Source organism: Eleutherodactylus coqui, chromosome 2 (genome assembly GCF_035609145.1).
Source record: "Eleutherodactylus coqui strain aEleCoq1 chromosome 2, aEleCoq1.hap1, whole genome shotgun sequence".
NCBI classification, from domain to species: domain Eukaryota; kingdom Metazoa; phylum Chordata; class Amphibia; order Anura; family Eleutherodactylidae; genus Eleutherodactylus; species Eleutherodactylus coqui.
The window spans coordinates 87,032,806-87,104,894 of NC_089838.1; the positions used below are offsets into that span (position 1 = coordinate 87,032,806).

The 72,089-nt window shown below is 43.2% G+C and overlaps 2 protein-coding genes across 2 annotated transcripts; one reads left to right on the forward strand and one right to left on the reverse strand.

Moving 5' to 3' along the window:
• Positions 1 to 26,574: 26,574 nt before the first annotated feature.
• LOC136611516 (uncharacterized) lies at positions 26,575 to 39,482 on the forward strand. The gene is made up of 10 exons (XM_066591183.1): positions 26,575 to 26,684; positions 26,851 to 26,882; positions 27,423 to 27,488; positions 27,913 to 27,972; positions 29,538 to 29,591; positions 31,078 to 31,134; positions 32,993 to 33,067; positions 35,981 to 36,040; positions 38,840 to 39,045; positions 39,313 to 39,482. Exons 1-9 carry the CDS (start codon positions 26,636 to 26,638, stop codon positions 39,020 to 39,022), a joined length of 636 nt encoding a protein of 211 aa, XP_066447280.1. The 5' UTR covers positions 26,575 to 26,635; the 3' UTR covers positions 39,023 to 39,045; positions 39,313 to 39,482.
• Positions 39,483 to 66,344: 26,862 nt separating this feature from the next.
• LOC136609999 (secreted Ly-6/uPAR-related protein 1-like) lies at positions 66,345 to 66,743 on the reverse strand. The gene has a single exon (XM_066589272.1). The coding sequence runs from the start codon at positions 66,741 to 66,743 to the stop codon at positions 66,345 to 66,347; it is 399 nt and encodes a 132-aa protein (XP_066445369.1).
• Positions 66,744 to 72,089: the final 5,346 nt, after the last annotated feature.

A 72,089-nucleotide genomic window follows, 5' to 3' on the forward strand; every position in this document is an offset into this window, starting at 1 on the left:
CGAAGCCCACCTGCATTTAATCGGACGTTACCTCAGCTGTGATGGGCACTGCAATGGGATACATTAATGTACAGCCGGTGGGTTCCAGGGAGCCACCCATGCTGTGGGTGCACACGGAATTCCCATTGCGGAGTTGTACCTGCCTGTGACTATTTATAAAAAAACGCGGTCTGACTGGGGCATGCAGACACCTTGACAGAATGAATAGTGTGTGGCACATAGGTTCCCCATTGCTATGCCCACGTGTGCAGCTCCTGATGGCGGTGGCACAGGATTATATTTCTCATTGCTTCCGTATAGCATTGTGGGCTATCGCCCCGCCCCTTTTAAAGAGGGTCGCTGCCTAGCCGTGCCAACCCTCTGCAGTGTGTGCCTGCGGTTCCTTCTCATGGCAGACGCACTTATAAATAGACATGAGTGTGGCGTGGCATGAGGGCAGCTGAAGGCTGGGCAGGGACAATTTGGTGTGCGCTGTGGATACTGGGTCGTGCAGGGGGGGGGGGTTGGGCAGCATGTAACCCAGGGGAAGTGGCAGCGGAGTGTCATGCAGGCAGTGATTGTGCTTTGTTGGAGGTAGTGTGGTGCTTAGCTAAGGTATGCATTGCTAATGAGGGCTTTTCAGAAGTAAAAGTTGTTGGGGGGGGGCCCACTCTTGCCGCTATTGTGGCTTAATAGTGGGACCTGGGAACTTGAGATGCAGCCCAACATGTAGCCCCTCGCCTGCCCTATCCGTTGCTGTGTCATTCCCATCACTTTCTTGAATTGCCCCAATTTTCACAAATGGAAACCTTAGCGAGCATCGGCGATATACAGAAATGCTCGAGTCGCCCATTGACTTCAATGGGGTACGTTACTCTAAACGAACCCTCGAGCATCGCGATAATTTCGTCCCGAGTAACGAGCACCCGAGCATTTTGGTGCTCGCTCATCTCTACTAGTTTTCCCTATTTGTAAAAAAGAAAAAAAAATTATGAAACCTCCACATATTTGATACCATTGTGTCCGTAATGACCTGTACTATAAATTCAACACACTATTTATCTTGCACAGCAAAAAACGTTACAAAAAAATGGAGGCTGACGCTTTTTGAAAACCTCCCTTTAACCCCTTAATGACGCAGCCCCTTTTTCTTTTTCCATTTTCCTTTTTTCCTCCCCCCTGCAAAAAAATCGTAAGTCCTTTATTTATCCTTCGACGTTGCTTGTTTTTTGCGGGACGAGTTATAGTTTTCAATGGTGCTATTCAAAATACCATATAATGTACTGAAAAACGTATTAAAAATTGTAAGCGGGGTAAAATGAAAAAAAAAACTGCATTCCGTTATTTTTCAGCGCTTCTTGTTTTACGGCGCATAAACTGCAACAAAAACGACATGATAACTTTATTCTATGGGTCAGTACGATTGCTAAGATACCAAACTTGTATAAGTTTTTTTTACTATACTACTCTTTTTTTTTCAGTCATTTAATTTTTTCAATTATTTTCTGCGGTCATTTTTTATATAACTTTTTTATTCCATGAACGTGGTTGAGCAAGGGCTCATTTTTTGTGCGATGTCCTGTAGTTTCCGATATTACCAAATCAGAATACATACAACCTTTTGATCGCTTTTTATTGAGTTTTTTATGGGAGACAGGGTAACTAAAAAAGTGCATTTCTGTCGTTCTTTATTTTTTTTTTTCGGACGACGTTCACCGTGCAGAAAAAATAATGCACTACTTTGATAGATCAGACTTTTACAGACACGCCGATACCAAATTCATATTTTTATTTTATGATTCAGATTTTTTAATAATAGATGTGGCAAAAGGGGGGGTGATTTAAACTTTTATAACTTTTTTTTTTTTTTTTTACAATTAATAAAACTTTATTGATATTTTTTTTTCTTTACTTTAAAATCCCCTGGGGTACTACAACCAGCGATGCTTTGATTGCTCCTGCAGTATGACGTAATGCTATAGCACGGGGATGGCTTGATAGACAGTCTGCTGAGGCAGCAGTGGGGCCTTTCAGAAGGCTCTCGGCTGCTATGACATCTGCACTGCTCCCCCGATCTCACCGCGGGGGGCTGTACAGGACCACCGAACATCGTTTGACAGTGGCATTTAAAGGGTTAATAGCCGTGATCAGCCGAACGTGCGATCGTGGCTATTGCCCAAGGGTGTCAGCTGTAATAAACAGCTGACGCCCGCGCTGTATGAAGAGAGGTCGCCCTGCGACCTCTGATTATACATAACCCCGACGCTCCATGACATACCTTACGACATGGAGCGGGAAGGGGTTAAAAATCTTGTGCTTGCCTTTACAAGATGGTTTCTTTTTCCAATCCCCGGTGACTGCATTATGCTGTGCTCTAATAGAAGTACTGGCCACATGGGGCTATGTACACATTCACAGCTGGCAGCGAAGAGGCTTTATGTACATCGGATCTGGTATTATAAATTATACCAAAAAGAAGGCAAAAATCCTGCACACGGCTGATGCTGCGGAGGTACAATCCCCACTCCATGACTGGGGGCATACTAATCCTAAGCATACGCTCGCTTACCATATAATAAAACATATCTTATAATAACCAATACTTACAACTTCTTGCTGAAAACGTGGGTTGGCCACAGCTTTATTAACATTTTTCAAACATATATTATAACCTTTACTTTTAACCTAACTACCTAAGTCTAAATTCCTCACGCTTTCCCATGCCTAAACTGTTGAACTTTTATTACCGTAACGGCCACAGGACGTTCGTAAGCCCCTTGTTACCTCGGGCTTGCAAACCCTCCTCTAAGCCGTAGCCCGCATGGGAAGCTCCCGGCCTACAATTCCCCAGCTGTGACAACTTCCGCCTCTTTAGAACACCCTGCATCCTTGCACCCTGCCCCTTACCTGGGCGGGTGGGTGGGCGTCTGCTCTCCTCCTACGTCCTTCTTCTTCCACTCCTCGGTCGTTTGTGGCTTTTCCCGCTCTTCTCCTTACTACTTCCTGTTCTAACTCCTCCCTCCCCACTACCTTTGCTCGCTAATTGACTAAACCCCTCACCCCCCTGCCCCCAGTCCCACGCCGCCTCGTTAATCACTTTGCGGCTTGCAATACTATAAATTATAATAACATAAAATCCCAGTTCTGCAGCTAAGCAAGTACAGATTTCCATTCTAATCTTTTTAGCAAACATCTTACTGGCTGCAGGGGGAAAACATTTCTCAGAAGAAATACGTGGAACATCAGATATTTACTGATCATATTAACAGATTTCATTGTACAGCCAAATTCTACAAGGAAATCTTCCTCTTATATTGCACCTGTAGCCTGCATACAAAGGGAGCCAAGAGGTTCTAATGCTGATGCAAGAGTCGTTCTAATACTGATGCAATATGTAACACTGATTACAATATTACACTATTGGACAAAACAAAGCCCCTGTTTCTCCAGAAGTACTTCAGTCTCATGTAGTTTCACAAAAAGAAGGATGTTATCATATTACCAGGAAAATATGTCCACTAGTCTTCTGAAACACATCAAGAAGTGTCCAATATGCAAGTCCATCATTGTGTGCTGAGGGATAAGTTCAGCAACAACTAGTAGAAAACATGTCATCAATATAGTTTTATTGGAGTCTTACAAGAGCTTCACTTAGACAAATGTGAGAAGGCAATGATAAACCGTAACACACTACTTCCAATGTAACAATAATATTCTCCCAGATAGCTGGGTATTATCCAGGAAATACAGAGGGGTAAAGTAATGAGAGGAATGATGAAAGATGTGATTGTTCACAGTAAAAGAAACTAAGTAATCTTGTTGATATGATACCTTTTAATTGCTAACAAAAATACATGATGTTAATGTGAGCTTTCAGATCTCACAAGGTCCTTCATCAAGGCATAATGAAATGGATCTGAAGAGGCATGCATATATATATATATATATATATATATATATATATATATATATATATATATATACACACACATACGTATGACAAGTGGGATTTATTTGCACTTAAAGGAATACTAAAACAGAAATACAAACTTAGATGTGAAGGTTTTATGGCTCCTGAATTAGGGAAAAGTGATGAAGGAACGACCATGAATCACAATTACACAAATAAGACATATCTTTGCGGAGTTGTATATATTCATAGACAAAAGTTGCTAATCATAGGAAATTAACATTAGAAGCGCACCAGTGTGCACAACCTGGCCGGAGTAGATTTGTAAGGCCGGCTTCAAATGGGCATATTTGCACACGCAAGATTTGTGGGTGCAATACACAGAGAATAGATCCCATCGATTTCAATGGGTTTGTTCACATTTCTGTATTTTGTGTGCACATTTCAGTTGTGCAACCCCCCCCCCCCCCCCCCCCCCAAAAAAAAAGTACATGTTCTGTTCTTCTACATATTTGTATATGAAAATTCTGAATGGAGTGGCGCTGCAACCTTTACGATGCAAATTTATTTATTTATTGTTTCTAAAGGAGACTCTTAATAATGCAGTATTGTTACATTCTGGACAATAGGGGTAGGTCCACACCTACGTCAGGGTTCTGCTTTGCTGCTCCATTCGGGAAGAAGAAAAGGGGAATCTCCATGGCCGAATGGTTCCATCTCAGGATGGAACCAAACAGCATTAAATGGACTCCATTGACTATAATGGGGTCAGTTTGCTTTCCGCTCAGCTGCCTAACTTTAGATAGAAAATATAAGCACTGCATTAATTTCCTGGTGGTATATACCACATACATTAATTTACAAAGTGTACAAAATATTACATAAATTACATTGCTAGAATTGCAATTGATAAAATCTTTAACCCCTTCCCACAACAGGGCATAAACTTACGTCCTGGGGATAGCGCGAGATCACATATGATCTCGCGCTATCCCGCAGCGGGAGTCGGCTGTCATTCACAGCCGGCGTCCCGCTGCAACAGCAGGGGGGCATCGGAGCTGCAATCCCCGCTGTTAACCCCTTCCCTGCCACGATCTAAGCAGATTGCGGCAGGGAAAGAGCTCCCTCTGTGTATTCAGCCAGCTCTCGCGATGTTATCGTGAGAGCCCGGCCTGTCACCATGGCAACAGGACGTCAGACACTGGCGTCCTGTAGTGCCAATGCCTATGATCGCTGTATAAGCGATAAGCAGTACTGTGGTGAAAGTCCCCCAGGGGGACACAAGTTGTGTGGAAAAAAAAAAGATTTAGATTCAATTAAATTTATTGATTTTACATGTTAAACCAAAATGATGCATTACAATAAACAGTGATCTTTCGCCGGGTCTGTCTTAACATTTTGTCGTTACTTCGCATCCTCTTGTGCAGTGGAACTAATTAGACCGTCTTCGTCTGCATCACGTATAAGTAATACTTAACAAATAAATGTATTGCAAACTATAACTAACTAACGGGGGAGGGTAGGGGGGAGGGGGACGGGTAAGGCTAGGAGTGGGGGGGTAGGGGAAGGTGGGTTTTAGGGGGTAGTAAACCACCTCGCCTGTTTGTATTGGTATTCCTTCACGTTTCGAGTTGACCTGATTCCAGCCAGGTTTTGAACGTGTCAGAGGCTCTCATCGATATCCACGGGCTCCATAGGTTGTGTATCCTAGTTCGTTCCTTTTCGCTTTCAGCTCCTTCCTCCTCATATCTCATTAACATATTAAGTTTCTCTGACCACATTATTCGTGTGGGTGGAGATCCTCATTTCCACAGTTCAGGAACCAACATTCTTACTGCTAGAATAACCAGCCGCAACAAGTCAGCTCTAATCCTAGCCATAGATCCGGGCAGTATCAGGAGCAGGGCCACCTCAACTGTTATAGACACTTCAGACCTGCCATGTCATTGTATAGTAATTCCACGTTACTCCACAGGGTCCTGATTGGGGGGCAGTCCCACCATATGTGGGTCATTGTCCCAAGACCGTTTTGACACCTCCAACATATCGGAGGAATTCTACTATCAATTTGGTGTAGTCTTGACGGTGTCCGATACCATCATCAGAGGATCTTAAAATTCTGCTCCTGTAGTCTGCCGTATCTGGTGCTTTTGTGGCACATGAGGAAGGCCTTCTGCCATTCTGATGTAGTGCGATTGCCGCCTAACTCATTCTCCCACTGACCCATATAATTTGGGAGGGAGTCCCCTGTCTCACCGTTCAGCAACAACTTATATATTACTGATATGCCATGCTCCGTAGGCCCCGGCGACATGCACAAGCTCCTGGGGGGGAAGCGAGTTGCCATAAAACTCTCTCAGGGGTTTCATCCCGTCCTGAGTTACTACGTTTACAACTCTAGGGATTGGGGTGTCTGGGATGGACAGAATTGTATTCTTGTCTCTCGCTGGTGGGAACTGTGGATTGGCTACCAGTGGTGTAAGTGGGCCTGGTACAGATATCAAACTCGCTCTTGTGGCCCATTCCCCCCATTTCTTGAGGACCTTTATAAGGTAGGGTGGGAGGCTCTCTAACTCCTCTAAGTACTGTCTAGGGATCCAGGGGGCCCCCTGAACTATCCTGGAGTTGGCTGCATGTTCCATTTCTACCCACAATTTAGTTTCTTTCGCTTGTAACAGCAAGAGGACGAAGTTTGCAATACAAACCTTGTAGTAAAGCGAAAAGCCCCATTTCCCCTCCTCTTTGGTCCTTGTAAGTAGTCTGTGACTAAGTCTGGATTTACGGCTCATCCATACAAATTTAAAGGGGTTGTCCCGCGCCGAAACGGGTTTTTTTGTTTTTTCAATAGCCCCCCCGTTCGGCGCGAGACAAACCCGATGCAGGGGTTAAAAAAGAAAACCGGATAGTGCTTACCTGAATCCCCGCGCTCCGGTGACTTCTTACTTACCTGGTGAAGATGGCCGCCGGGAACTTCACCCTCGGTGGACCACAGGTCTTCTGTGCGGTCCATTGCCGATTCCAGCCTCCTGATTGGCTGGAATCGGCACGTGACGGGGCGGAGCTACGAGGAGCCGCTCTCCGGCACGAGCGGCCCCATTCAGAAAAGAAGAAAACCGGACTGCGCAAGCGCGTCTAATCGGGCACCAGCAGCACTGTCCCTGATCTCTGTCAGAATGCATCTGTGGTGAGCCGCGGGAGGGACCGATTTATATACTCGGGTGACACCTGATCTCGCCAGCCACTCACTGCAGGGGGGTGGTATAGGGCTTGAACGTCGCAGGGGGAAGTTGTAATGCCTTCCCTGTCTTTCTATTGGCCAGAAAAGCGCGCTAACGTCTCAGAGATGAAAGTGAAAGTAACTCGAACATCGCGTGGTACTCGTCTCGAGTAACGAGCATCTCGAACACGCTAATACTCGAACGAGTATCAAGCTCGGACGAGTACGTTCGCTCATCTCTAGTGGTCACGTGTCCGAGATGAGCCGCATCATCGGGCGCATCATAGACGCGCAGCCAAGTCCCACTATGTGATCCTACATAGATAAATCAACATCTATAATGGACACAAAGACAAGTATATGAGGCATTGCTGCATGCATAACGCACAAAAAGGAATACCACATATTTGTACATCGGAATATATTTTATATAATTGCAATGTCATAGCCGCACGTGTGGGCTCCTCCCCAAGGGGTGTGGCCTCCATGTGCAAAATACCATAGCATATTCTTTAACTTTAAACGCACAGAAAAGAGTACCGCATATCTATACATCAGAATATATTGTATAGTTTCAGTGTCATAGCCACACGTGTGGGCTCCTCCCCAAGGGGTGTGGCCTACACGTGAAAAATATCATTGCATATTTTAAAACGCACAGAAAAGAATACCGCATATCTGTACATCAGAATATATTGTATAGTTGCAGTGTCATAGCTGCACGTGTGGGCTCCTCCCCGAGGGGTGTGGCCTCCACGTGCAAAATACCATAGCATATTCTTTAACTTTTAATGCACAGAAAAGAGTACCGCATGTTTGGGCTGTTCTAGCTGCTCAAACATGATCAAGGGTAGTCAATTTTTTCATTCACAGACCGGGAAAAGTTTTCATATCAAGGGACGTCACACATGTTCATCGACATATGTCATCTACTTACTCACCCGTGTGGCCTACAATATGTCGGCCAAACAACACAGGAGGTGAGGAGTAGAATTTCGAGCCACAAGAGCGTGATACGCACCAAAAAATTACATCAGCCAGTACCACGCCATTTTTATGACAGTGGACACTCGGTATGCCAATTAAAATTCCGCATCATTGATTCTGTACCCGAAACATCTAGGGGGGGGGGGGGGTGATAGAACACGAATGTTATTAAAGGGGTTGTCCCGCGCCGAAACGGGTTTTTTTTTTTTTTAACCCCCCCCCCCCATTCGGCGCGAGACAACCCCGATGCAGGGGTTAAAAAAACAAACCGCTCAGCGCTTACCTGAATCCCGGCGGTCCGGCGTCTTCATACTTACCTGCTGAAGATGGCCGCCGGGGTCTGCTCCCTCCGTGGACCGCAGCTCTTCTGTGCGGTCCATTGCCGATTCCAGCCTCCTGATTGGCTGGAATCGGCACGTGACGGGGCGGAGCTACACGGAGCCGGCATTCTGCACGAGCGGCTCCATTGAAGAGAGCAGAAGACCCGGACTGCGCAAGCGCGGCTAATTTGGCCATCGGAGGGCGAAAATTAGTCGGCTCCATGGAGACGAGGACGCCAGCAACGGAGCAGGTAAGTATAAAACTTTTTATAACTTCTGTATGGCTCATAATTAATGCACAATGTACATTACAAAGTGCATTAATATGGCCATACAGAAGTGTATAGACCCACTTGCTGCGGCGGGACAACCCCTTTAAAGAAAGAATTATATTGGATTTTTACACTTGATACAATGACCCCAAAGGGTCTAAATCACGAATACGATACCCATATGTTCCTGTAGTTATTCTGCTTTCTCTGCATTGGTTATGCCATTTATATGGATTTTAATTCACTCACTTATTTGTATTTTTATGTCTTCACAGTGCATTTATGATGTCGTTATGGCACTAAAGAAATCTATACTGCATCGGAGTGTTATGCGAACAAATAGCCAATTTTTGTGTATTATTTATATGCGATTACTGGTGGCAGTCTTGCATGGAGGTTATAGCATCATGTGAATATTGATGAATGCATGATGAGCCACTTTGACATCTATGTGTATTATGAATATCATTACTGGCCTATTAACATGATTATATATGCACGATATGCTATATCTGATTTTTTTACCTGATTATCTCATGCCAATTCATGATGCCCTCCAAATATTTATTCTCTTTTCTGGATATTGATATTTAAAAGTTAAAGAATATGCAATGGTATTTTTCATGTGGAGGCCACACCCCTTGGGGAGGAGCCCACACGTGCGGCTTCGACACTGCAACTATACAATATATTCTGATGTACAGATATGCGGTATTCTTTTCTGTGCGTTTTAAAATATGCAATGATATTTTTCACGTGTAGGCCACACCCCTTGGGGAGGAGCCCACACGTGTGGTTATGACACTGCAACTATGCAATATATTCTGATGTATAGATATGTGGTACTCTTTTCTGTGCGTTTAAAGTTAAAGAATATGCTATGGTATTTTGCACGTGGAGGCCACACCCCTTGGGGAGGAGCCCACACGTGCGGCTATGACATTGCAATTATATAATATATTCCGATGTACAGATATGTGGTATTCCTTTTTGTGCATTATGCACGCAGCAATGCCTCATATACTTGTCTTTGTGTCCACTATAGATGTTGATTTATCTATGTAGGATCACATAGCGGGACTTGGCTGCGCGTCTATGACGCGCCCGATGATGCGGCTCATCTCGGACACGTGACCACGTCTCACTGGCGCGGCTTGATTGCGTCATGGTGACTACTAAGAAACACTGACATTTATGTCTAGTAGTAGCTCTATGGAGCAGGCTGTGAACAGGATATGTGCCCAATGACGCTGCACGCTCCAGTCATGTGACCACGCTATACAGACGTGATGTGATGATGTCACGGTGGACGGGAGGAGACTCATACAGATTCCAGCCAGTAGGAGCCTTGCATATTATGTCTCCATGGCGACATAGCCACAAGAGGAAGTGAAAGGTTGCTACAACGCTCCACCATAGCTACAAACTCCACAGCATGTGTGTGCCATAATGACATCAATGAATGCAGGTGAATTTTATCATGTGATCTATTGTGATTGGTTGAATGTGATACTAGACACACTATATATTTGTATGTTATTCACTTGTTGTCCATACTTGACAAAGACTCTTGTAGTTGAAACGTTGTGTTTTTCTGTCTGGGAGGAAAGAAATAAAGAAACTTCATTGCTTTGCACCTTGATCTGCTGTTTCCACTACTTCATCAACATTTGTACTAAAGAGCGGCTTGGCTTGGATCCCAAACCCAGTGGGCGTGCAGGAGACCTGTTCAAACCATATGGTACTCATATTGTGCTGCTGACAACTTTTTTGCCTTTGAATACTGCTGGAACTGAAATGTTACTGGAGTCTGTCTAGACTTATACTACTGAACTGTTACTGGGGTCTGTCTATACAGATACTACTGAAATGTTACTGGGGTCTGTGTATACTGCTTCAAATGAAATGTTAGTGGGGTTTGTCGTCACTGCTGCCAATGAAATGTTACAGGGGTTTGTGCATTCTCTTACCGCTGACATGTTACTAATTCTCGGCTCTGCCTATACTGCTGCTACTGCAATGTTACAGGGTAGTGGAAACGGAGGCTTCCCAAAGACATGATGGTGGCGAGGCTGCGCTACTAGGTTCCCCAGGCGTAACAACTTTTCAGCGACGCAGTCACTGGGAAGGTGCATATAACCACGGACACGGGACAGGACACGTACTGCCTCAAAAACTTCCCTGTCCTCCTCCTCCAACAATGAAAACATTCTTGGCAAATGCTTTCGCAGTGGTCCGTCTGGCGGCAGTCCAAGAATTTCACCTTAAACGACACAATAAGAAAGCCCCCCCATCACGACCCACTTAAGCCTGGCCACATTCCGAAAACCAACGAAATAAAACCGCGCTAAAAGGTCCAGAGTCGCAACCACTATCCCACCAACGCGGTTACTGGTAAGGTGCATATAACCACGGACACGGGGACAGGATACATACTGCCTCAAAAACATCCCCGTCCTCCTCCTCCAACAATGAAAGCCCACCTGCATTTAATCTGACGTTACCTCAGCTGTGCTGGGCAATGCAATGGGATTTATTTATGTACGGCCGGTGGCTTCCTGGGGCCCACCCATGCTGTCGGTCCACAGGGACTTCACATAGGGGATTTGTACCTGCCTGTGTCTATGTATTAAAAACCCGGGTCAGGCTGGGGCATGCAGTGTGGGCCGAAGCACACCTCCATTTAATCTGATGCTACCTCAGCTGTGCTGGGCAATGCAATGGGATTTAGTTAAGTACCGCCGGTGGCTTCCTGGGACCCACCCATGCTGTGGGACCACACGGACTTCCCATTAGGGAGTTGTACCTGCCTGTGTATACTTATAAAAAAAAAACAGTCTGATCGGGGCATGCAGTGTGGGCCGAAGGCCACCTGTATTTAATCTGACGTTAGCTCTACTATCCAGGGCACTGCATTGGGACAAACTACAGGAGCAATACAGCGCTAATGAGATGTGCACAGCTACGCTAGCATTGGAGTCCGCTGTAGGCCCACGATTGCTGAGGGTTTGTGCAGAGGCCTATGTCCTGGGTGCATTAAAAGTCCGCTTCCTGCCTAGGATTGCTGAATCTGTGGGCCGAGGCCTATGTCGTGGACGCGGTGCAAGTCTGCCATGTTTGGCCGCTCAGATCAATTTTTTGTTCATTTCTTGGGTTTCCTAGGACCAACCTATGCTGTTGGTGCAAACTTAGTTCCCATCGCAGTGTTTGACCTGTCTGGCACAAAGACACTGACCGACTTGGGTAGGGGGCAGAGCGCAGACGGCTTTCCCCTTGCAGTGTCGATTGAGCTATGCGACACCTTGACAGAATGAATAGTGTGTGGCACATGGATTCCCCATTGCTATGCCCACGTTTGCAGCTCCTGACGGAGGTGGCACAGGATTGGATTTCTCATTGCTTCTGTACAGCATTGTGGGTTATCGCCCCGCCCCTTTTAAAGAGGGTCGCTGCCTGGCCCTGCCAACCCTCTGCAGTGTGTGCCTCCGGTTCCTCCTCATGGCAGACGCACTTGTAAATAGACATGAGGGTGGTGTGGCTATGGGGCCAGCATGTGGCATGAGGGCAGCTGAAGGCTGCGCAGGGACACTTTGGTGTGCGCTGTGGACACTGGGTCATGCAGGGGGGGGGGGGGGTTGGGCAGCATGTAACCCAGGAGAAGAGGCAGCGGTGTGTCCCGCAGGCAGTGCTTGTGCTTAGTTGGAGGTAGTGTGGTGCTTAGCTAAGGTGTGGCTTACCAATGAGGGTTTGTCCGAAGTAAAAATTGTTAGGGGGGGGGGGCACTCTTGCCGCTATTGTGGCTTAATAGTGGGACCTAGGAACCTGAAATGCAGCCCAGCATGTTGCCCCTCGCCTGCCCTATCCGTTTCTGTGTCATTTTCATCACTTTCTTGGGTTTTGCAGATTTTCACCAATGAAAACATTAGAGAGCATCGGCGATATACAAAAATGCTCGAGTCGCCCATTGACTTCAATGGGGTTCGTTACTCGAAACAAACCCTTGAGCATCGCGGAAAGTTCGACTCGAGCAACGAGCACCCGAGCATTTTGGTGCTCGCTCATCTCTAGTCCTTAAGCCCAAAATAGGCCATGTCATTAAGGGGTTGATATCATATTTGGTTTTACCGTTGCTGCTCTCAAAAATCCTACTTTTCAACGCATATCGGCATGCTCCAAATTTGTTGCCCCCACATCTGAAAAACCCTTTTTGGGACGACCAATGACCCTTTCCTCTGCTGCTAGAAAAGTAACTTGAGGATAATGTATCCCCAAGACTCCTCAGCGCTGAGCCAATCAGAGGAAAGTCTGACTCACACCCCCCTTCACATCCACTGCAGGCCGGCCGCTCTGAACTCCGTCTGCCGGGACAAGGTGAGTGTATATATATATTTTTTTATTTTTACACATTTCTGGATGAATTGCAGGGAAGGGCTTATATATTTAAGCCCTTCCTGACAATTCATCCTGCGCTCGCCGGCAGCCCATTGCTTTCAATGGAGCCGGCTGTATTGTCTTCTATATGTTCTCAATGGGGCCGGCACTGCTGCCGCCGGCCCCATTGAGCGCATATAGAGAAGAGAACAGGAATCGCAGATCGCAGATAGGTGTGATCTGCGATTTCTGTTCTATAATTTATCAGAAGAGCGCATAAAAAGCGCTCATGTGTCCGATACCAATGCAAAGCAATGGTTTTTAAAAACCGCCGGGCGCATGCGCAAATCGCGCGCAAAAACGCCCGTCTGACTAAGGCCTTAGGGTGCGTTCACACGAGCGTGTTTTTGTGCGTACATAGGCATGCACAAAAACACGCTTCAATTTGCAACAATGCATTCCCTATGGTATGTGCACATGTCCGTACTTTGCAGGTGCATGCCTGCAAAGATAGGACATGCGTGCACCATAGGGAATGCACGCATTGTTTTCAATGGAGCCGCAGCTGCTGCCGGCGGCTTCATTAAATACAATGGTCTGCCGGCTCCCTGCATTATTTTTCAGGGAAGGGCTTTACATATAAGCTCTTCCCTGAAAAGGAAAACTTTTAGTGTAAAAAAAAATAAAAAAATGCAGGCATTCTCTTCAATGGAGCCGCTGCTGCTGCCAGATGTATCAGCAGGGAATTCTTTTAACTAGCGGGGATGAAGGAAACATCTGCCGCATACAGATGTGTTCTTCATCCCCCCGGGGGACACAGTAGCGGCTGACAGGTAAGTCATTTTTTTACACTACTTTTAATTGGCTTTTTAGGGAAGGGCTTATGAAGCCCTTCCCTGAAAAACCATTAACAGCTGCCGGGGCTCAGCGGCGACTTCTGCCGCTGTCCCCAACTCTGTAGTACTGAGCTATCAGCAGCCGGGGATTAAATCTCTGCCTGCTGGTAGCTCTGATTGTGATTGGCTGTATGAAGAGAGGTCGCCCTGCGACCTCTCATCATACATAACCCCGACGCTCCATGATATACCTTACGACATGGAGCGGGAAGGGATTCAAAATCTTGTGCTTGCCTTTACAAGTTGGTTGCTTTTTCCAATCCCCGGTGACTGCATTATGCTGTGCTCTAATAGAAGTACTGGCCACATGGGGCTATGTACACATTCACAGCTGGCAGCGAAGAGGCTTTATGTACATCGGATCTAGTATTATAGATTATACCAAAAAGAAGGCAAAAATCCTGCACACGGCTGATGCTGCGGAGGTACAATCCCCACTCCATTACTATAAATTATAATAACATAAAATCCCAGTTCTGCAGCTAAGCAAGTACAGATTTCCATTCTAATCTTTTTAGCAAACATCTTACTGGCTGCAGGGGGAAAACATTTCTCAGAAGAAATACGTGGAACATCAGATATTTACTGATCATATTAACAGATTTCAATGTACAGCCAAATTCTACAAGGAAATCTTCCTCTTAGATTGCACCTGTAGCCTGCATACAAAGGGAGCCAAGAGGTTCTAATGCTGATGCAAGAGTAGTTCTAATACTGATGCAATATGTAACACTGATTACAATATTACACTATTGGACAAAACAAAGCCCCTGTTTCTCCAGAAGTACTTCAGTCTCATGTAGTTTCACAAAAAGAAGGATGTTATCATATTACCAGAAAAATATGTCCACTAGTCTTCTGAAACACATCAAGAAGTGTCCAATATGCAAGTCCATCATTGTGTGCTGAGGGATAAGTTCAGCAACAACTAGTAGAAAACATGTCTTATCAATATAGTTTTATTGGAGTCTTACAAGAGCTTCACTTAGACAAATGTGAGAAGGCAATGATAAACCATAACATGCCACTTCCAATATAACAATAATATTCTCCCAGATAGCTGGGTATTATCCAGGAAATACAAAAGGGTAAAATAATGAGAAGAATGATGAAAGATGTGATTGTTCACAGTAAAAGAAACTAAATAATCTTGTTGATATGATACCTTTTAATTGCTAACAAAAATACATGATGTTAATGTGAGCTTTCAGATCTCACAAGGTCCTTCATCAAGGCATAATGAAATGGATCTGAAGAGGCATGCATATATATATATATACACACACATACGTATGACAAGTGGGATTTATTTGCACTTAAAGGAATACTAAAACAGAAATACAAACTTAGATGTGAAGGTTTTATGGCTCCTGAATTAGGGAAAAGTGATGAAGGAACGACCATGAATCACAATTACACAAACAAGACTCAGACATATCTTTGCGGAGTTGTATATATTCATAGACAAAAGTTGCTAATCATAGGAAATCTAAAAAAGTACCAGCAATGAATATTGGATCCAGTCATCCTAGTTCAAGGTGAAGGACTATAGGTGATTCTGTGTGTGGGTAAACAGTTTTCATAGGTCCAGCGGTTTGAGAACATCGCTATTAGCAATCGCAAAAAAGGCTTTGGAGGATTTCCAGTTTTTAGCTGTAGTGAGTTTGAAAAAATATATATATAGCGCACTAATTTCCTACAATTTGTGTGTATATTTTGTATACTTACAGAGAGCAATGCCAAAGCTGGGTGCAGAGCCTTCAGCAGAGATTGGAAGAGTTAACATTAGAAGCGCACCAGTGTGCACAACCTGGCCGGAGTAGATTTGTAAGGCCGGCTTCAAATGGGCATATTTGCACACGCAAGATTTGTGGGTGCAATACACAGAGAATAGATCCCATCGATTTCATTGGGTTTGTTCACATTTCTGTATTTTGTGTGCACATTCCAGTTGTGCACCCCCCCCCCCCCCAAAAAAAAAGAACATGTTCTGTTCTTCTACATATTTGTATATGAAAATTCTGAATGGAGTGGCGCCGCAATCTTTACGATGCAAATTTATTTATTAGTGTTTCTAAAGGAGACTCTAAGTAGATTGCGGCAGGGAAAGAGAGTTCACAGAGGGAGCGCGCTCCCTTGGTGTCTTCAGCCGGCTCTCGTGATGTTATCGTGAGAGCATAGCCTGTCGCCATGGCAACAGGACGCCAAACACTGGCGTCCTGTAGTGCCAATGCCTATGATCGCTGTATAAGCGATAAGCAGTACTGTGGTGAAAGTCCCCCAGGGGGACACAAGCTGTGTAGAAAAAAGATTTAAAAAATAAATAAAAAAAAATGTAAAAAACAAGTAAAAAAAAACCTTTTTTATGCTTTTTCCCATATTAGCATAAAAAAAATTAAAACCCCACATATTTGGTATCGTCGCGTCCGTAGCGACGCGTATAATAAGCTGCACATGCTTTTGACTGTGAACGGAAAAAAACGTTTAAAAAAAGGCTAAAAAAATTAGGCAAAATGCTAATTTTTAGCATTTTGTCTCCCTAAAAACGCAATAAAAGTCATCAAAAAAGCTGTATGTACCCCAAAATGGTACCAATAAAAACTACAGCTTGTCTCACAAAACATAGGACCTCACAGAGCTCCGTACCTCAAAAAAGAAAAACGTAAAAGGACTTTGAATGCAGCGAATTAGGAAACAAAAGACTTCCAAAAAAAAGGGTTTTTATTGCAGAAAAGTGGAAAAACCTTAAAAAAATGTAAGAATTTTGGTATCGTTGTAACCGTACCGACCCACAGAAAAAATGGATTGTGTCATTTATGCTGCATGATTAACGCTGTAAAAAAAAAAAAAAAAAATCTATGGCAGAATTGATGCGTTTTCTCTCCCTCTCTCATAAAAAAAAAATGTTTTACAATATAGTCAAATGTACCCAAAAGGGGCACCGATAAAAACTACAGTTCACCACGCAATAAACAAGCCCTTATACGGCCGCGCCGACGAAAAAATAAAAAGTTATCACTTTTGATAAATGGAGAAGAAAATCCGTCAAAAATCATTGCGTCCTTAAGCCCAAAATAGGCCATGTCATTAAGGGGTTGATATCATATTTGGTTTTACCGACTCTGCTCCAAAAAAATGCTACTTTCCAACGCATATCGGCATGCTCCAAATTTGTTGCCCCCACATATGAAAAACCCTTTTTGGGATAACCAATGACCCTTTCCTCTGCTGCTAGAAAAGTAACTTGAGAATAATGTATTCCCAAGACTTCAATTTTTTTAGGAACACATTGTATTCCACTATCCAAAATCTTTCTTATTATGTTATCCTGTTTCTAAATCGCTAGACTTTTCAAAAATATTTTTTGATAGAATTTACATTTTTAGTAAACCCTGCCGGGGGACACAGTAGCGTCTGACGGGTAAGTCATTTTTTTTTTTTTTTTACACTACTTTTAATTGGCTTTTCAGGGAAGGGCTTTTGAAGCCCTTCCCTGAAAAGCCATTCACAGCTGCTGGGGCTCAGACTAAGCCCCGGCAGATGAGTATATATATATTTTTTGTACACCAGGTCATGGTAGGATGTACAAGGTTTAAGCAAGTACCTTGAGAATAAAATCATACCTAGAGGGCTTTGAATTTAAATGTTACCACCCACTAAGTTATGTACTAACTTGATCATGCAGAAATGGGAAAAAGAAGCCACAGATAGCTCACTCAGAATAATAACTCTTCTATGGGAAGAAGAAAAAGCTATCTTGGAAAAAATATGATCAATCTCAATGAAGCAATTAAAAGTACGCAGAGGTTCTCTGGTGAAACTGAGTATGAGAAAAAATAAAAAACTTTATAACTATCTATTGAGAAAAACACTTGGTGCTTGAAAGAGAGGAAGCATTTTCAGTTCACCAGAGACCTCAGAGACTTTTCAGAGAATATGACATCAGGTCTCAAGTTGAGTCAGGGATGAGCTCATCTGATTGTGAGATGTCAGGAAGTGATAAATCTGAAAAAGGTACATAATACTTTAGAACTAGAATTAGAGGGGGTGGTAGATCAAAGTCCAGAGGTAGAGGTAGAAAGGGCCAATCAACAAATGGGTTTTTTTAGGGCTTTTGATCTCAAATTATATGTTGAGAGTTCGATCAGAAAATCAAAATCCAACAAGACAGGATTCGGATTCCTCACCATTAATATATCAGATCAGGGAGGGCATGACTCACACACAAGGGAGAAATTCACACCTCCATTAAGTAATGATAATGGAGATGTCTTGTGAATCATCATTCTGTCAAAGAAAGTATTATCTGAGGTTGAAATGAGTGTTTTGAAAAAACGTCTCTTTTTCATACCTACTAACAAATTTGATGCCTTTAATTGGATTAAAGATGTAGACCTATTTCTTTGAAAGCTAGGATGGTGTAAATTCTTTGCAATCCAGGGCCAAAGAGATGCCTTGAACTAAGGATTGACCCTGGTAAAATAGATAGCTTTAACATGCTGGAGGAACTGTCTGCTGAAGGACAAAGAGCCTTGGGGGAAGCCCCTTCACCAGTCTAAAACCTAAAAACATCAGCACCCACCCTCAGGTGACTGTCCTTACATTGACATTTTTGAAGCTATAGTAAGAGAGGAATTGAAAAACATAAATTCTCCAAAAGCTATCTAATGCAGAAAAGAAAGACTTAAGGTCCATTTACACGGGAAAAATATAAGGCAAACGATGCCCGACCCTCGTCTCTGTGTTTCATGGCTCCCATGCTATTGCACAGGAGCTAGGAGATCTAGCTCGCTCATGGAACGGCCAGCAGGGAGGGTGGGGTAGTACAATATATTTCTCTCCTCTCACTCCCCCACCCTTCTCCATTGAGATATCACAGCAGCCGTTCACTACTGATAAATCAGACTATAATAAGGGTAAGACCAAGCACACGGTACAGGAGATTGGTCAGAGCCACATTCTGCCATTAAAGCCTGATAAAGGTGTGAGGGTGGTTTCACACCTGTGTTGGAACAGCTGGGAAGAGGCTCCCATAGGAGTCTATACAGCCATCGCCAGCGTAAAAGATCCTGGCCAAAATCTTAGCCGGTCGGGAATATGCCCATGTGCACTGATGCATTGTAAACCAATGCATCAGAGGGGCAGCGTATATTGACTGGGTGTGAAAACCTGGTCGATATATGCCCGTGTGCTTCCAACCTTACAAGAAGATCCTATAAATGGTGAAAAAAATATTCTTCTGGCTGATGGAAGTTGCAGTTGTGAACAGATAGCATCTTTTACCCCATAGATAACGAGAGCGGGAAAAAAAACCTAATTGTTCAGCTTGTGGACAATATGGGGAACAGAAATACATGAAAAAGGAGCAGACCATGAACTTCAGAGACTGAGGAAAGACTAAATGAGAAGATGCAAAGCAAAAAAAATCCACAAAGGATTGTATGGTTTGCAGCAGAAGAAAAGAGGAAGGAGAGAAACCAACTTCTACTCTGAGACATGAGACTTCATCCTGGAGCTAGCTTCAGAAAGCACCACTCTCAAAAATTATAAACCAAACTAAACAAAAACACTTCATATTTTAAAAATTTGCTAGTAAAAACATCTTGAGAGGGGGCATGGCTAGCGACCAAGATTGAGAGTTGCAACTGAGTGAGGCTTCCCGGGGATCTTCATAAACCTGATAAATCCTGGCTATTCTGCGATAGTAAATGCTCTGCAGTGCTGAGACACTCACCTAGACCCTGCTAAACACTCCTGGCTTGGATGGAGCTGAAGCAGATACCCCCGAGGTCATCAAGGAGGACTTCAAGCCGGCGCGGAGCCTGCCCACATGTCGACATTTTACAGGGTTGCACTGACTGGTCCAGAGAATCGGGGCTTGACTGGTTCCTGCTCCTGCTGGGAGTCCCACTGGCGCCAGTACACAGCAACGAGTGGCTGCGGACTACAGCTGCATTTCACGCTGACCAGAGGGTGAGTCTTCCATTCGAGGCTCAGGGATTCTTTATAGAGCTGCGGCGGACAGGGCGCCATTGAACATTGCCGGATAATACATTACAGGCACGGAGGTGCAGGAGCTCACACCCTAGATGACAAGTGGTGCGGTGAGGTCAAAGGGCACCATTTTAAACAGGGAGAGGAGATCTACCCTGCCTCTACACCAAATGGACAGCCCAGGTGGACATAATTGAGGCTGAAGCTCAATATCATAGTTGCCTCTGGTGTACACTGAGACATATCACTTCAACAGACCCCCCATGTTTCTGTGAACTACAGGACTCATCTCTGTTAGATCTGACTTTCTGGGACCTGCTGTGCTGCCCCCCTCCTTTTTCTCTTCTCTACAACAGCAATTCGCTGGCTTATTATCACATTATACTATAACATAAGACTTACTGTTGAGACTGTACTGAATGCGATTTGTGGCTCCGCTCTTTTGCTCTGGCTTACTATTCTGACTTGGCGGTAGCGGACCCAGCTGAGCCCTGGATCTTTACTTCTTTAAACTACAAATAGTCTCCTGCGGCATTTGAACTGGCCACAATTTGCTCCCCTAACAAAATATCCGTGCTATACTAGTGTGTGTTGGTGCGGCAACATGCTTTCTGACAGAGAATCCTATTCTATAACCAACCAACATGAGCACACAAGCTAAGGGCTCCAATACGGCCGAAAAACGGAGATAGTTTGTCCGGACGGACACACCTGACCACACACCGCGCTCAGGGCGCACTACTCCAATAAAAGACAACGAGCGGATCCTGGACTGGAGTCGGAGCCCCCCGCACACCCCCGCTGTCCCCCCGAGCACGCTCGGACAAGAATACAGTTACTCAAGAAAAGCAAGGCTCGCTTGAGTAACTGACTAATCCAAGCGTGCTCGCTCATCTCGTATAATAACTTTATAATATCAATATTATAATATTATTTAAGGACAGAGGCATCTCTTACTATATGGCCTCCCCGGCTTGTTTGCACATCATGGCAGATGGTAAGGTGATTTTTCTGCACTCACCTGCAGAGGCCTCGGAGTGGCTCCATATGCACCCTGTGTAACTACTTACCAATGAGTAACTATTGTTTGCCTTACATATAAATAGATCTCAATTAGGCTGATTTACGAAACTGTAAGGAATCTTAATCCTTGGTCTAAAGATGGTGGTGTCTATGTGCTTATACGGCTGTGGTTGTTATGGCTACTAATATATCTCTATGTTATATTTGTATGGTGCTACGGCATCAGTCTGAGGCCATGCCCTGCAGTCTCAGCTGGAGAGCTAATATCCTTTGGGCCACTGGAATACTCCCTACTCACTACATCTGCTACTTTAGGCAAAGATTGTAGCTTATCTGTTTTAGCTGACATTCTCATAGGATATTAGTAATTGGCATGTTTAGTGTTAGCTGTATAACCTGTTTTACTTTCGGTTTTATTGTATTATTGATAAGTCTGTGCTGGTATAGATATTTTTTTAGACTTTGCAACTTGTTTTTTTTTTCTTTTATACCTTCTTATATATACCAATGTCATTGAAATGCTTTAATGGGAACATACAAGGTTTAGGCATGGCAGCCCAGTGGAAAACAGTTTTTTCTTGCATCAAACAATTTAGTCCCCATATAATAGGTCTGCAAGAAACCCATTTTATTATAGAAAAATCTGACGTCCTTAAGAAATCATAGGTCCAATGGAAATGTCATTCTTTCCACACCTCCTTTTCCAGAGGAGTTTCACTTCTCATTCATAGATCATTAAGATGGAATCCTACTAATGTCTGCAGGGACTCTGAAGGCAAATTTATATTTGTATACGCAGAGATTGACTCCAAACCTTATGTTATATTGTGTATATACAATTCACCTCATAACAACCTTTATTCTCTGCAGGGGGTCATTGTATCTGCACACCAATACCCTCTGGCACACATTATTTGTATGGGAGATTTTAACCAGCTAAAGATAGATTTCAATTAACTGAGGGTCTATATGGTGTAAACAATTCTCCTATGAGACAGTTGGTCGAACGTGTGGGCTGGATTGAACTTTGGCGCTTACATCACCCAGACAACTATGAATACACCTGCCACTCATCAGGCGGCCAAACACTATCAAGAATTGACTACATACTGAGCTCCCCAGCATTAGCTATTTATTTATCTACAATACCTCACTGCCCACGTGGAATTTCAGATCATAGCCCGATATTATTATCTCTGAAATTTCCCAGGCATATTATTATCCCAACTTGGAAACTGCACCCTTTTTGGCTTAAATTCTTAATCTCCAATGATCAAATACGCATTTGTACCTCACTGTTTTTGGCGGCTCCTGATGATAATACCCATTATGCCTTGAAGTGGGATACCTTTAAAGCATATCTTAGAGGATGTCTTAAATCCGCTATTTCATATATTAAAAAGTCCACCTCCCAAGCTGATAGTGAACTGGAGATCTAGCTAATTGAAGCTGAAAAATTATGTATCTCTATTGCCACAGAGACCAATAAGGTGAACTGGCTTGGCCTTACCCATCTCTACAAGCGTCAAATCCATATCGAAACCAAGCATAGGCTATTTTTTACCAGGCAATATTATTTAGAGTTTGGTAAATAATCCAGCCATTTGTTAGCGAATCTTATTAAACAAGAAAACCAAGCTAATATTATTTTAAAGATAAGAAACTCACAAGGCCAGGAACTTAAAGATGCACAATCCATTATGAATTGTTTCAAAGAGTTTTATGCTAATCTGTATAGCTCCTGCAACAACAACACAGATAAACTTTCTAGATGCCCCAATTATGCTGGATGAAGTTCAGCAAGCAATTAAAGATATGGCGCTTAGCAAGTCCCCTGGTCCCGATGGCCTCCCATAGAGGTATACCGGAAATATTGTGAACAATTATCTCCGCTCCTACATAACACCTTTCAACAGGCCCTCTTGGAAAGATTTCTCCCTCCCTCCTTTTATGAATCAACTATTATAGTTATACTAAAACCTAATAAAGACCCCAAAGATTGTGGTTCCTACCAACCCATTTCATTAGTTAATGTAGACTATAAAATTCTAGCAAAAATCTTAGCTACTAGACTGAATCAGGTTATCCTATCTATAATTCATTCTGATCAGATGCGTTTTATGCCAGGGAAGTCCACAACCACCAACATCCGCAGAGTCCAGACGGCCGCTCAGTTAGACAGACAATACAATTTGCCTTGGGCCCTTGTATCTTTAGATATGATTGAAGTCTTCGACTCCCTGGAATGGAATTTTTTAGAAGCCTGCCTCATTCGCTTTGGGTTTGGGCCTTGTTTTGTGCAATGAATCAAAATGTTATATAAATCCCCAAAGGCTAATTTTGTAATAAATGGAATTCCATCAACCAGATTTTTGCTCCCGCATGGCACCTGTCAGGGATGTCCCTCATTCCCGGCTCTATTCACTATAGCCATAGAAGCCCTGGCGATCCGCCTATGCTGCACTCCTACAGTAATGGGTATTAGTTGGGGAGGTCTTAAAAGTAAGGTGGGGCTATATGCAGATGATACAATTTTATTTCTTACTGATCTGGAGATTTCATTTTCCAAAGCTAGGATACAGATAGATACATTTTCCCAATTCTTCGGATTACACATTAACTGGTCCAAATCCACTATTCTGTATACGACCCAGAATCCACCTGGTGACCCCAATGTCTTCACATACGGTCTATCTGTGGTCTCCACATTTAAATATTTAGGGGTGAATATAACGTGGGACTACAATAATGCTATAACAAACAATATTATCCTGTTACAGGAGCTCATTATATTAAAACTTAAAGGGGTTGTCCCGCGGCAGCAAGTGGGTCTATACACTTCTGTATGGCCATATTAATGCACTTTGTAATGTACATTGTGCATTAATTATGAGCCATACAGAAGTTATAAGAAGTTTTTCACTTACCTGCTCCATTGCTAGCGTCCTCGTTTCCATGGAGCCGACTAATTTTCGGCGTCTAATGGCCAAATTAGCCGCGCTTGCGCAGTCCGGGTCTTCTTGTTTTCTGAATGGGGCCGCTCGTGCAGGATGCCGGCTCCTGGTAGCTCCGCCCCGTCACGTGCCGATTCCAGCCAATCAGGAGGCTGGAATCGGCAGTGGACCGCACAGAAGCCCTGCGGTCCACCGAGAGAGAAGATCCCGGCGGCCATCTTCAACCGGTAAGTAAGAAGTCACCGGAGCGCGGGGATTCAGGTAAGCGCTGTGCGGTTTTTTTTTTAAGTCCCTGCAGCGGGGTTGTCTCGCGCCGAACAGGGGGGGGGGTTGAAAAAAAAAAAAAACCTGTTTCGGCGCGGGACAACCCCTTTAAGCGATGGTCCAGATTACCACTTTCAGTAAATTGGACGTATGAATCTAATCAAAATGACTATACAGCCTAAATGTCTTTATATTCTACAACATATGCCACTGAATATACCACAACATTTTTTCCAATCATTTAATTCTCTTTTTAGAACCTTTATCTGGGGCTCCTCCCATTCTAAATTACGTTTAAATACACTGCAAACACCTAAAGATCAGGCTGGGATGGCCCTACTGGACCTCCAACTATATTATTTAGCATGACAACTACAAAATATCCATCCATGGTTCTTGAATGATGAAATGCCTATTGCGGAACGGCATTTAGCGGAGCAGGTCAAAAACCCAGAACTTACTAACTCTTCTAAAGTACTACTATTACATAAACTAGCATATCTAGAAAGTGACCAAAGCTGTTCAATGATACAAGGATGTTATATCAGACCCCCTCTCTGTGAAACAACCCCAGCCTGTTATCCTTACAATCAATACCAGTTCCTCAGTATTGAATTAATTTAGGAATTATAACGTTGGGAGATGTATACACAGATAATATATTCCCCTCGTTTACCCACCTGCGTGAGACCCTGCAAACACCACAGCTCCAATTATTTAGATAATTTCAATTATGCCACGTGTTAAATACCCAATTTCCCCCTGGTTCTACCCAAATCCCAAAGTATCATACAATTGGCATTCGCAAATCCCAAGGGCCTAAAGGTTTAATTTCAACACTTAACACACATCTACTTTCGGCAAAGACCGGCCACAACCTACTTCCTGTTACGATAAAAGGGAAATCTTCTATCCTGTCTTTATCACCCAAGGATTGGTCAGATGTTATTGAATCCCACCTAACAGCCCTTTTATTAATGATTTCTGGTCTATTATTATTGCTTTTATAAACCCACTTCTACCATCTCCTTTTAGTGTAAGTTTAGACCCTAAAACTATTTTGTTCGGTTTATTAATAGAAGAACACTGGCCAAGATAAATATGTATTTTCCTTAAGGAAATGTTATTCCTGGCACGGAAAACGGTAGCTATGCGATAGATTGCTGTTGAGCCACCCTCGGTATCACGTTGGATTCACATGGTCAATACTATAATCCCTTATTAGAAAGTTATTTAACAGAATAGAGGCTGCCCAGATAAATTCCAGGAAATCTGGGGTTTATGGCTCGATGCAAACTCCACCTTAAGCCCAGAATAATCTCCTCTTATTTCTCCCATTTTTCTTCTTCTCTCTACTCTTTATGATTTTGGGGATTTAGAAATAAAACCAGCAGAAGTTGTGATGTTTAGGCTACAGGACGTTTATTGCAGTTTTAATTCTGAGAGTAAAAGGAAAAACAGAAAATGTACATATAAAGGCTAAGATTACTGTATAATGCAGAATTGATTTATTGATATATTATATACTCTACTGCTTCTCGCGTTGTATGTGATTTCTGATAAATAAAACAAAGTTAAAAAAAAAAACATCTAGAGAGGTAATTTGTATGTGTTTCTGTTGGGTTATTCCAAGTAATCCACAACGCTCTTTCCCACCAAAAATAAATAAGAGCTGGAGAGGATGTGGGTGGCATGGAATCTTATGTCTATATTAATATCTAAACGTATATCTGAAATAAAGACACACAGACGCCAGAATGGATTTGAAAGGCCACAGCATTTATTTTGAACGGGGTTAGCCTATAAATATTAATAACTTAAAGACCCAACATATATAACACGTAGACTGAGTCCTACCTACTCAAGTCTACACCAATAACCAATCTTTACTCCATTTTTATACTCACCCGCAGGAGGCGGGCAGCATTTCACCATTTAAACATGCCACAATAAGTTGGAAGCTAAACAAAAGGGCGAGCGGGAGGGACAATCTTGTGGTGCTGTATAAAAAAACCAATCACCAACCACCCTAGGGCTCCAACGTTTTCCTGACAACCTCCAGAACCTTCCAGCCCGCTCACAGCTGTTCCTGTAGTGAACTCAAGGAACATCTATTAAATACCGACCTATTAAGCCAATACTCTAATAATTAATGCCCAAAAGACCTTTTAAAAGCATTTCCACTCAGATTCCATGAGGCCTCAGTCCCTAATTGGCCTTCGGCCATACATGGAAACTGAATTGGAAAGGGTTAAAGAAGTAAGGATGATTTCAAAGTTTTACTGGTTGAAGATGGAAAGGATGATTATTTTGTTCTATGCCAAACGTTAAACAATGACGCTAAAGTCAATACCCCCAAGCGGTCTCCACTCCGTATAAATTGAGTGGCTTCTCCCAGTGTTGCTTATCTGTGGCTGGTTCCTTGAAGAGAAACCAATTACTGCAATTATGAAGATTGCCATCTTCTTTCTGCTCGTGGGGTTATGTAGTTGCAATGGTAAGATATTCCTCCTGTTTTCTAATGGGGCATATAATTACATGTATCAGTGCTAGTGTATGGATAAGGCTCTACTAATGATAATATATATTACCAGTTGTGAAGTTTGCTTTTCAGCCCTTTTGTTGACAAAATGTGTACATTTTAAAGTGATCTTTCCTTTCAGATTATTCTGGATCATGCAGGGGAATAATGACAGTAAGAATACATTTGATCTTTAATAACCTTTGATTTATTTGTGATATATTACTGTCAAATCTGAAATGTTTGAAGCAAATAGTAAAATTTTACAATATTTAGATGTTTTTCTTTAAGTTGTAACAAATGAAAAACCAAATAAAAAATAAGAGCAAGAGGAACAGATGATTACTTTTTTTCATTAAGCCTCCAAATAAGGAACAATTATGCATGTGGTATATGACCAGAGAAAGATTACAATAGGTATTTCACTATGGTGAAAGGTCACATTTACATTATGAAAAGTTGCTTATCTTCACTAAAATGGACCACAAACACAAGGAAAGCAAAACCCAAGTCAGACAGACTTTCATAAAACACTGGGTTATGTCAAAGTCAGGGCAAAGCTAATCCATGAACCCAAACATACACAGACTCATGTCAAATGCCAGAGCATCCATTTTTAAGAAATAAGCTACTGACCACCTATATAGACAAACTGTTACTAATCAATCATGTACAATACTATATGTATGTAAATATATATAATATCTCTTTTAGCCCTGTCAAATTGACACTATAGTTACTTTCGTTACTTTGATGGCTTGGAAATATGAGGAGTCAAAGGTAGAGTAATTTCACCTACTTTTTTCAATATTTTTCTTATTTTACTGTAGATTTCGTTGTAAATTAGTTGCAGCTGTCTCTAAATTATCAAGTACTGTATATATTCTATCTATACTCAGTATATTTGATCTGTAGGGGGCACAAGCCCCAGGCTTATTCTGCACAGAAATGACAAGCAGCTTATAGGGGACATCATTCAATGTAGGGGACATCATTCATGTTAGTCAAAGAAATGACTTTTTTTTCACTGCAGCTGCAGCTAATAGTAAAGGATTCACTGTCTTACATCTATATAGCTCAATCCTTTTCTGTAATATCCTCCATGTAGCTGCTGAGAAAAGGGAAAAGTCTTCAGAAAAGTCTTCTAAATGTATACAGTAGGTAAGCCCTTAAGGTCTACATTCATTGTTCCTTTATCTTTTAGGGCAAAGCCAATAATCTGTTACACAAGCTGTGTCTTGTGGATTCATGCAATACAGTTCTGGTAACATTCATTTAAATTATCTACATTCTTTTTCATATAGCTGTAGCATTATTTATTTTCAAGTTCAGATTCTCATGCATTATATATATATATATATATATATATATATATATATATATACAGTATTAGATAACCAACTTAATGCAAAGTTCCAGGTCTTGTTATAAAACTGACTAGAGTGATGTCTTACACAATACTATACTCAGACCTGTGGTAGATGTTTCTGGGTTTTCTTTCCCAGGCTGCAATAGAGCAGTTACTGCATTGAGCACAGTATGATTGTAGTGACCCAAAGTTGTCACTTCAAAAACATTTTATCATTGTATATAGTTTTATTATGTGATTATGTGATTTGTTGATTGGAGGACCATCCAGTCCAAATCTGAGGGCAGACTAGACCTCTGTAAGGCCCCTGGGCCTTACGCTGATGGGAGGAGCTAGAGTCCTTAAATAACCCCACCCATTTCTAGAAAGTTCGGTGTTCTGTAGTTAACGAGTCTGCAATGTGTTCAGTAAGTTAGTGAATAATAGTTAGTGCAGTCTGACAATAGGTGCCAGATACGATGCAATATACTGAGGGTGGTATCTCCAATCACTAAACTTTTGATTCTGATGCTCGGATATTGGACTGTATTGGATGTTGCCTTGTTTGCCTGGAACTGTAATAACAGTGAGTTTAACTGTTTCAGTCTTCCCGCGACCCTTTGAGCTCCTTCCCACTAGAAAACATCTGCACTATGTTGCATATTACACCGCCCTCCAGCAGCAGGGACCACAACCACCATCATCTTTGCTTGTAGCATGACTGGGTGGGAGTGCAACTACCAAGCTGCACCTCGCCCTGGCCTGCTGCAGGCTGGCATCATGTACTACAACCACCATCATCCACCATTTCATCTTTCCCTTGTAGCATAGTGGATGGGCGTCAGAGAATATAGTCACCGTGATACAAGCTGATCCCCAACTCCCACTCGCTGCATAATCACATATATATGAGAGAGGGAGGAGGGAAGAGTTTGTATTTACGGGATATTTGTGACTTGCTGACTGAATGTCTTCATATACATTAGACACAACTTGGAAGCAACCGATTGTTTGAGGACCCTCTAACTCTCCCGTGATGGTAGATGTTGGGGGAAAGAAGAACATGTTTAATTGTCCAATAGTCTTGATCTCTTTTTCCCACAGCTAATAAGCTGCTGCCAGGTCAGCTTCTTCCCTTCCGCCACAGTCATTTTATGTGTTTGGCCACCCTAAAAAGCTCCATAGCTGATAATAATGATTACTAAAACTTTATTGCCTCCTGGATTTAACTACAAGAGGGAATGAGTTTGTGTAGAATGAGAATAACTGGCTGATATAGGAAGCAAAACACAACAGAGAGATAGATCAGAGGAGATTCCAGAATAGCTACATGTCATCTACTAAGAAACCTGGAAATTCTGCATCTGATGATGACTGTTATAATAACATACCTGGCCTTATGCTCTGCACAGTGCTAGGAATAGGTTGCAATCTCTTTTGCTACATTTTTTTATTCACTGGAACTTTTTTTTCTATTGCAGGATATGATATGTTGTTACACGAAATGTAGTAGGAGCGGCCTTATTACAGATGTGGTATAATAATTCTTTCTCTTATATTATAATACTGCAGGTATATTACTGAAGTGTATTGAAGTGTTATGCACTGGAATGTTTGCTGCTAGCTTCTCTACATCAGACAGCACATTTTTAAATACCCGTTTTTAAAGAATAGAACTTATTATGAAAAAATTAAAAATCTAGAACTGCAGATTACATTCAGTGAGGGTCTCATCTAGGGATGCCAACAGTCCAGAAATTCCTGAACACTTCATAAAAATAAGGGACTTTGTTCCAGAGTCCTTGAGAAATATTACGTGTCTGCAACTTTTTTTAGGCTGGTGGTCCTTGAAAAGGTGATGATGATTGTAATTACCATTCTTTTTACGCCTCATAGTAAGTGCTAATAATGAGCTCATATCAGTATCTGACCTGCACACATATATTACTTACAATCTTTATCATTCAGTTTGGTTTTTCCAATGTGTCTGTAAAAATGTTGTCTGTTCAGGACTTTTGGATAAGTTGTCCATAAAAATGAAAATAATTAAGGTTGGCAACCCTGGAGACCAACATGTACATTAAATCATCTGATATCTAGGTATGTAGCGAGGGGCTCAGGATGGTCTCACCCCAGAATCTAAGGTATTGAAGGGAATCTGTCAGCTCCAACATGCAGTACAAACTGCCTACAGTGTATTATAGAGCAGGAGGAGCTCAGCAGATGGATATATAGTCTTATGGAAAAAGATTTAGTATATCCTGTATCTTACTCCTTTATATCTCTGCTCATTCTGAGCTAAGCGGTTTGGTGGGCCGTCTTATCAGTGACTAACAGCTTGTATTAGAGTGCATATATGCCATATATTCCCCATACATTGTGAATTCATCATGTGGGAAGATCGTCTGGCACCTATCTTCCTGCTGTTTTCTTCAGACTCCTGCGCTCTGGTGCGAAGTTTGAACTGCCGGCGAAGGGAGAAGAAATTTCCCTCATTCAGATGCAACTACGCTCCGTACTGCCGAGTATAGTTGTGGCCAGGGCAGTGTGTTTAAGCCCTTTTACTAGAACCAGGGGACATTCTGTACTAATGTGTTCTATTAATGATTTCATTACATTATATTACAATGTAGTTTATGGCCAATTTACACAGGATGATTATCATTCAGAATTGTTCAAATTCCCATGTTCCTGCGGGAATTTGAAAAATAGTCATCCTGTGTAAATGCGTACAAAGACTGAACAAAAATTGTTCAGTCGTTCAGTTTCTTCATGCAACTGAATGAGGTGTTTTTCAGTGTAAACAGCATTCACTTCTGAATGACTGCTCCTCCATGTCAGCAGCGCTTACAGCGATGCCAGCGATACTCCCACAGGAGCGAGCATCAGTGGGGTGAGCTGCCAGGCATTGTGGGTCCGACAGCTCGTTCCGTGTACTTGGGGACTTACTGCAGATAACTCATTAAATGTTTTAATGATAATCTTGGTAAAACTGAATGTATTTATTTATATTCCTTATAGATAGACTGCTTTGATGTTGATATAGTCGTCAAAGAGGCACTCAGAAAAGCTTTCGAGGTAATGTGGTGAACTCATATTCTCTAAGGATTATCTAGCTCAATTTATTTTTCCACTAAAGGTCCTTTTACACTGGCAGATAAATTGCCCATAACGTCTGCCGCCTGACAATATAGTAAGTCAATTGATGCTGATTTAAGAACCTCCTAGGGTATGTTCACACGGTGGAATCTGATCTGCCACTTCTTCACATGGCATCAGAGATGGTAAAGATATCATATTGTAAATAGTAGGCGGGGCTACAGATTCTGTATCGGACCTCTTATATAAGTGAAGGTTATTCCCTGTATAATAAGAGGTACGGGAATTCTGAATGCCTTTACTTTGTATTTTGATTCTTCACCACTTTTAAGATGTTCACTTTCTGTATAAAAACCAATATACAGTACAGCGGGATAGAAAGAGTGATTAAGACCTCTGGATATTGAAGGTTATGTGATTCCTATCAATCACTCTAGCCATGATACACTTTGTGTGGGTAAATAATTTGCAATTAAAGGGTTTTCCCATCTTATATTGTGATGGCATATTGTTAGGCTATGCAATCGTTTCATGATTGGTGGAGGTCCAAGCTCTGGGACTCTCATGAACATGACAATATAGGCATTCTTTGCAGGTGTATCACTGTGCCCTTTCGTCATCTGCCCCCTGTATAATGGTCCCTGTCTCCCCAGGTGTGCAATGAACCTCAATGCTCCCCTATTCTAGTAAGTAGGAATGGCAGCAGTTCATTGTACAACTGGGTGGCCAGAAATGCTTTTATTAAAGAAAAAAAAACAGCACTTTGTCCCCTTGATTTTCAGGATTGGTGGGTCCCAGAAGTCTGAAACCCCCACAACTCGTAAAGTACTTGCATATACTAGTGATATGATATCACTTTATCGGATGGGGAAATCCCTTTCAGTTGCAATTATTGCTTCTACCTTTTCTTCAACTGACCAATGGACTGTGAGCCACTTCTAGCCATAGACGCTCTGGCATGTCCTAATGCCAGCCTCAAGTTGATTGATGATGTGGTGATGTGCTTTCTATTGATGCCCCTTCTTTAGAGCAGATTCAGACGAACTTGTACTTCTCCCTTTATGCGGCCATAATAATCATTTCTGCATAAAAGGACAAAAGAAAACCTTTGATATCAATGATTTCAGTGTTTCCGTTTGCACTAGCTCTTTTCTCAGACGTACAAATAACTATCTCAAAGTACAAAGTATGGGATCAGATATGTGAGCCATCAGGACCAGTAGTGTCACTTCAGTAATGACAAATGACCGGCCCTGTGCACAAAGCCCAAGGCATAATGACATAATGCTTCTCACAGCTGACCCTCTGCTATTTTACACCTGTTCAGAGAACTCCTTTGCAAGGAATACATCCCCAGCACAAATCCCTCCTGTCCTGTTGGCTACTTTCTATGTCACAGTATTTAGGGCCAAAATCAGTTTCCATCACCCCCCCCCCCCACACACACACACACACACACACATACACACATACTACCTACTTAATGCTATAAAATACACCTGAACAAAACATGAAGCTAAAATAGTGGACTTAGTAAAATTGCCTTATGTTCCTGAATCATGTTACCTCCGTATATGTTACTGTGAAAAGTGCATTTTGGGATCTGTTCTTTCCCTCTAGTATTCTGCATGATGCTGTTCCCATGCTGATGATGTGGAACTGAACCATCAGAACTGATTGTAGAAATGATGTTTTCCTTTATTTCCTTTCTGCTGTGGTTATCTGATTGTAAATCCTAGAGAAAGATATAAATCACATGTTCATCTACTAAATACTTTGTTTCTACATTATGTGTTTAACATGTGATTCACTAATAAACTATTTGTATTTATTACAGAACAGGAACCCTGAGGAGGTTAGGAATGTTGAGGCACCGCTGGACAAAATTATAGAAACCCTATTCTGCTTCCTGGTAATTTCTTCTTTTTTCTCTAAATGTTTGTTTATAAGTATTAAATAGAAGTGAAGTATATACTGAGATATACTTAGCTTTATCCGATGCAGTCAGGATCTGCATCTGTCATTCGGCTGAATTCCATATGGTTATCACTGAATGTAAATCTTATGACCAATTACCTGGAAGTTACACTCCCGTGCCCATGGATTAGGCAGTAAATAGGATCTACAATGCCTCATTGTATTTAGTTTAGCCCAGACTGTTTTGCACATGCTAAAGTTAAACCATTCCAGTACATAGTAGCTGAATAACGAGTTCAAAAATCCGTGCCCCCCCCCCCCCCCCCCAATTATTGTCAGGGGTCCTAGTGGAACAATTGTTTATGTGATAAACTGACTTCTGTATTCCTCATCTCCCCATGACTGGCTATATAACTGCATTGTACCCCACAATCTGGGGGTGCTGTGCGTTGTGCTGCGCTGGTCTCCCACATTTTCCCAGTTGCTATGAGAGTGAGGATGTGGACCAGTTTGTGCTGTGCATGAACCGTCCTCCGTATTCATAGCGTTTGACTATGGGGAATATAATAGCATCGCTCACGCATGTGCAGGGGCACCGGTGAGTATTGATAGTTCTAGGGTACACAAAAGGGGTTTGAAACATCTATTGCAAATGAATAGAAAGCAAAACATATTGTCGTGGATGTATACCTAGGCAGGAAAATTTTTAACCACTTAAGGACAAAGCACAGTAAAATTACATGACTTTTTTCAGGACTTTAATCCAGGACAATAGCAGGAATACGGCATGGGATTAAAGTTTCGGCTCCTGCAAAGCAGCAGGTTGGGTCCTGGGATGTTCATCACAGCCGAGGATCCAGCGGAGAAGACAGAAATTGTTCTTAACCGCTTCTGTCTTCTCTTATGCATAATGCATAGGGCTCAATGAGTGCTATGTAGTGGAGAGAGAAAGTGGAAGTGATACATCCGCTATTCAACCTGCAATCACATGATCACTGGGTGATCCTTGTCAACACAGAGGTGCAGGGTCTTTTAGTGACTACTGTCACTGCAGGGGAATATTTTCCCCTGTAACTGGGGCTCCTATGGATGCCACAATTAGGCCGCGATGAGACGAGCATGGTTTACACGCTGCTAAGCAACGTGTAAACCATGCTACTGACATGCAGGGAATTCTACGTGTGAATGGGCTGCCCTTAGCTCCGTGGAGCAGCCCGTTCATATGTCCATGCTGTGGGCAGCCTGCTTCCATGACTCCCATAGGAGCCTATGGTAAGCACCTTGGACAGCACGCACCACGGAGCTGACAGGCAAGTCAGCTTTTTCAGAAGTGAACTCGTTCATGTACTTTATTTTAGTGTAAATATACATATTAGGCAGAATACACATGGGCGAAAATTCTGCAGCGGTATTCCGCACAGAATTTCCACCATTGAACGCTGCCATAGGATTGCATTGGTTTATGCAAACCATTGCAGACAGCCACGATGTTAATCTCGGAAAACTTGCTTAATGGAAAAATCACAGCACATCCTATTTCAGTGCAAGCCTTGCACAGGCTCACACGGTCACATCATTGCTGACGCACCGGCTCTGCACTGCGCATGTGTGGCTGTGCGCCAGCCGACACATCCACAGAGCAGAGTACAGACGCCGGACAGGTAAATCGGGGGTCACTGCAGGAGCACAGGGTCGCATCCCACTGCGAGAATCTCGCAGTCAGAATTCGACCCGACTGTCTGCATTCGGCCTTATAAAGAAAAAACGCTGCAAAAATCATTTTCGGAGCTGAAAAAAATTAGGGCTGTAAAACCACCGCATGGGTAATATTCTTAAAACGTGTCTGATCCTTTAGGGGTTAAACAAAATAGACATATGGAACACAAGTTAGTAGATAAGATCCTATTCACATCTCGCTTTTGATTCTGTCAAGGGGTTCCGTCAGGTTTTATGTCAGAATCCCTAAAAAAGGGACTCAGACAGAATCCCTGGACACAACCTGGACTGTTCCATTTTCTTGTATTGCTGAAATCTGCAGAAATAGAAGCCAGTAGGTCTCTGTTTTGCAGGTTTCCTTTGTTTGTGGCATTTTGAGCCAGAAAAAATAACAAAATCCCTCATGTTATTCTTTCCGTCTCGGAATGCTGGAAATGAAGGAAACCTGCCAAATGAAGACCTTCTCTATTTTGTCAGATTTCATCCACAGAAGTGAACGGTTCTGTCCAGGGGTTCAGGCAGAATCTTTTCTTCAGGATTTCAGACGCAAAGCCCAATGGCGTCCCTGAATAGAAAAATAAACGCTGTGAACCGGCCAAATGTTTACATGTCACTTCTTTATGTGGATCTGTATAGAAATGCGTCACAGTCTGTTAAGGTCCCAGTATTGTAAATGGTGTGTGGTAGGTGGGGGACACCGCTACAGATCTTGTATTGGGCCACTCATGTAAGTGAAGAGTAATCCCCGTATAGTGGGATGTATGGGACTTGTGAAGTTAGAAACAGATCAATACTAACACTGAAATACATTACAAACATGATTGCTATTAGATTGTGGCTTTTTCACACTATTTATCTTTACCTTAAACTATTTCACTATTCACTATTCGAATACCACTAAGAGCTATAACTGCGGGCTGCCATTAACACGGAACAAGGGCTTTCATCATCTGGGGAGCAATAACCCTTATATGACTCTCCTGACCTAGAAGTGTTGGTATCCTGCATGTTACAAGTGTAAGGTGACAAATGTATCACACATCACTTGGATTATATACATTAGCGTATATTGGTGTGATATTCAGCTTTAGAGGGCTAAGTACTCTCTCATGTGAGGACAGCGAATAAGAAGGATGAATAAGATAAGAAATAATCATCACATTTAATGTACTTTTCATTTTTTGTTTTCCAGGCAAGACTTATAGGGAAAGTTCTTTTAGGCAACACACTAAATAAAGTACTTTCTGAATTGGTAATTACAATTTCATACTAAATATTTATTCTTAATACTAGACGTGTGTTTTATTTTCTAAGGATAAATGTTTGATTTATTCATGATTCAGACCGAGAGTATTAGAAGTGTAACTAGATGTGATATTCAGTATATCATAGTAACATCAGCAATGAATTTTTGGAATAATATATCACCCTTAGGTTGGACTCACACGGCCGTATGTGCAAAATGCATGTCATAGCACAATATTTTGGTCCGTGAACGTCGCAATTTCGCACGCATAGCTGCACATTTTGCTATACTTTTTGCACGGACTCGGACCATTCATCAGTTAAAAGGCTAATTAGTCACTGGTGTGTTCTTCGCCCTGCAAAATTGTGCAACGAAATAATGCGTAATAGCGTGTGTCTTCGGTGTGCATCTGTGCACCTCCATAGACTTCTATAGGGCCTTTGTTGCGCCAATATGCTCAATGATATGAAAGATGTGGTTTTTTTGCACACGAAAAAGCGAAAATGAGAATTAACCCATTGAAAGTAATGGGTTCTATTAACTGCGTAGTGCACGTGCAAACACTTAGGAAGTATTTACATGGGTGATTTTGTAAAAAATTCTTTACAGTGGTTCTATTTACATGGGCGATATTTTACTCACAGTGAGGGCAAAAACACATGGGCGTATGCGCTAATAGGCTCGCCGCTACGAAGCTTTTTAGTGCATGAATCTGCTTTCTTTTTACCGGACTATTCAAACTCCACGCTATCATGCACAAGGTCCTGCACTTTGTTTCTTGCACTTAGTGTTAACTGTGTGTGACAAAAGATAGGGCATAGGACCCGTGCTATCTTTTTTTGCGTGTAGTTATAACGCACGAGAATCTTGATAGTGAAAATGAAACCATTGATATCATTGGTTTTGTTTCATGCTGTTATGTGGCCATGAATTCACAGCCACATAACAGGATTAAATCACGCCCATTTGTTTAAGCCCCAATGCTGCAATATGTAAAAATCTCAGTATTTACCTATTTTCCCTGCAAGTCCACAGAAATCTAACCCATTACTTTCAGTAGGTGAGAAAAAAAAAAATCACATCACACTTGCATCACATTTGCAAGTTTGAAAAATAAGCGGGAAGGTAGGATTTGCTCTATCCTTCCAGCACGTAGTACAGATGGTCCCCGACTTGCGAACTTCCAGGAACCTGTTTGGAAGTCGATTTGTTCGCAAGTCAAACAAATGCTTGTATGGAGCAGGATCGTGGGTGGATCCCGCTCCATACAACGTCGGGTGCCGGCTGTTCTTACAGCGGGCACCCAGCGGCAGCAGTTCCGACGAGCCGCGCCGCTCGTCTGAACTGTTAACACTTTAAATACCGCTCTGACAGCCTGCACCCGACGTTCAGGGGGCCCGTACAGCGTCCCACGATGAGATCGCGGGATGCTGTGTGGTTGCTAGGCAGCCGGGGACCTCCTGAAAGGCCCCAGGGCTGCCTATGCAGAGTGCCCATGAAGCGCACGGCTTGATAGGCGCTCTGCATAGACAGCCCTAGGGCCTTTCAGAAGGCCCCCGGCTGCCTAGCAACCGCGATCTGACCGGACAGGCTTCTATCGGGCTTGATAGAAGCCTGTCCGGTGCCTGCACAGTATGATGTAATGCCATAGCATTACATCATACTGTGCAGGACAGATAGTTCATATCTAGCGAAATTCGTAACTCGAATGTTCGCAAGTCGGGGACTATCTGTATTAGCTACATGCGGGAAATATAGGGCAAGTCCTATCTTTTCTTGGCCGTACTATTAACTGGTGAGAATACCGCTAATGAAAACAAAGCCATTAAAACCAACGGTTTTGTTGTGTCCCATTATGTATAGTGGGACTAAATCACTCCCATGTGAAGAAGCCCTTACCAACAAAATTGCGCTGCCATTGGCCTCCATATGTGTGTGCATTGGCCTCATGCTGCTGTTGCAGCACAGACGCCCAGCCTTATAAAATAGAACAATGAGAAGGCCCAACGTATATTACATAACTAATAGCAGATCACAGTGATAAAGTAGATTTAAGGAAGTCTGTCACCTATTTTGTGCTATAAGCTGAATGTACCATACAATGTGAGATGTTCAGTAGAATCCATAGATACCTTTATTCTTGTTCTGCGTGACTTCACCGCCCAGATATTAGCCCTAATGTTTATATTGCGCCATTTGTAAATTTACATTGGACCATCCGACAATAGGTCCATTAGTCTGGGCTCTATCTTTCCCCGGTGTTTGAAAAACCACCCCTTACCATCCTTAGTGACATCTCCGGCTCCCCCCGCTGGAGACGCAAGTGTTCTATCATCACCGCTCCTGCGCCGCACTGATGATTGCGCATACGTCGTGAGTCTTTCTTGGCCAGGACTGACACCATGCACTGTTGTAGGCGGAGCTAGAGATGTCACTAAGGATGAAGAGGGGCAGTTTTTCAGACACTGTGGAGGGATAGAGCCCGAACTGCAGGCAGTAGTGGACCGCTCTTCAGATGCTCCAACGCAAATTTATATCAATGCTAATATCTGGATGGTGGAGTTATGCAGCACAGGAATAAAGGTATCTATGGATTCTACTGACCATCGCACATTGTACGGTACATTCAGCTTATAGGACAAAAGCAGGTTAGAGAATTCCTTTAACACAACATAGAGATTGCCTTCTTAGTAATACTCCTGTTTGTTTTCTAATTTAATCTAAAATAAGTGATTAAAAGACATATTATTAGCCTCTGCTAAAGTATAAAATATATGTGTAATAAAATGTCTTTGTATTTTACAGTCCATCGTGCTGGGTCCAGCTGTGAATTTGTTGGCAAACACAATTGGTGGATTTGTGGGCCTAACTTTTACACCTCTTTTGGCAGCTGTGAATGGACTACTTTTTACAGTCACTGCAACAGTTGGTGGAGTTCTTAATACCGTTACTAGTCTTGTTAGTGGCATTGTTAGTGCAGTTGGTTGATTCATCATTATCGCTGATTACAGGTAAAGTCCTTTTCTTGTTAAAGATTGTACAATAGGGCCCAGCATCTTCAGGTTCAGCCTCCGCCTGCTATCCAGTACAACTGGTATTGCTTTCACAGACTAATCTAAATAACTGGTCCTTCCACCATCCACACCATTGAATTACGTGACTACATGCTTTCTGCCTATAGTCACCACTAGGGGGACACGGCTGCACATGTGCTGATTTCACATACAATATGTTTCTAATGGTTAAGGCAACAAACTGAAACTATTTCTATATTCCAGGCTCTCCAGTAACGTTCCTGACCAAGAAATGGAAGTGAAGTAAAGAATAAGTCTGTCCTCTAATTTCCAGATGATTTTTTTTCTTCTCCTTTCATGAAATCCTCCAAAGAGTTGTCAATGATTTACTTTCCGTAATCACTAGAATGAATAAAGTAGACAAGTAGAACTGCCCCCGGCTTCAGGTCTTTATTGTAGAGACTCTTCTGTTCTTCTCATTTATATACTTTCATATACAAGTTTGAGTGAAGGTCCGTCGCGCTCCAATCACATCTCCATTATGTCTTTCTGTAATGCTTTCTGTCAGAAATGCTGGAAAAATATCACAGCATGCGGCACTTTGTTCCAGTGAAATGATGGAAAATATGGCAGAAACCGGGCGCAACCCATTATAATCAATGAGTTCTATCAGACAGCAATGCATTCTGTCTTTTCATAACATGACATTGTTTTTGCTCTGTTCTATGATGGAACACAAATTTTGAATAGAAATGTGAACTTTGCCCAAATCTGGCGGCTGCAATGATTTTAGAGGGGCTTCTGGGATTGGAATTAATTTTGGCTCAAATGTAGGCTCTGAATTATCCCATGTATTATCAAATGGAAAACATAGTGCTTCGTATGAAACAGGGTTCATATAGATCGGCACACACAGAAATAAACTGTCTGGTTACAAATGGTCACTTTTAAATGGGAAAGGAAATGAACCCTAAACCAGATTGAAAACCTAAAACTTCTTTTATTTATGTAGACATTAAAATGATGCCTCGTGGAGATCCACACTTACATCAGGCTTCACATTGTGACCAGGGTGATCATAGAAGTGACATCACATTTCCTGTTTACATAGGCACAGAAGCTCATCCATTCTCTTGTATGGGACAAGCTATAGTCCTGGCCGTCGCACCTCATTGTGCTGAATATTGGTGGTTCTGAAGGTCAGGCCCTGATCGATCATTACTAGTCCATCCCTAGGAAGGCTCATCAGTGTCTAAGTCCCCTGTAAATTATTTCTCATTAGAGAAGAAACTGAAAATCCAATCGGCAACATATTTATGACATAACTGTCCTGTATTTTCTGTAAGACTATGAGGGATACAACGCAGATCTGCCATATATTTCAGCCTCCATAGTTTTATATGGCTGAAGTGCAGTTCTGTATTAGGCAACGTCTACAAGCAAACATTTCTGCTCATCTTTCATTTTAACATCCCTATAATTTAACGGAAATGTCCTTTTTTCACCTGATATTTGGTTGCAGGCCTGAGTATTAGCCATGATGCTGACTTCGGTAGTCAGTGGGGTCCGGGGACGGGTACTTGAATGACATATTCTGATGGGTCTCAGTGGTTTAGCTGGGATCTGTACCCGTGGGGATGGTAGTAAATAATGACATAAATACATGCAGTAGAACACACACGACCCCTGAAGTTAGAGGCTGTGTACAATGCTTACTGATGACATCAATGTATCATATCCAGGAATCTCAGAAAGACAACCAATAAAACTACACCTTTAAACCCTTAACAACCACTCATATGTCTTTTGACAGCGGCCATTAAGATGCTTTATTCTGCATTTGAAGCCTGACGTGGGTGTTCGGCTTTCGGATGACAGTATCCAGTCATAGCTCTTTACATGCTGCAGTAAGTGTGTGACCATGGCATGCAGAAGGCTGACTGAGAAAAGGGGCACCCTTTGTCACCCATGGGATCTCCACGATGTGATCACGGAGTCCCGATGGGTTGCTATGGTACCCGGGAGCTTGAATATAGCCTCCACGTCTACCAGCGACAGTAGCCTATAAGGTGGCCTATGGGCCTTTGACTGAGCCTCAAAGGCTTTCTAATGCATTGCTATGCTTAAGTATTAGACAAATGATAAGAAAAAGACGTATGGCTCAAAATAAGGATCGTTAATGACACCATCAAAAGATATATGGGCGGTCATTAAAAGGATATAGGTTCCTGTTTTGGAATCATCCTCATTTACTCCCCTAGTGGGACAAAAATAAAAAAAAAAATTAAAAGGTTTTAAAAAATAAAAACCTTACCTTTCCCCCTTTCAATATGTTAAAAAAAATCATAGCTGTGGTATTGCTGCGTTTATGACCCAGAAGAAAAAAAATTTGTACATTATTTAACCTGGACAGTGCACAACATGAGCAAAAAAAATTGCGAAAAAAAGCTAGTTTTGCCTATCTCACCTTACAAATAACAGAATAGAAAGTGATCAAAATGTCATATGGATCAAGAAATGGTACCATTAAAAAAAGAGCAACTCATCCTGAGAGAAAGAAAAAACAACCCAAAAAAACTTTTCATAGCACCATTAACTAAAAAGAAAAATGTTAGGGGTCTTCGGATGTGGCGATAAGCAAAATATACATTTTTTTTAGGGCTTATTTACACAAGCGTATATCGGTCGGTGTTTTCATGGCCAGCCAATATACGCTTCCATGTGAGCAGTCCCCCCTTTCCTCCCCCTCATCGATTCTCTGCCTCTTTCCTCCCCTCCCAGCAGTTTTTAATGGGAGTGGGTGAGACGGGGGCAGAGCTAAGCTCCTGCCCCCTACCCACCCCTTGTCCGCAGCCAGCAATGGGAATAGGCAGGACAGAGCGTAACTTAACTCCACCCCCATCCCACCCACTTCCATTACAAACACCAGAGTGGAGGGGTGGCAGAGAATTGGTGAGGCAGAAGAAAGGGGGGGACTGCTCAAATGGAAGCGTATATCGGCCGGCCATGAAAACCCCGGCCAATATACGCTCGTGTAAATAAGCCATTGGAGTGTGAAAAAGTTGCAAGAAAGAAAGCTATATAAATTTTGTATTGACATAATCCTACTTGCCTGCAGAATTTATTTACCATATTATTTATACTGCACGGTGAATGGACAAAAAAAACATAGAATTGATTTTGTCAATCTTGCCTGTAAAAAAAAATGGAATACAAAGCAATCAACATATTATATGTTCCCAAAAATTAGGTAAATGAAAACTAGAGTTCATTCTGCAAAAAAACAAGCCCCCATACAGTACAGTCAATGGAAAAATAAAAATGTTATACCTCTTGGCATGCTGCGACACAAAAGCAATTTTTTTTTTTAAAAGTGTCTTGTGAACAAAAATAGCAAAACATTAAAAAAACTGTATAAATTTGGTATCGCCAGAATCGTGCTGACCCAGAGAATAAGCTTATCACATGACTTCTTCTGCACAATGAACACTGTGAAAAGAAAATCCAAAAAACAAATGGGAGAATTTTTTACCCCAATTCTCATAAGAAAATTAATAAACGTTATACAATGCATTATATGTACCCAAAAATGATGCCATTAGAAAATACAACTTGTCCCGCAGAAACAAGTCCCCATACGGCTATATCAACAGAAACCTTTAAAAGTTATGGCTCCTGGAATGTGACGATAAAAAAAACTTAAAAATGAGTTGGTCATTAAGGCGCTTACAGGCTTCATCACCAAAGGGTTAATGTAACTTTTCTAAAATTACCATAAACTCTATATACAGAGAATGGAATAATATATGAAGAGAACAATAAGTCACTGTGGGAACAGGAAGCTAATCATACATTAGGGACAGTGCTGCAAAATTGGCAACTGTAAGCTACTGCTCTCTGTTATCAGCCAGCACACACCAGTCATTCTACTGCAGGACACAAATCTACTGCTCCCTGTTAATCACTGTAGAAGCAGACAGTCAATTATGTGTCAGGCACAGTAGTACAAGGTTGGTAACTGCAAGCTATTGCTCCCTGTGATCAGCCAGCACACGGGGATTCTACTGCAGGGCACCAATCTACTGCTGCCCATTATTAACCATGTAATCACAGTAAAAACAGGCAGTCAATTCTTTGTCAGGGACAATACTGCAAAGTTGGCAACTGCAAGCTATTACTCCCTGTTATCAGCTAGCACACACCAGGGATGTGAAAAAAAGGAAAAAAATACAAAAATATTTAAAAAATCCACCTTTACAAATAAATAAATCTCCACAAATTTGGTATCCATGTGTGTATAAGGACCCAGGTAAAAAAGTTTGTACATTATTTTACCCTCACAATGCAAGCTGAGAAAAAACAACACAAAAAATAGCTAATTTTGCCCATTCACCACATGCAATAGAAAGCAATGGCAACATGGCAAGCAGCACGGATCTCTTAAACACAGGTGTAGACATGACAGCCCCCACAGTGTGTGAACCTATGCAGGAAATTGCAGCATTAGCAGAAATCAAAGCTCAGAGTTCCCACAGAAAATAGAGGAAGGAGAAATAATATTTGGATACGCAGTATTCCTGAAGAGGTGGAACAAAAAAACCTAGGGGACACTCTACAGCACATCTTCAATTCCATCCTAGGGTTCCCTCAGGATTCCCATCTTGAGCTTGATCATGCACATAGATCCCTAGGCCCTAGGTCTGTTGACCCAGAATGCCCTCAAGATATTATATGTAGAGTCCATTGATACTTTCTCTCTCTTCCCCTCCCCATACCTCATATCCTCTCTCTCTGTCTTTCTTCCCTCCCTTCTAGTTATCATTCATTTTCATTGTTGCTAGAGGATGAGGCCTTGGGCTTCTACCCAAGTAACATGGACAGTTTATTTCCTCATTGCAGATTCAGGTATTATTCGGGTCACCCATTGGGCTTCTTCAAGTGTTTTTGAGATGGGTATTTTCTAGAAGAGGCCCATTTATATATGTTAGTTCAAGGAGTTATATTAATTATGTCTTTTATTATACATGTTTTATAGGTCCTATGAGACCTTTTTGAATTTGTATGCTTTGTAACCTATCCTATTGAAAGTTTCAATAAAAATAGATTGACCATAAAGCACAACTTAGCCTTTCCACCTAAACCCTTCATCTTTCCTGTAGTTGTCTGTCTACCAGACCAGTTGTGATATTGATGACCTGTAGCCACGAAGAGGAAAGAATAACAAATAAACAAATAACTGATGCAACTCTCCTAAGCCTAAAGTGGAGAGACATTGCACCCAAAAACGAAACCGAAAATGAGAAGGTCCTAGGACTATTGTAGTCAAGGTTAGTAATGGACTTTCTTAAAACAAAGCCGACAATCATTGAAATTTAAGGCAGCTAGCCATCCATAACCGGACTAGCACTTTTACCACACTGGCTATCATCTTTCAACATTCAAAAACATTATTGTGGCAAGCCACCATAGACTAGTCTACAGGACTCAGACCACCTTTAAAACTGTTATAAATCAACTTCTAAATGATAACTGACTTCTCAAAGTCATAATATTTTGTCTCTAAGAGCTCGATTTCAGCTTCCAGATCTGCCACATGGCTTAGGTCTGCCTCCAGAGTGTCAACCATATCATCTGCCCTTCTTTCCAACTCATCCATCCTCTGACCCAGATCTGCTCCAAAAATTCTTTCACTGTGGCTGATAGTTCTGTCTTAAAAATCGCCTTCATCTGATCCAACAGACTGGAATGATTGTTGGTGCCATGACTAGTTTCCAATGCTAATTCCCTTTGAGGCCCCAAAGTATTGACCTCAGGTTCCGATGGACTCTTAGAAGTCGTCACGAAGGGAGAGTCTGTGTGAGATTGAGAGGTGAACATTTCAGGCAGAGTAGCCCTAGATGAAGTTTGAGAGATCCTCAGTGCTTTGCCTTTGTTCTTGGTCATAGCTACATTAAAATACCAAAATATGCCAAAGGGTTCTAGTATGTGTTGCATTGAATATTATCACATATCAGAGTGCTTACAACTGGATTGCCACCTTCATTTAATTTGATCTTCACTATAAAGTACTTTGCCGCTTTGATCTTCGGCAGTTGTTTCTTTGTGGGATGCAAACTGTACCTGTGCCTATTTCACACGGGTGAAGCGCTAACGAGTGGGACCTTGCTTGTTGTATCTTCCAGTTTTTCACACTTCTCATTCCAGTAACGCTCCTTATCTCGTCTCGCTTCTCTCTGAAATTCAGCATTTAGCAAACTGAGATAAGTGCTGTTGCCAGTGGCTTTGGGTGTTTCTCTCTTTTGATTTTTGTATCCGAGAGCCATTTTGGCCTTTTTGGTCGTTTTTGTGTATGAGATAAATTGTTCCACTGTGTCTTATGGAAAGACATTTAATTTCTTCTCAAAATTCATCTGGAGTTTTTCCAGTTGTGCTGAGTGACTTGAATCTGTTTTTTACCTTTACTGCACATTCTGCTGGGATGTTACTGGTGTTAAAGTATATCATTGCAGGTGATCTTTTCGTGTTGTAGAATTAGAGTTTGACTTTGGCAATGAGGTGGTCAGTTTGACTTTCGCGGGTGGTCAGTAAAACAATCCGCACGGGGTAACATTTTGACTGCTTGTACTGAGCTCTTCCAACATTGTTGGCAGATGAAATCTGATTGTGATGCTGTCCATTTAGAGCTGTCCATGTGTATAAATGGCATTTTGGCTGCTCAAACCACGTGTTTCTAATCAATAAACAATTTTCTTGACAGCACTGAACCAAACAATCACCGGCCTCTTACTGTTCTTTTGATCCAAACTTCCCTATGACTGGTGGTTCTTCTCACATGTGTACTTTTGCGTTCAAGTTAGGTCAGTTTAACCTCTTTGTAAATCAAGGAGATAACTCCTTACTGCAGAGAGTGTTGTGTACAGATGGGCTCAAAAAATATGAGAAGGGATGGTAAAGAAAAAGAATACAAAAAATTGAATACTTCATTGTTTCTTTTGTTCTCAGGTGCAGTTGGGGTGGGGGAGGGGGCATTTTTCATTAAACTGTTGGAGGGTTAAATAGTTAGACCTAGTGACAAAATGCAAAGCTCATTCGGATTATTAGTCCTACACCAATAAAAAAGATGCAAGTCTGGGGGTGAAATTAGGATTAGGAATAATATGTGATATAAACTGTGAAATGTAAAGATTGAGAGAAAAAGTAAAGGCCCTTTTAGACAGGAAGAATGTCGGGCAAGTGATGTCCGACACTCGTCCATGCACATACTAGCTCCCGTGCACCTGCTGTTGTAAGGGATGCTTTGAGGATTGCTCATATTTAAACTGTGAAATGCAAAGATTAAGGAAACAATTGAGGGTGGAGCAAAACCCAAATAATTGTGATACAACAAAAGAATCTAGGACTGTGAAGGATCAATTAGTAAAATAGTAGAGGTGCTGCCTGCCAGATGACGCACCACCTAAGAGAGCATAAATGCACAGGAAGAGATAGCCAAAAGTGAAGGTGAATTACCACAACACTCCAAATAAGGTGAATATTAGAGTTCAGAGATAATGCAGTGTGAAACTCTTTTTTATTAAACAACGTGCATAGCCAGCATGGGAGAACGCGTTTCGGGGTCATACTGCCTCATCAGTTCCGTTTGCACTGTTCCATAAAGGATTCTTGGGATTCCCCTTGACATTTGGGACTTTGTCATCCTCAGATCTCCAATTGTCTGTATGTTTTATCTAGTTGTACTGATGAGGGGGTATGAGCCCAGAATGCATTCCCCCATACTGGCTACACAAGTTAATCAATAAATGAGAAGTTTAACACTGTATTATCTCTGGTCTCTAATAATCGCCTTATTTGGAGTTTTGCACCAATTCACAAGTTCCTTTGGCTGTGTCTACCCATATTTAAACTGGATGCTCCTCCATAACAGAATAGAACAATAAATGAGTGGACTGTTTGCATATACGTTTGAGACAATGGGCCTGAGGACCACATTAGAAAGCAGAGAGTATGTGAAAAAATTGTCTATTCTTCAATCTCCACTCATAAAGAAGCCCTCAAACCACTTAAGGCTTATGCCCTTGGCTAGATTTATGCTGCGTTTTACGCGGCGGAAATCTGCGTCGTTATCCTGCAGCTGTTAGGTTCTATTGAACCTAATAGCTCAATATTCCACTGCTGAATTCTGCAGTGTGAAAGAAACCGCAGCATGCTCTAATTGTGGTGGGAATACGCTGGACTGGCTTCCAATGTGATCAATGGAAGCTGGCCATCACGTTATACTTCCACTGTAGGACAGCAGAAGTATTGCGTAAAAACCCTTCCCCGCCCACTGCCAACCACGTCATCCGCACTGCCGGCGTGTCATGCGCTGTACTGCGCATGCGTGCCGGTTCGAAGGACGGGAGGATCCAGGATTAAATATCCCATTGTAAGCTTCTGTTAATACCTGCGGGGAGCTAGAGAGGACTCCCTAAGGGAATACCCCATAGCAGGGAGAGAGAGGGCAAGGCTAGAGGGTCTGGGAGTCCCTGCCTCCTCTCTAGCTCTGCTCCTCTCCCTGCTATGAGGGATTCCCTTGGGAAGTCTCCTCCAGCCCTGTTCTCTCTCTCTTTCTTCATGCTGTGGGGGAATTCCCTGTAGCGGGGATAGAAAGGTTCTCCTTCAGGAGATAATTAAACTGACTATCATTATGCCTTTTAACCCTAAAAATACCCATTAACATCAATGTATACATGTGTATTGTACATGTTCATTTACAGTAGAAATTCACACAACTTCTACCAGTACAGTGCAAAAATTAAAGCAGACTCCAACTAAAAGTGGCACAAAGATTGCCATGCTATGCTGCAAAGTTATGTTGTCTCATCTTTCTATGAAGACGGCTTCTGTTCCCCCATAGCAATGAGCACTGCCATGGGGGAAATCATAAAGCAGTTTACATCACAAATCAGGCATAAAAATGTAGCAGGTGGCCTAAAATTATCAACCTATCTTATCTTCTCCTTCCGTCGCCACTTCTGTATTCCTTTTTATCAAGTTCATTTTAGCGATGCCATCAAGACACCAGTGACCCATCGTAGTCCGAGAAGAAAGACAGTAGCCAGCGGCACGCCATGAATATCCACACAGTGGAGGAGAAATATAGGTTTGGTGCCAGCAACAAAATGACCATTGACAAATCGATCTTCAATAGCAAATCCAGCAGAGAAAGGAGATGCAGCACTCAGGAACTCATATCCACTTCAAGCAGTTTACAAAAGTCCAAAAAGGTTTATTGTCACTCCATAATATCACACAGATATCTTAACCCAGCACATCACCATTATACATCCTGTGCAGGCTAAGGCACAAAGCGCGACTTTAGCAAGTGTTGAGAAGGATAGCAGTCAAATATTTTTCCTGGCAGTTCCTGGGGGTACCGGCAAAATACTTGTCCTAAATCTTCTACTAGCCAGAATATGGAAAGATCATGGGATAGCCTTGGCTGTCGCCTTTTCTGGCATTGCTGCCGCATCACTATATGAAGGTAAGACCATTCATTCTGTTTTTAAACTGCCCTTAAAGGGGTTGTCCCGCGGCAGCAAGTGGGTCTATACACTTCTGTATGGCCATAACAATGCACTTTGTAATGTACATTGTGCATTAATTATGAGCCATACAGAAGTTATAAAAAGTTTTTCACTTACCTGCTCCGCTGCTGGCGTCCTCGTCTCCATGGTTGCCGTCTAATTTTCGCCGTCTAAAATGGTCGAATGGCCAAATTAGACGCGCTTGCGCAGTCCGGGTCTTCTTATCTTTTCAATGGGGCTCCGTGTAGCTCCGTGTAGCTCCGCCCCGTCACGTGCCGATTCCAGCCAATCAGGAGGCTGGAATCGGCAATGGACCGCACAGAAGAGCTGCGGTCCACGGAGGGAGAGGATACCAGCGGCCATCTTCAACCGGTAAGTATAGAAGTCACCGGAGCGCGGGGATTCAGGTAAGCGCTGAGCGGTTCTTTTTTTAAGTCCCTGCATCGGGGTTGTCTCGCGCCGAACGGGGGGGGGGGGGGGGGGTTGAAAAAAAAAGAAAAAACGTTTCAGCGCGGGACAACCCCTTTAAATCTGATGCATGTAGAGACACCTCTGTGCAACATATCAAAACAGAGCATTACTTCCAGGGGCTGAAATAGACTGAGCTAATAGTATGGGGTGAATGCACTGTGACTTATAAAGATGGAGTTGAAAAATATGGCAAATGATGGGTTACTGGGGGGTGTTACGGTTCTCTTAGCAGGAGACTTTGGAGTCTGGTGATCCTCACACCTGAAGGTATATAATCAGGATTATATACAGGTATTAGGAGAAGGGTTTATATAAAAATGAAACACCAAGATATAGGATAAAGAAAGATAAAGGTTTATAACATAAGGTAATTAGTGATGGGTTGGCAAAATAATAATTATGAAGATCGTTACAATTTGTATCATCGGGAAAGCGTAATTCGAATTTCACGCAGATAAAGTTGTGGGCAAAAGCTAGTCTAAGATATTTTAATGATACATTTTTATTATTCAACTTCTCGGTAAGGTAAATGGGGTGGAATAATTGCTTGTTATATCGCTGTGTAGGAAATTGCTAAAAGAAATAAGCCTTGGAGTGAACATACTTCTTTATCACCTTGAATTATAAATCCTGAAGTGCTAAAATCCATGCCTTATACAATTTAATATTATAGCTTATGTCCTCTGAAATCTGCTCTAATCATTTAATATTACTATTAATATGTAAAATAAAAATAGGCATATATGAAATGTTAGGTCTACTGGTATATGGAACCCTGGATCGGAGGCTGTCAGTATTTAAACTGATGGTACTAAAGCAGTTGTCACTTAAATATCAGTACATAACATTCCCAGTAATTCTACCTGTAGTAATGAAGCTTGACCACAAGATAGCGATAAATTCAAAACTGAATGATAGTTGGCTCTTTGTGAATAGATTGGATAGCACATCTAAAATGAACTTGATAAGAAAGAATACAAAAGTAGTAACGGAAGCAGAATGGGCACACATAAAATAGTAAGTTTCCTGGTATATGGAAGCCTGGATCGAAGGCTGTCAGTATTTAAACTGATGTTACTAAAGCAGATGTCCCTTAACCCCTTGAGTGGCACGCCCGGAAATTTTCCGGGACGAGCTCCACTGCTCATAGCAACATAGCCCGGAAGATTCCCGGGCTATGTATCACTATGGGAGCTGCAGAGCACAATGCCACAAGCTGTGACAGTGTGCTCTGCCTGCACAGTCCCACACAGAGCAGTGCAAGGGCTTTGAAAAACCAGCAGAAGATATTGCCGACATGTCGGCAACCTCCTGCTTTGTTTACAGGTTGCCATAGAGACCATCGGCTTGTCAGAAGCAAGCCGATGGTCTCTGTGGCAGGGAGAGCTTGGTGCTCGGCTGTGAGAGGACAGCTAGGTACCAGCTCTTACAGCAGAGATCAGAGAAAACCTCCGATCTCTGCTGTGTTAACCCTTTACATGCTGCAGTCTATGTGACTGCAGCATGTAAAGGGTTGTCACTGCAGCATGTAAGGGTCTGTCACCATCGGACCCCCAGAATGTGATCAGGGGTCCTGATGGGTCCCTGTGGAAGTCCCCTAAAGGGACAAAAAATAAAAAAATAAAAAAAAATAATAAAAAAAAAAAAGTAAAAAAATTATTAAAAAAATAAAAAAAACACTTGTCTCCCTTTACTTTGTAAAAAATCAAAAATACAATCACACATGTGGTATCCGTGTGCGTCGTAATGATGCAGAGAAGGAAGTTAATACATTATTTAGCCCCTTAATGACATGGCCCCTTTTTTTCTTTTTTCCCCATTTCTTTTTTTCCTCCCCCCTGTTTAAAAAATCACAACTTGTCCCGCAAAAAACAAGCCCTTATATGGCCATGTCAATGGAAAAATGAAAAAGTTATGGCTCTTGAGACGCAACTGCAAAACTAGTTGAAATTCAATGATAAGACCATTTAAAAAAACCTGCCCTGGTGGGCACGACAGGGTGGTAGGAAACCTGCCACTCAAGGGGTTAAACTTAAGTGCATAACATTTTCAGTAATTCTAGCTGTAGCAATGAAATTTGACCACAAGATGGCGATGAATTCAAAACTGAATGAGAGTTGGCTCTTTGTGAATAGATTGGAGTGTAATTGAAATGACTGATGGGTCACTGCTATCATGATTGCACATCTAAAATGAACTTGATAAGAAAGAATACAAAAGTGGTGATGGAAGGAGAATGAGCACACATTAAATATAAAGTCTCCTGGTATATGGAAGTCTGGATCAGAGGCTGTCAGTATTTAAACTTATGGTACTAAAGCACATGTCACTTAAACATCAGTGCATAACATTCTCAGGGATTCTACCTGTAGTACTGAAAAATTGCCACAAGATGGCTATAAATTCAAAACTGAATGAGCCTTGGCTCTTTGTGAATAGATTTGAGTAGAGATGAGCGAACGTACTCGTCCGAGCTTGATACTCGTTCGAGTATTAGCGTGTTCGAGATGCTCGTTATTCGAAACGAGCACCACGCGATGTTCGGGTTACTTTCACTTTCATCTCTGAGACGTTAGCGCGCTTTTCTGGCCAATAGAAAGACAAGAAAGGCATTACAACTTCCCCCTGCGAAGTTCAAGCCCTATACCACCCCCCTGCAGTGAGTGGCTGGCGAGATCAGGTGTCACCCGAGTATAAAAATCGGCCCCTCCCGCGGCTCGCCACAGATGCATTCTGACATAGCTCAGGGAAAGTGCTGTCTTGGTGGAGCTGCTATAGGGAGAGTGTTAGGAGTGATTTTAGGCTTCAAGAACCCCAACGGTCCTTCTTAGGGCCACATCTGACCGTGTGCAGTACTGTTGAGGCTGCTTTTAGCAGTGTTTGCACAATTTTTTTTTTTGTATATCGGACGTGCAGAGCATTGCGTCCGCAGTCTGCAGTCATTGTACAGAGTATAGGGCCAGTACTGGTGAGGCAGGGAAAGAGATATTCAGGCTATATAGGCAGTGGGCTTTTTCCAAAAAATTGGGAAAAAATACTATATTTGGGCTGCCTGTGACCGTCTTCAGTTTACTGCGTGTCTGCTGGGGGTAGTAGTCCTAATTAATACGCAGCTAAGCGTTACAGCAGGCTTGCGCAAAATTGTTTCCTGGATCTGCTGTCTCTGTTACATCAGCGCTGTCATCCTGCCAGAGGGAAAGAGTATACATAATATTATACGCTGCCTACAGTATCTATCTGCTGGGGGTAGTAGTCCTAATTAATACGCAGCTAAGCGTTACAGCAGGCTTGCGCAAAATTGTTTCCTGGATCTGCTGTCTCTGTTACATCAGCGCTGTCATCCCGCCAGAGGGAAACAGTATATATAATATTATACGCTGCCTACAGTATCTGTCTGCTGTGTCAGCTCAGCATTTTAAAAAAATAGAAGCAAAATACTTAAGGCCTACTACTGGCCTTTGGCCACTTGACTGCTTCTGCGCTGTGAATTCCACTAGCTCAGTCATACGCACCTACGTCTCACTACAGGCATGCGCAAAATTGTTTCCTGGCTCTGCTGTGCGTTCCGTAAGGGAAGTCAGCCTCCAACCACAGGCCAATAAGCGGCACATTTAATTACAGCGTTCTGTTTCTGCACTACTGGTAATACAGCATACTGAGGGGTAAGGGTAGGCCTAGAGGACGTGGACGCGGGCGAGGACGCGGAGGCCCAAGTCAGGGTGTGGGCACAGGCCGAGCTCCTGATCCAGGTGTATCGCAGCCGACTGCTGCGGGATTAGGAGAGAGGCACGTTTCTGGTGTCCCCACATTCATCTCACAATTAATGGGTCCACGCGGTAGACCTTTATTAGAAAATGAGCAGTGTGAGCAGGTCCTGTCGTGGATGGCAGAAAGTGCATCCAGCAATCTATCGACCACCCAGAATTCTGCGCCGTCCACTGCTGCAACTCTGAATCCTCTGGCTGCTGCTCCTCCTTCCTCCCAGCCTCCTCACTCCATTACAATGACATATTCTGAGGAGCAGGCAGGACTCCCAGGAACTGTTCTCGGGCCGCTGCCCAGAATGGGCAGCAATGGTTTCGAATCCTCTCCCACTGGAGGAGTTTGTCGTGACCGATGTCCAACCTTTGGAAAGTTCCTGGGGTCCGGGGGATGAGGCTGGGGACTTCCGGCAACTGTCTCAAGAGCTTTCAGTGGGTGAGGAGGACGATGACGATGAGGCACAGTTGTCTATCACTCAGGTAGTAGTAATTGGAGTAAGTACGAGGAAGGAGCGCACAGAGGATTCGGAGGAAGAGCAGCAGGACGATGAGGTAACTGACACCACCTGGTTTGCTACGCCTACTGAGGACAGGTCTTCAGAGGGGGAGGCAAGTACAGCAGCAGGGCAGGTTGGAAGAGGCAGTGCGGTGCCAAGGGTAGAGGCAGGGCCAGACCGAATAATCCACCAACTGTTTCCCAAAGCGCCTCCTCGCGCCATGCCACCCTGCAGAGGCCGAGGTGCTCAAAGGTCTGGCAGTTTTTCACTGAGAGTGCAGACGACCGACGAACAGTGGTGTGCAACCTTTGTTGCGCCAAGATCAGCCGGGGAGCCACCACCACCAGCCTCACCACCACCAGCATGCGCAGACATATGATGGCCAAGCACCCCACAAGGTGGGACGAAGGCCATTCACTGCCTCCGGTTTTCACCGCTGCCTCTCCCCCTGTGCCCCAACCTGCAACTGAGATCCTACCCCCCTCTCAGGACACAGGCACTACCGTCTCCTGGCCTGCACCCACACCCTCACCTCCACTGTGCTCGGCCCCATCCACCAATGTCTCTCAGCGCACCGTCCAGCCGTCGCTAGCGCAAGTGTTGGAGCGCAAGCGCAGGTATGCCGCCACACACCCGCACGCTCAAGCGTTAAACGTGCACATAGCCAAATTTATCAGCCTGGAGATGCTGCCGTATAGGGTTGTGGAAACGGAGGCTTTCAAAGGTATGATGGCGGCGGCGGCCCCGCGCTACTCAGTTCCCAGTCGCCACTACTTTTCCCGATGTGCCGTCCCAGCCCTGCACGACCACGTCTCCCGCAACATTGTACGCGCCCTCACCAACGCGGTTACTGGCAAGGTCCACTTAACAACGGACACGTGGACAAGCACAGGCGGGCAGGGCCACTATATCTCCCTGACGGCACATTGGGTGAATTTAGTGGAGGCTGGGACAGAGTCAGAGCCTGGGACCGCTCACGTCCTACCCAACCCCAGAATTGCGGGCCCCAGCTCGGTGGTGGTATCTGCGGCGGTGTATGCCTCCTTCACTAAACCACCCTCCTCCTCCTACGCAACCTCTGTCTCGCAATCAATATGTGTCAGCAGCAGCACGTCGCCAGCAGTCGGTGTCGCGCGGCACGGCAGCACAGCGGTGGGCAAGCGTCAGCAGGCCATGCTGAAACTACTCAGCTTAGGAGAGAAGAGGCACACGGTCCACGAACTGCTGCAGGGTCTGACAGAGCAGACCGACCGCTGGCTTTCGCCACTGAGCCTCCAACGGGGCATGGTCGTGTGTGAAAACGGCCATAACCTGGTGGCGGCTCTGCAGCTCGGCAGCCTCATGCACGTGCCATGCCTGGCCCACGTCTTTAATTTGGTGGTTCAGCGTTTTCTGAAAAGCTACCCACGCTTGTCAGACCTGCTCGTAAAGGTGCGCCGCCTCTGCGCACATTTCCGCAAGTCCCACACGGACGCTGCCACCCTGCGCACCCTGCAACATCGGTTTCATCTGCCAGTGCACCGACTGCTGTGCGACGTGCCCACACGGGGGAACTCTACGCTCCACATGTTGGCCAGGCTCTATGAGCAGCGTAGAGCTATAGTGGAATACCAACTCCAACATGGGCGGCGCAGTGGGAGTCAGCCTCCTCAATTCTTTACAGAAGAGTGGGCCTGGTTCGCAGACATCTGCCAGGTCCTTGGAAACTTTGAGGAGTCTACCCAGATGGTGAGCGGCGATGCTGCAATCATTAGCGTCACCATTCCTCTGCTATGCCTCTTGAGAAGTTCCCTGCAAAGCATAAAGGCAGACGCTTTACGGTCGGAAACAGAGGCGGGGGAAGACAGTATGTCGCTGGATAGTCAGAGCACCCTCCTGTCTATATCTCAGCGCATTGAGGAGGAGGAGCATGAGGAGGATGAGGAGGAGGGAGAAGAGACAGCTTGGCCCAATGCTGAGGGTACCCATGCTGCTTGCCTGTCATCCTTTCAGCGTGCATGGCCTGAGGAGGAGGAGGAGGATCCTGAAAGTGATCTTCCTAGTGAGGACAGCCATGTGTTGCGTACAGATACCCTGGCACACATGGCTGACTTCATATTAGGATGCCTTTCTCGTGACCCTCGCGTTACACGCATTCTGGCCACTACGGATTACTGGGTGTACACACTGCTTGACCCACGGTATAAGGAGAACCTTTCCACTCTCATACCCGAAGAGGAAAGGGGTTCGAGAGTGATGCTATACCACAGGACCCTGGCGGACAAACTGATGGTAAAATTCCCATCCGACAGCGCTAGTGGCCGAAGGCGCAGTTCCGAGGGCCAGGTAGCAGGGGAGGCGCAGAGATCAGGCAGCATGTACAGCACAGGCAGGGGAACACTCTCTAAGGCCTTTGACAGCTTTCTGGCTCCTCAGCAAGACTGTGTCACCGCTCCCCAGTCAAGGCTGAGTCGGCGGGAGCACTGTAAAAGGATGGTGAGGGAGTACGTAGCCGATCGCACGACCGTCCTCCGTGACGCCTCTGCCCCCTACAACTACTGGGTGTCGAAGCTGGACACGTGGCCTGAACTCGCGCTGTATGCCCTGGAGGTGCTTGCTTGTCCTGCGGCTAGCGTCTTGTCAGAGAGGGTGTTTAGTGCGGCTGGGGGAATCATCACAGATAAGCATACCCGCCTGTCAACCGACAGTGCCGACAGGCTTACACTCATCAAGATAAACAAAGCCTGGATTTCCCCAGACTTCTCTTCTCCACCAGCGGACAGCAGCGATACCTAAACAATACGTAGGCTGCACCCGCGGATGGAAGCATTGTTCTCTATCACCATCAAAAACGTGGACCTTTTAGCTTCATCAATCTGTGTATAATATTCATCCTCCTCCTCCTGCTCCTCCTCCTGAAACCTCACGTAATCACGCCGAACGGGCAATTTTTCTTAGGCCCACAAGGCTCAGTCATATAATTTTTGTAAACAATTTTTATATGTTTCAATGCTCATTAAAGCGTTTAAACTTTCACCTGAACCAATTTTTATTTTAACTGGGCTGCCTCCAGGCCTAGTTACAAATTAAGCCACATTAACCAAAGCGATTAATGGGTTTCACCTGCCCTCTTGGTTGGGCATGGGCAATTTTTCTGAGGTACATTAGTACTGTTGATACACCAATTTTTTGGGGCCCTCGCCTATAGTGTAATCCAATTAATTTTTTGCCCACCTGCATTACAGCTGACGTTACATCAGCTGTGCTGGGCACTGCAATTGGATATATTTATGTACCGCCGGTGGGTTCCACGGAGCCACCCATGCTGTGGGTCCACAGGGAGTTGTAACTGCATGTGTCTACTTCTAAAGAACCCCAGTCTGACTGGGGCATGCAGTGTGGGCCGAAGCCCACCTGCATTTAATCGGACGTTACCTCAGCTGTGATGGGCACTGCAATAGGATACATTTATGTACAGCCGGTGGGTTCCAGGGAGCCACCCATGCTGTGGGTCCACAGGGAGTTGTAACTGCATGTGTCTACTTCTAAAGAACCCCAGTCTGACTGGGGCATGCAGTGTGGGCCGAAGCCCACCTGCATTTAATCGGACGTTACCTCAGCTGTGATGGGCACTGCAATAGGATATATTTATGTACCGCCGGTGGCTTCCTGGCACTCACCCATGCTGTCGGTCCACACGGAGTTGTAACTGCATGTGTCCACTTCTAAAGAACCCCAGTCTGACTGGGGCATGCAGTGTGGGCTGAAGCCCACCTGTATTTTATCTGACATTACCTCAGCTGTGCAGGGCAATGCAATGGGATATATTTATGTATAGCCGGTGGTTTCCAGGGAGCCACCCATGCTGTGGGTGCACACGGAATTCCCATTGCGGAGTTGTACCTGCCTGTGACTATTTATAAAAAACCGTGGTCTGACTGGGGCATGCAGACACCTTGACAGAATGAATAGTGTGTGGCACATAGGTTCCCCTTTGCTATGCCCACGTGTGCAGCTCCTGATGGCAGGGGCACAGGATTATGTTTCTCATTGCTTCTGTACAGTATTGTGGGCTATCACCCCACCCCTTTTAAAGAGGGTTGCTGCCTAGCCATGCCAACCCTCTGCAATGTGTGCCTGCGGTTCCTCCTCATGGCAGACGCACTTATAAATAGACATGAGGGTGGTGTGGCATGAGTGCAACTGAAGGCTGCGCAGAGACACTTTGGTGTGCGCTGTGGACACTGCGTCGTGCGGGGGGGGGGGGTTGGCAGCATGTCACCCAGGAGAAGTGACAGCGGAGTGTCATGCAGGCAGTGATTGTGCTTTGTTGGAGGTAGTGTGGTGCTTAGCTAAGGTAGGCATTGCTAATGAGGGCTTTTCAGAAGTAAAGGTTTGGAGGAGGGGGGCACTCTTGCTGCTATTGTGGCTTAATAGTGGGACCTGGGAACTTGAGATGCAGCCTAACTTGTAGCCCCTCGCCTGCCCTATCCGTTGCTGTGTCGTTCCCATCACTTTCTTGAATTTCCCAGCTTTTCACAAATGGAAACCTTAGTGAGCATCGGCGATATACAAAAATGCTCGAGTCGCCCATTGACTTCAATGGGGTTCGTTACTCGAAACAAACCCTCGAGCATCGCGATAATTTCGTCCCGAGTAACGAGCACCCGAACATTTTGGTGCTCGCTCATCTCTAGATTTGAGTGTAATTGAAATGACTGATGGGTCACTGCTATCCTGATTGCACATCTAAAATGAACTTGATAAGAAAGAATACAAAAGTAGTAACGGAAGCAGAATGGGCACACATGAAATATTAGGTTTCCTTTTATATGGAAGCCTGGATCAGAGGCTGTCCATATTTAAGCAGATGTCACTTAAACATCAGTGCATAACATTTTCAGTGATTCTACTTATAGTAATGAAACTTGACCACATGATGGTGATAAATCAAAACTGAGTGAGAGTTGGCTCTTTGTAAATAAATTGGAGTGTAATTGAAATGACTGATTGGTCACTGCTATCATGATTACATATCTAAAATGAACTTGATAAGAAAGAATACAAAAGTGGTTTTGGAAGCAGAATGGGCACAAATGAAATATTAAGTCTCCTGGTATATGGAAGCCTGGATCGGAGGCTGTCTGTATTTAAACTGATGTTACTAAAGCAGATGTCACTTAAACATCAGTGCATAACATTCTCAGTGATACTACTTGCAGTGATGAAACTTGACCACAAGATGGCAGTATAATCAAAACTAAATAAGAATTTGTTCTTTGTGAATAGATGAGAGTGTAATCGAAATGACTGATGGGTTACTGCTATCATGATTGCACATCTAAAATGAACTTGATAGAAAGAATACAAAAGTAGTGACAGAAGCAGAATGGGACACATGAAATATTAACCCTTTCCAATTTATATCCTAGTTTTCCTAGGGGCTTACTCTTTTTCTGCCATTATACAACAGCGCTATATACTGGTTAAAGCCATTACTGCATGAGGTGACACATTGGATAGGCTCCAACAGCCGAGAGGCTGGCAATAAACAGTAAGATAACCCCAACGTATGTCTTCCAACATTGGAGCTGTACAGCCTTAAATCATAATGTCTTCAGAGGTCAGACAGTGGATTGGAAAGGGTTAAGTCTCCGGGTACTGGAAGCCTGGATCGGGGGCTGTCCGTATTTATACTGACATTACTAAAGCAGATGTCACTTAAACATCAGTGCATAACATTCTTGGTGATTCTACCTGTAGTGATGAAATTTGACCACAAGATGGCAGTATAATCAAAACTAAATGAGCATTTATTTTTTGTGAATGAATGGGAGTGTAATTGAAATGACAGATGGGTCACTGCTATCATGTTTGCACATCTAATATAAACTTGATAAGAAAGAGTACAAAAGTGGTTACGAAAGCAGAATGGGCACACATGAAATATCAAGTCTCCTGGTATATGGAAGCCTGGATCGGAGGCTGTCAGTATTTAAACTGATATTACTAAAGCACATGTCACTTAAACATCAGTGCATAACATTCTCAGTGATTCTACCTGTAGTACTGAAACTTGACCATAAGATGGCGATAAATTTAGAAGTGAATGATAGTTGGCTCTTTGTGAATAGATTGGAGTGTAATTGAAATGACTGATGGGTCACGGCTACCCCGATTGCACATCTAAAATGAACTTGATAAGAAAGAATACAAAAGTAGTAACAGAAGCAGGATGTGTACACATAAAATAGTAAGTTTCCTGGTATATGGAAGCCTGGATCGGAGGCTGTCAGTATTTAAACTGATGTTGCTATAGCAGATGTCACTTAAACATCAGTGCATAACATTTTCAGTGATTCTATCTGCAGTGATGAAACTTGACCACAAGATGGCAGTATAATCAAAATTAAAGGAGCATTTGTTCTTTGTGAATGGATGGGAGTGTAATTGAAATGACTGATGGGTCACTGCTATCATGATTGCACATCTAAAATGACCTTGATAGAAAGAATACAAAAGTAGTGACAGAAGCAGAACGGGACACATGAAATATTAACCCTTTCCAATCCAATTTATATCCTAGTTTTCCTAGGGGGCTTACTCTTTTTCTGCCATTATACAACAGCGATATATACTGGTTAAAGCCAGTACTGCATGAGGTGACACATTGGATAGGCTCCAACAGCCGAGAGGCTGGCAATACACAGTAAGAGAACCCCAACGGATGTCTTCCAACATCGGAGCTGTACAGCCTTAAATCATAATGTCTTCAGAGGTCAGAGAGTGGATTGGAAAGGGTTAAGTCTCCGGGTATATGGAAGCCTGGATCGGGGGCTGTCCATATTTATACTGATGTTACTAAAGCAGATGTCACTTAAACATCAGTACATAACATTCTTAGTGATTCTACCTGTAGTAATGAAACTTGACCACAAGATGTCGATAAATTCAAAACTGAATCCGAGTTGGTTCTTTGTGAATGTGTGGTGGAAGTCCAGTATTTCTATATTTTGGATCGGTGGGCCTTGGCAGTAGACAGTTGTCAATTTAACATTCTGTATACATATTTGGTTTCTGTCTTGCTATAAATATAATATTCTTACAATTACACAATACTATTAGGCAATGAAATATCTGTTTTTCATAACTCTGCTGACATGAAACTTCTGTACTCAAAATGCTGACAAGATAATATATAGTATAAACACGTTACATTTTCCATCTGTTTCGCAATTTTGGAGGACAGTAACTCAGACATGGACAACCGCAGAAATTACCCAAGCAATTTTACTGGAAACGTATGCAAATAACATGGGAGGTTTGTGCAATTTATAGTTCATGATGTAACATCCAATCATATCGAAGGAACCCCACGTGGCTCTGAGACAACCCACTCATTTCATCCACCACCTGATGGCCAATCACAGATGACCGGAGGATGGAAGAATTGCAAGATGCTTATCCAATAATTAAACAATACGTTGTATCTATGTAATCTTTGACCTGCCCAGATGGGCGGATTTGTTAAACTCTTAAAATAGGCTACACGCCGTTCATTAAAGTTAGAATTGAGGAAGCTATGCATGCTGAACCTCGTGTCAGTGTGGGAACTTCTTATGCGCATTATCAATTCAGAAATAATATGGAAGGGTGTAAACATTCCAAATTGAGTAAGCCGTGATTCCGCAAAGGAATACTACGACAGCTTGTGGCCCGTACGGGGAGTGATCGACAGGTTCCATAGAATTCGGACAGAAGACACGGACATATGCGACCTTGGACTTGGTGGGCCCAAAATATCATCAGAACACGGTGAGATAAATTAATTATCTATACCTGTGTGGCTAGGTTCAGGCTCGCCTATGTGCCGTGCCAGGCCAAATGATTTGGACCCGATCGACAGGTACTTCTTTAAGTCTCGATCACTCGATAAGAACCTGTCATAAGATATAAAAGGAATGTTTGCATGCCTGTTGTCTTGAGAGTACTAGTTAATTGGTGACATCAATAGCTGCCCCCGGGAGGGCCTGTACGGGGTGTTTCCACTCCTGAGGGAGGAGGGAGCCGTTCAGGTGGCCTGTCGCAGAGACTCAGCAATCCTGAGGTCCGTTTGGAGGGCCCAGGGAGGGAGAGACTGCCAGAGAAAAGTCTGATATGGGATTTCCGCTCCTGCTAGGCCTGCTTGTAGGGTCCGGGAGAAGGGAGCTGTCAGACACGTATCCCGAGGGGCAGTGAGACTAAGCCAGCCGTACTGGTGCTCTGTCTATTTGTGTGTGTCCACAAATATTTGTTTATCGTGTAAATGTCCACGAGTAGATCCCTCTGTCTGAGGGTAGATCGATAAACTGTGTAGCGACAGAAATGCTAGAGACTCTAGGGCGGGGCATATTATGTCCGGCGTCTGAGGAGACTTTTATAATCATGTTGTTATATAGGAATAGTTTGTTTGTCTGTCATATAGAAGTAGTATCAGTCCTGCTCAACTGTGCCCGTAATTGTTTAGAGAGGAAAAAAAAAAAAGCTGCTAACTTCATTTAAAAAGAGGAAGTGGAACTCTTAATAGAAGCAAAGCAATTCTTGTGCTGTAACATTTGTTAGTTATTTAACTAATATTGGATGTTAAAACTACTAGTATGTCTTGTTATGTAATCTAATCTAATCTTTGTCATACGCCCGTCATAAATGTAAAAAGTTATATGCCACTCACATCCTGAGGGGGCTCTTAAGAATACAGACTGCGTAGCCCACCATGCCCACAAGAAAATACATCTATGTTTGCCAAGTCCCCAACAGCGTACATGTTAGCAGTCCCCAATTCAATTGTAACCACATACAATGTTAGGTGGTCACCGCTGTGACATAATACAACATAATATATGTGATTTATGCATTAGACGTTAGAATTTCCCTAAGAGACTTAAAAAGAGGAAGTGAAGGTGGGCTGCAATGGCGTCTGTATTAATACACGCCAAAGACACCAGTTTAGTGAACAGAGAGAATTGCAGTACATTACCAATCAGATGAAGATGCCCGGCATCTAAGACTGCATCTGCCCAGTCGCCGGAAGTCTGGGACAAAACTGTTGTAAAAGTAAAAATTAGCCTTATAATCCTGTCGCTGGGCTGTCACATGAGCGAGAGACTTAAAAAGAGGAAGTTACTTGCCCTGTAGTCCCAGCACAAGTAACGTATATTCACAGACAATATAAAATAAATAAACTACAGGGAGAAAGAGAGACGGTAGAGAAGCCAAGGAATAGGAAACAAGCAGGTAACGATAAGGCCAGGTATCCACAGGAGGAACGGGGCAGATTGACCCGTAATTTGTAAAATGTAAATTGTGTGGTGCATAAGACTTTATCTTTATTGAGTTGTGATGTGTACCCAATGACTGCCAAACATTGAATGAGAGAATAAGGAAGTAAGTGATTAGCCACACTCAGAGGGGTGGAGCTAGATGATGCAAGAACACGTCTCTTATCCAAGGAGGGGGTAAGAATCATAGATAGCCAGAAGAAAAAGTTTTGTTTTTTCTCCTGTCCCAAACTCAGCTTTCCACGGTTCCTGACAAATTATGGGACACCCACAAGACAGGCATAGGGAAATTGAATGTATCGACCATGATAATATATACGAGACCCAGATACACACCCCTGGGTCAAACAGTATCCCCCTAGTTTATAAAAAAAAAAAAAAAAAAAAGGGGTGAAGGGTCAGCCACACATGTTAGGTGCTGTGTGCTGATGCTTTGGAAAAAACTGCCAACCGGCCACAATTTCACTGTTAATTTCTCTTGCAGAAGGCTGTAAGGCCTGGAGGCCTCCAAGGACTAACCAAGTTCTGCAGGCCATACCTGTACATACACCCGTTGCCAAATTCCGCACCTTTCTGGACCTTGTTTCATACTACCGCCTATACGACAGTATTGACACAAAAGCACGGAGGACAACCACAGCCATGAGGGTGGATCCAGTGACTTGAGGAGCTCCCTCATCTGCTTTTGCGGTGGCAGCAGTACAGGCAATGGTTGACAAATCTTCTAAGTTGGTATTGGACTACCCCCTAGTGGTCCACACCCCAAATGACACCCAGAACATACTCATGCAAGTGCAACCCAAGCACTTATCTCTGGCCTATTAGATCCGGCTACAATGTGCTCTTTCCATGCCTCCCCCAATATTGCTCTGAGCTTCCCAATACCTTGAATCCGGCTACTCTTCTTTTAATCAGGTATTCCTGGGGGGAGGGGAGGCATAGGTGATCTGAGTATGGCGGATCAGCTATTTTTTAAATAGCATTATTGTAGTGATGTACACACTGTTAATGATGCATATTTTGAGTTTTCTTTTGTAGATGGTATCAGGGTGAGGATTGATGATTCCGAACCAGATATGCAGAGGTCACACAACAAGATGTCCTAAACGCAGAAGCTCTGCCTCCGCATGTCTCAGGGCAAGAAGCGGAACCGGAGGCCCTCACTGAGGCGTGTGGAGTGGTAGAAGGTAAGTCGGCAACTTTTTACACTGACTCCTGGAATGCATTTGGCATAGCTCATGATTATGGCCCAATATGGAAGGCCAGACAGCTTGTTATCTCAGTAGGACAGCCAATTAAGAATGGTGCAGCGGTGCAGAGTCTCATGGAGACCCTACTACTACTACCTGGCAATGGAGAATCCACACCGATTTGTACAACGGAGAAGCGAGAGATGACACCCTCGCCGACAACACAGCAAAGGCAGCGGCCCTCAAGCCGTGGAAGAAAGAAGAATAGATACTGACAGCATGAGTCAGTGATAAAAACTTTGAACTTTGATAAAATCTTTGGACTTTGATAAAACCTTTGGACTTTGATAAAACCTTTGGACTTTGATAAGACTTTGGACTTTGATATGTCAAGGACTTTACAGTTACAAGTCAATGAGGAAAGAAAGCAGATGGGCTAAAATACGGGAGCGACAGCACAGGACGGCGTATGGCGAACAATCAACAGAACTTGCCTACAGAGGTCCCTGTTCCCCATGATGGCCCAGCTGGTATACAGAATCAAAAGCAGCGATGACGGCGACACTGAACAAGAATGGGTGACACCTGGGTTCTCTGTAGCTGCTGCATCATTTGTCCAGTTAGCATGATCTTTGCCATGTGCGAGTCCGGACAGAAGTAAGGTGGCCATATAACACTTGCCTTGACCACTCTACGCATTTCAGAGATTGCCAATTTGACCACATTCAGCTCACACCTGTTGGGGAGTATGAATATGTGCTTGTTGTTGCTCGAGTCTTTTTCAGGTTGGAGGCCCACCCGGATACTAAGGTAAATGAGCAGATAACCACACAGAAGCTCATGAATGAGGTAATCTGCAGATACAGGGTACCGGAAGTGAATGAGGTAAACAAAGGTACACAGGTGTTCTCTTCCAGACTCAGAGGCAGACACTGGGACACATATCTTGCAGCCTGGGGATTGGGTGCGCATCAAGAAGTTCCCCAGGAAGCACCCTCCTGAGCCCCGATTTGATGGCCCCTACCAGGTGCTTCTGACTACTGCCACAGCTGTGAAACTAGCCGAAAGACTTACATGGATCCATCCATGCTTCACACTGTAAGAAAGCTTCAGATCCGGGAGACCAGTCTTAGTTGTGCCAAGGACATTACTCTGGATAGGGCTAGTGAGAGAGGAGGGTGGCAACTGGAATCCTTAGTCGGAAGGATATGGGGGTATGGTTACCTTCTAGTGTAACTCGTTCAATGCTCAAGTAGCCACATATTCCTTCGACTATTGTACTGTGGTCCCGTGTCTTGAACTTAGTATGTTGCTTGGTTTTAATGCGGTTTTTACATTAACCATGGGAGATCCAAACCCGGGGGACGGGGGGACTTACAGTCTGGGGACATACCGGCACGGAAGGACAGATCCCTTACGGAAGTTTAAAATAAGGGGTATGGTAGATGCAGCCGAATGGAAGCCTTCACTTAGTCCCATGCCCATAATTAACCCCCTCCGCCGTAAGATAAAGACCTTGACGAACATGATGATCATAGCCGACCCTACCTTTGAGGACACCTTGACAGTAGCGACTGGCTACTCTGACCAGAATCTCTGGTTGGAGTTGATGAGGTACAATGCTAACAGGAGCAACAAGTCTAACTGTTGCGTGTGCGGTAGTGCCCGACTACACTCGGGGATGGTCCCCCTAGATCTCCCTGTAGATGCTGAAGAGTGGTTTATTAGTCTCTTCACGAACATTTCCGCTAATTACACTGTCCGTGAGAAATGGAAGAAGGAATACTCTATAACTACTTAAGTGTTTTGCACCGGAGAGAGTATTACTGACTACCCTGGAAACTACACCTGCCAGGCAATTAGGCAGGGTAGAGGGAGATTTTTGGGGAACTCATCAATATTTCCCTTGTTTAAAAAAGATGAAGAGCCAGTTCCGATAATGCCAACCACATACGCTACCAAAGAAAAGGAGAAATGTACTAGTACTGTGCCTGCCCCGATCTCCTAAGATGGATTGTCAGTGGAATTCCCATTTGCCAAGGGATAGTGCAGAAGACCTTAGGTTCCGGCGAGGGCACACCCTGTGGGGTGTTAACTTGTACAGATAGAGGGTATGGATGCCCGGAAATGAGCCCAGGGAATCCATGGCCTCCCTCTGAGGTGAGGTAGGGATCCCCCCCTCCTAGGAGTAGGGACTTACGGGCAGTGGGAAAACCCTGACGCAAGGGTGAGGCGAACTGGACGTGTTCACCATTAGGACTATCTCCAGGAGGGACATTGGTGTGGGTGAAGATTAAGGAGTCCCACGCCGTGCGTACCTGTGCACACTACTAGTATGTACTTCTAGTACAGCACATTAGAATGAGAGGAGAGGCTCCTGGTGATAGTTTTGACCCACACATGTACGTCGACGTCATAAGACAGCCAAGGAGGGTACCTGACGAGTTTTTTTTTTTTTTTTTGAAGTTACGGTCTCTTTATTTCTACATTCTGCGCTGGTGTCACATCTCTGAGGTTACAGCACCGAGCTCTTCACGATGATCAGGACGGATCCCAGGGCCAGGATGATGGCGGCACAGCTGGACCTGATGCTGGCACCGCCGCTGGCGCCGCCACTGCCGCCGCCGCTGTAGTTGCACAGATCAGTGGTGCAGCAGGAGACTAAGCCGGAGCCTAAGTTATTGCTGCCACTATACGGAGTGCAGGACGAGGTGCACATCTTAATGATAGCCGATTTCCCACGGGCTGGTGCTGTGGCCACCATAGTCTGACAATACGTTTCATCACTTTTACAGTCTGTCTCTGTCAGGCACTGGTCGTTGGTCGGTTGTTCAGTACAGGTGTAGCATTTCAGAGAGTGAGCTGTCGCTGCACAGAGGGCGATCACCAGGAGGAGGCTTGTGTACGCTGCCATCGTGTGCTGTGTGATCCAGGAGGCTCGTCCTCACTGTATATATGTACTTCTAGTACAGCACATTAGAGTGAGAGGAGAGGCTCCTGGTGATAGTTTTGACGCACACATGTACGTCGACGTCATAAGACAGCCAAGGGGGGTACCTGACGAGTTTTTTAAAAAATTTTCCTGATTTATTATGGTAAATAAAATGTTGACCAGATTAATTATGTTTATTATAATTAACAGCGGTTTATAAATTATACTAGAGACGCCTTATAGGGACTAGTCGACCAATAGGACCTACCTCGACTATGACTTTTCAAAATAGAATGGAACTAGGTACGATTTTAGCCAAAAAAGGGAGTGTCTGTAAGATGATAGGGGAGACTTGTACCTACATTCCAGACAAAATGTGACCCGCAGGTAAAAACGCAGTTGCCATTAAGAAGCTGACCGCACTAACTAAAAAGAGCTAACCTTAGTCTGGTTTACTCAGTAAGGTACCTAACAGGAGAAGGGAAAAATATATATAAAATAAGTTTTGAAACATTGTGTATTTAGAACACTGTGATAGGTTTTTGCTAAGATTTTACTTTATTTTATCTGCAGTGCACTCTGCTTATGTCCACGCAACATCCCGGTATTACAACGCCCCTGGTCCTGTTACCTTGCTGCCTCTGGAAAAGGGAAGTGGGAATAATCAGCTTGTAGCTCTTTCCTTCCAGACTAAAGTTCCAAATGCAAAAAAATCTTTCCGCGCTGCTGTCAAGTTTCTCTTACAAAGAAAAAATGAATATGAACTGTCGTGGCAGACAGTAATTAAACATATAATTCACTGGTTTTAATTCCAAAGAATAAAAATACAAAACTTGCTGCAGGGAATAGCTCTGCAGCCAAGATCTTTACAACGCGTTTCAGCGTTCTATAAAACGCCTTTATCAAGTATAAATAACATACAAACAATTCCACATTATATAGCATGTCTTACCTCTCCGGAGGTGGGAGTTCCCAGTAGTTCGCGCTCGCCTCCATGCCGCGTCGCTCTGGCGCGGCATCGAAGCGTCATGGATGAATAACGGAGAGGGTGTTCCGGCGTAAATATACGCTAATAATGAACGTAAACTCCGTAGATGTGGGGAAGGAGATACGTAAAATGCGTAACTCTCAATCTCCCGGAATGGAACAAGGGTAACTCCAACCTCTAGAGGGAAGAGTGTAACATAACCATTTACAGTTATCTTAATCCATTACAAATGAGAATACAATAAAAAATAAAATACAGTTATATGAAAACTTATGTGTATTTGTCTCTGAAAAAATTATATATAAGTATATGTATTTTACACACTTAGGGTAATGTAAAAAGGGTCTTGTAAAAACTACCTCCCAATGATAAATTCATATCAATTGATATATATAATAAATAAACATGTAAATAGATATCAGCTTATACCAAACATCGAATAGAAAAATTTTTTTAGAAGCCATATTCCAAAAATGCCAATAAATACATCTAATAAATATACATACAAATGGATATCACAATTTGCTCCACATCCAAAAATAAATAACTATAAATATATAAGGAAATATAAAAAATTATATATAGATCAGGAATAACGGGTTTGACTATTAAAATTTTTAAAATTTTTCCAAAACTTCGTTCAAACCAAAAGGGATTAGGGTATTTAATCTATAAATCCAAAACATCTCTCTCGTTCTCAAATGTGCGAACGAGAGAGTATGGATGTGTTCTAAAGGTGTAATTTTCATAACCTTGGGATTTTTATTGTGTTTCTCTAAAAAATGGCGAGAAACACTATGCTTAAAATAACCCGTTGAAATGTTGAATCTATGTTGGTTCGCCCTGATGTTCAGTGCATTCATAGTACGTCCTATGTACTGCAGTCCACACGGACATTCAATCAAATATATTACATATATAATCAAATCAAATCAAATCACGTGTGGACTGCAGTACATAGGACGTACTATGAATGCACTGAACATCAGGGCGAACCAACATAGATTCAACATTTCAACGGGTTATTTTAAGCATAGTGTTTCTCGCCATTTTTTAGAGAAACACAATAAAAATCCCAAGGTTATGAAAATTACACCTTTAGAACACATCCATACTCTCTCGTTCGCACATTTGAGAACGAGAGAGATGTTTTGGATTTATAGATTAAATACCCTAATCCCTTTTGGTTTGAACGAAGTTTTGGAAAAATTTTAAAAATTTTAATAGTCAAACCCGTTATTCCTGATCTATATATAATTTTTTATATTTCCTTATATATTTATAGTTATTTATTTTTGGATGTGGAGCAAATTGTGATATCCATTTGTATGTATATTTATTAGATGTATTTATTGGCATTTTTGGAATATGGCTTCTAAAAAAATTTTTCTATTCGATGTTTGGTATAAGCTGATATCTATTTACATGTTTATTTATTATATATATCAATTGATATGAATTTATCATTGGGAGGTAGTTTTTACAAGACCCTTTTTACATTACCCTAAGTGTGTAAAATACATATACTTATATATAATTTTTTCAGAGACAAATACACATAAGTTTTCATATAACTGTATTTTATTTTTTATTGTATTCTCATTTGTAATGGATTAAGATAACTGTAAATGGTTATGTTACACTCTTCCCTCTAGAGGTTGGAGTTACCCTTGTTCCATTCCGGGAGATTGAGAGTTACGCATTTTACGTATCTCCTTCCCCACATCTACGGAGTTTACGTTCATTATTAGCGTATATTTACGCCGGAACACCCTCTCCGTTATTCATCCATGACGCTTCGATGCCGCGCCAGAGCGACGCGGCATGGAGGCGAGCGCGAACTACTGGGAACTCCCACCTCCGGAGAGGTAAGACATGCTATATAATGTGGAATTGTTTGTATGTTATTTATACTTGATAAAGGCGTTTTATAGAACGCTGAAACGCGTTGTAAAGATCTTGGCTGCAGAGCTATTCCCTGCAGCAAGTTTTGTATTTTTATTCTTTGGAATTAAAACCAGTGAATTATATGTTTAATTACTGTCTGCCACGACAGTTCATATTCATTTTTTCTTTGTAAGAGAAACTTGACAGCAGCGCGGAAAGATTTTTTTGCATTTGGAACTTTATCTTTCAACCCATTGAGGGGATTTTCTCCCTTTGGGGTTTTGTTTCTTTCCTGGCGTCTCTCCTCCCTCATCGGAGGATATTGGGATTCTCTTCATTTACTACGGGTCTACCTGGACTACAGGTGCCAGCGGGTAGCTCCCGTATGATCTTCTGGTCTATGGGAACCCCGCTGGGCACCAGGTGAGTCCTTTTCATCATCTATTTCCTGGTGGCGCGGATCATTATTTTGAATTTCCTTCCAGACTAATATATATGATCATGCACTTACTAATGAGACAGGGGTTTAGTCATATTGATCAGTAATTAGATAGTCCTGATTTTGCACTCTTGTTGATGAATCGAGGTAACGTCAAGAAGGCGGGGTTCTATACAAGTTATGCAGTGTTTACCTGAGATAGTAAAAGTCGCACCTCTTCTAACCTAATTATGTTTGTCACCTTTATAGTCATCCTAATTTCTGTTTGTTGTTGCATACAGTGTATTCCGACCCTGATGACTGCCTGGTCCACCTGTCCCACTACGACGTCCAACAAAAAGCCCAGGTCAGCGCAACCGTCGTCATCATGGATCCAGAATGTGATGATGTCGAACCATCCTATACCCCCATGGCAGTAATAGGCCCAGTCGTCTACAACACAATGCGAGTCTAGGGTCAGCGGTGGGGGATTGGGGTGGGACGGAGCAGGGCGAGTTTAGTGAAACAGATAGTTTCAAGGGGGGTCTGTGGTGGAAGTCCAGTATTTCTATATTTTGGATCGGTGGGCCTTGGCAGTAGACAGTTGTCAATTTAACATTCTGTATACGTATTTGGTTTCTGTCTTGCTATAAATATAATATTCTTACAATTACACAATACTATTAGGCAATGAAATATCTGTTTTTCATAACTCTGCTGACATGAAACTTCTGTACTCAAAACGCTGACAAGATAATATATAGTATAAACACGTTACATTTTCCATCTGTTTCGCAATTTTGGAGGACAGTAACTCAGACATGGACAACCGCAGAAATTACCCAAGCAATTTTACTGGAAACGTATGCAAATAACATGGGAGGTTTGTGCAATTTATAGTTCATGATGTAACATCCAATCATATCGAAGGAACCCCACGTGGCTCCGAGACAACCCACTCATTTCATCCACCACCTGATGGCCAATCACAGATGACCGGAGGATGGAAGAATTGCAAGATGCTTATCCAATAATTAAACAATACGTTGTATCTATGTAATCTTTGACCTGCCCAGATGGGCGGATTTGTTAAACTCTTAAAATAGGCTACACGCCGATCATTAAAGTTAGAATTGAGGAAGCTATGCATGCTGAACCTCGTGTCAGTGTGGGAACTTCTTATGCGCATTATCAATTCAGAAATAATATGGAAGGGTGTAAACATTCCAAATTGAGTAAGCCGTGATTCCGCAAAGGAATACTACGACAAATGAATGGGAGTGTAATTGAAATGACTGATGGTTCACTGCTATAATGATTGCACATCTAAAATAAACTTGATAAGAAAGAATACAAAAGTGGTTACGAAAGCAGAATGGGCACACATGAAATATCAAGTCTCCTGGTATATGGAAGCCTGGATCGGAGACTGTCAGTATTTAAACTGATGGTACTAAAGCACATGTCACTTAAACATCAGTGCATAACATTCTCAGTGATTCTACCTGTAGTAATGAAACTTGACCACAAGATGGCGATAAATTCAAAACCGAATGAGAGTTGGCTCTTAATGAATAGATTGGAGTGTAATTCAAATGACTGCTGGGTCACTACTAGAGATGAGCGAGCGTACTCGGATAAGCACTACTCGCTCGAGTAATTGGCTTTATCCGAGTATCGCTGTGCTCTGGGCTCAAGATTCGGGTGCCGCTGCGGCTGACAGGTGAGTCGCAGCGGGGAGCAGGGGAGAGCGGGGAGGAGAGAAGGAGAGAAAGATCTTACCTCCGTTCCTCCCCGCTCTCCCCCGCAGCTCCCCGCTCCGTGCCGGCACCCGAATCTTTAGCCCCGAGCACAGCGATACTCGGATAAAGCCAATTACTCGAGCGAGTAGTGCTTATCCGAGTACGCTCGCTCATCTCTAGTCACTACTATTATGATTGCACATCTAAAATGAACTTGATAAGAAAGAATACAAAAATAGTGACGGAAGCAGAATGGGCACACATGGAATAGTAAGTTTCCTCGTAAGTGGAAG

Coding starts and splice junctions, on each gene's coding strand:
- LOC136611516 (XM_066591183.1), top strand. CDS start 26,636: ATGAAGATTGCCATCTTCTTTCTGCTCGTGGGGTTATGTAGTTGCAAT. Junction 26,685..26,850: donor GGGGTTATGTAGTTGCAATG/GTAAGATATTCC, acceptor CTTTCCTTTCAG/ATTATTCTGGATCATGCAGG. Junction 33,068..35,980: donor AAACCCTATTCTGCTTCCTG/GTAATTTCTTCT, acceptor TTTGTTTTCCAG/GCAAGACTTATAGGGAAAGT.
- LOC136609999 (XM_066589272.1), bottom strand. CDS start 66,743: ATGGCAGCGTACACAAGCCTCCTCCTGGTGATCGCCCTCTGTGCAGCG.